Source organism: Triticum aestivum, chromosome 5A (assembly GCF_018294505.1).
Source record: "Triticum aestivum cultivar Chinese Spring chromosome 5A, IWGSC CS RefSeq v2.1, whole genome shotgun sequence".
Lineage (NCBI taxonomy): Eukaryota > Viridiplantae > Streptophyta > Magnoliopsida > Poales > Poaceae > Triticum > Triticum aestivum.
The window spans coordinates 658460639-658532179 of NC_057806.1; the positions used below are offsets into that span (position 1 = coordinate 658460639).

Sequence of the window (71541 nt, forward strand, 5' to 3'; positions counted from 1 at the left end):
AGACAGAGGACTCACCTGAGTCGCACTAACGCAAATGTTTTGCAGGGAAACTGTACTCAGGCCTATGAATATGAGCGCGGTTCATCAAACCGCCATGTTCATAAGACCAAGAACTATTCTGCTTATTCTTATGAGTACTATTGTCCGCCTGCAAGACTTTTTGCTAGGGCTCCAAAGCCAAAATTCTCAGACACTGCACTTAGACTTATTGCTTCTAAGCCACCCTTGAAGATGTGGGTGGCTAAGAAAGCTTAACTCTCTTTTGCAGGGAAAGGTCTCCAGCAGAAAACCAAAATCGTCTGACGCTATTGCTGGGGACCTTAAACATCTTGTAGGGCGCAAGATCAAATGCCCGAATGGTCTTACTATGTACTTCGTTCCTGAATCACTTGCTACTCTCCCTATCAGTCCTAATCTGGATCTAAGCTTTCATAACCCACTAGTTCGTCAAATGTTTTTGCTTCACAATTCTCTTCGTGAAGCCTATCCCCCTAACTGCACTGTAGGGTACGACACCAGCGTCTTCAGAATGGATTATTGATAGTGGGTGTACCAACCACATGACTGGCAAAAGAAGCCTTCTTATGGACTCAACCTTACGTCCATCCGACAAGAGTCACATCACATTTGCTGACACTGGTAAAAGTAAGGTATTGGGTCTAGGTAGAGTTGCAATCTCAAAGGATCAACACATGGATAAAGTCATGCTTGTTGAATCCCTTGGCTTCAACTTAATGTCTATCTCAATGCTTTGCGATTTGAACATGATCGTAATATTTGGAAAATATCGTTGCCTTGTACTAATGGAATCTGACAAGTCTCTAGTGTTTGAAGGGTATCGGAAAGATGATTTGTACGTGGTAGATTTTTCGGCAGGACCACAGCTTGCTGTATGTCTTCTAGCAAAGGCTTCAGAATGCTGGCTCTGGCATCGGAGGCTAGGGCATGCTGGCATGAGGAACCTCCACACCCTTGCAAAGAAGAAGCATGTCATAGGCATCGAGGGCGTCAAGTTCAAGAAAGATCACTTATGCGGTGCCTGTGAAGCAGGGAAGATGACGAGGGCCAAACATCCCTTGAACAGAATCATGACAACCACTCGACCCTTTGAACTGCTCCACATGGATCTTTTTGGTCCCACTCATTACTCAACTCTTACTACTACTGCTTGCCTCTATGGCTTTGTTATTGTTGATGATTATTCTAGATATACTTGGGTGCACATAATCCTTTACAAGACTGAAGTGCAGGATGTCTTCAGACGCTTCGCCAATCGAGCTATGAACAATTATGGCGCCAAGATAAAGCACATCAGAAGTGACAATGACACTGAATTCAAGAACACTGGCCTTGATACATATCTTGATACCTTGGGCATTACACATGAATTCTCGGCCCCGTTGTCGGTGTACTAGAATAGGGGTACCCTAGTACCCCGAACTTGTGCACGGGCAGTTGCAGCACCCCGCGGCAAAGGCTTGCCAGGCGAATGCCAAAGACCCTCCAAGGTTCCCTTGGAGCCATTCAAGAACAAAGTATTTAAGCTCAGGATACAAGGCCCCGGCAAGAGGAGCTTGCCGGGAAGGCCAACCGAGGCACTCTAAGGAACTTGCCACGACGCGCCACGCGCTCTGGCAAGGCGACAAGGCCCCGGCAAGAGGAGCTTGCCGGGAAGACTAAACAAGGTACCTCGAAGCCCGGCGAGCGACAAGCCTCCGGGCCCGACAAGATAGCAGCAGCGGCAAGGCGCTTGCCGTGGCAGGCGGCCACTCTGCGCCCACGCTCCAGCGCATCCACCAACGTGTCGCTCTGGGGGCCTCTCCAGGCACACGTGGCGGGAGGCTGTGCAGCCAGCGGTAGCAGTGGCATGCGAAGCTGACAAGATCGCCATCGTGGCGAACGGTGGCGCCCCTAACGGTCCTTTTCTGCACTGTTCGGGTGACTCAGACGGGCATTTAATGCCCTTGTCCCCTGCCGTCAGGGTTAGGTAGGACGCACTGTACAAGCAACTGTATCACCTACCTCGCTTTTTACGTTTTTACCCTCCTCTGCGTTGCCACCTGTCGGTGACCCCTTTAGCGTATAAAAGGAGGCCCATGCGCAACGTAGAGGAGGTTCAAAGGTTCGAAGCTTCGGACAGTTTGCTTCGATTCATTCGTAGCCCAGAAAACATCATACTCTCTCGCTCGAGAGCAAGAACACCAGATAATACAACCAGACAAGCAGCAGTAGGAGTGTTATCTCTCCGGAGAGCTCCGAAGCTGGGTAAACCACTCGTGTGCTTCGCCTCGATCTGCTCTTCGTGCAACCTCCGCCCCCCGCCGAACCGAAAGGGGCCCGGTCCGCCGGCCCCATAGGTGTTCGTGGGTCAGTTTCCCCCGACATCTTTGGCGCGCCAGGTAGGGGGCGTCGAGATTGTGTGAACCTGATCCGGTGTTCACACGAGCTAGATCTCCACTCCCTTCATCAGCATGCCACCGAAGAAGAAGACTTCGGCGGCAGCCGCTCCGTCCACGTTGTTTCTGCCACCGTTGGAGCAAACGGGTGGTGGAGTGGACGCCGGCGGAAGAACAGGCGTCGATGAGGGTGCTCACAGTGCTGCCAAGTCCAAGGACAAGGCAGCACAGACCTCGGCGTCCGTACGCGCACCGCGCCCGTCTTAGGAGGCGCGGGACCAACAGAATCATGGTGTTCGCAGCGCCATACGTCCGCTGGGCCAAGATCAAGATGGTGGATCTCGGGACGCTCAAGACCAGCATGCACGCCAGCATGCTGGCACGAGCGGGGCACGGTCACCTGGACGGGATACTGCTCCTTCTAACATAGTTAGAAGTTCGAGCACGTCCCGCTCCTCGCGCCGTCCGCCACTGCCACCCACCACTCCAGCAGAAGCTTTGGCGCGAGCTCAACTTCTTCTCGATTACCCTCCGGCGTCGGACAAGATCGACGAATGGAGGGCTACCATTCAGAGTCTCATCGGCTACGCCAACGGCGACACTCCACGGCGGCCGAGCGCGTCGCCGCCGCGGCAGGGTTGCCAGGCGTGAGCCGGTGGCGACGAAACGGGTGGAGGTGCAACTACCATGCAATCACTGCCCCGAAGGCCAAGATCGCCGACTCGCCGGATCCACCTCGACAGTGACTCCACTGCATAGTCGGATCCACGAGCTCGTCGCGATCAGCGCCAAGTTCTTCATGATCGACAACAAGAAGACGCTCGAACCCGCATCGAGCGCCGAAGAGAAGCGCGACGTCAATCCGACAAGCGCGCTGGGCCCTCTGTTGACATGCATGCGCCAGGGGAACCAGGCGATCTGCCGTACGCGGTAGGTTGTCCTGCGTTCACTCGTGAGCTGCAGCAAGTCCAGTGGCCCAGTACAAAGAACTTCAAGCCAGGCGTACCGGAGAAGTACGACGGCAAGACGCATCCGTCAGAGTTCCTCAGCATCTACACCATTGCGGTGCAAGCTGCCGGGGGACGAGATGACAAGATCCTTGCCAACTACTTCCCGCTGGTGCTCAAGCCCAATGTCAGATCCTGGCTCATGCACTTGCCGGACAACTCCATATCCTCTTGGGCTGATCTGTGCCATCAGTTTGTCGGCGCCTTCACCGGCGGACACAAGCCTCATGGCCAGGAGAGTGATCTTCATTTGCTCGCCCAGAAGGAAGGAGAGCCCCTGCGCAAGTACATTCAGAGATTCAGCAATGTGCAGCACAACATCCCAGATGTCCACCCTGCCGCGGTGATCAGCGTGTTCCATCAGAATGTGCGAAACCGCAGGATGCGGGAGGAAATGGCGATGTGCAAGATCAAGGATGTCAGTGAGTTATATGCACTGGCCGACAAGTGTGCGCGTGCTGAGGAAGGGAGGAGACTCCCCGGAGAAAATATAGGAGCGGGGGGATCTGACAGTGAAGATGCTGCCCCGACAAGGAAAAACCGGCGGCGGAACAACAGAAGGAGGAAAGGTAAAGAGGTGCTAGTTGTTGAGCAGTCCGGCAACGATGGTGGCGCCAAGGAGGCCAAAGCTAGTGACTCCGGCAAGGAGGTTGCCGCGGAGGTGGCGGTCGCCGACAAGCAGGATGGCACCAACAAGCAGTATTGCAAGATTCACCGCACCAAGGGCCATGATCTCCAGAACTATAAGAAAGTCGAGCAGCTTGTTGAGCAACAGAAAGCTGAATACGAGCGGCGCGACAAAGAGAAGGCCCAGGAAGGAGCTGGTGGATCCGGCAAGAAACATCCCGGCCGAGGAGGACGCCGCGGCAAGGCCAAGCAGCGGCAAGGAGACAGACCTCCTCGCGGCCGCGACAAGGATGAAGATGACGACGACGATGAAGACATGGATGATGAGGAGACTGATGAGCAGGAGTTCCAGAAAGCCACAGAGGTCCTGTGCGTTGACGGTGGTGCTTCTCTGCATGCCTCGCACCGCCAGCTCAAGCAGTGGGTGCGAGAAGTTAATGCAGCAGAACCACCCGTCGAGTCACGCAAGCCTCTGAAATGGTCCAGCACGCCTATCATCTTTGATATTGAGGACCACCCTGATCGCATAACTGCGGTCGGGTGCTTGCCGATGTTGGTTTCACCAACAATCCGCAACCTCAAGGTCACTAAGATGCTAGTTGACGGTGGGGCCGGCTTGAATCTAATCTCTTCCGCGGTGCTCCAAAAACTCCAGATCCCTGACAGCGAGCTCGAAGAGACCGGTACATTTCAAGGAATCAACCCGGGAAGGAGCAAGCCGAAGGGAAAAATCACGTTGCCGGTAACATTTGGCAGTGAGTTGAACTTCAGGACTGAGAGGGTCACGTTTGACGTTGCCGACTTTCCATTACCTTACAATGGAATCCTTGGCCGTCCAGCACTCGCCAAGTTCATGGCAGCCTCTCACTATGCGTACAACGTACTGAAAATGCCAGGCCCAATAAGCGTCATCTCTGTCCCTGGCGACAAGAAGGATGCTCTTATCTGTGCCGACAAGATCTACCGGGAAGCAGCAGCCGCAGCAGAACACAAGACCCTTACCGCTGGAGCTCCCGGGGGGAAGAAGAAGACCAAGTCTGGCAAGAGCTCTGATGCCCACTCCGGCAAGCGCACCTCTTCGGAGTGTTGCGCTACCGTCGAGGACGCACCATCGAGCTCCACCGGCAAGTGTAAGAAGGCAATGGCAGCTCCACCTGAGACCAAGAAGGTGTCCGCCAAGGAGGATGGCACTGGTGGTACATTTACCATCAGCACCACTCTTGACCCCAAATAGGAAAGCGCGCTCGTTGCTTTCCTGCGGGCGAATGTCGACGTGTTTGCGTGGCAACCGTCTGATATCACCGGTGTTCCCAGGAAAGTAATTGAGCACCACCTTGCCGTCTGTCCTCATGCGCGGCCTGTCAAGCAGAGAGTCAGGAAGCAGGCAGTAGAGCGCCAAGAATTCATCGCAGAAGAAATCAAGAAGTTGGAAGCAGCAGGCCTTGTCAGAGGGGTACTCCATCCCACGTGGTTGGCCAATCCTGCTATTGTGCGCAAGGCTAACGGGAAATGGAGACTTTGTATTGACTTCACTGATGTTAATAAAGCTTGTCCCAAAGACCCATTTCCCTTGCCGCGTATTGACCAGATTGTTGACTCCACAGCCGGATGTGATTTGCTTTCATTTCTTGATGCATACTCAGGATACCATCAGATCTTCATGGCAGAAGAAGATGAAGAGAAAACCGCATTTATCACCCCGTGTGGCACGTATTGCTTCGTACGGATGCCTTTCGGTTTGAAGAATGCTGGTTCAACATTCGCAAGGGTAGTCCACCACGCTTTTGAACCGCAGACGCACAGAAATGTGGAAGCCTACATGGATGACATAGTGGTCAAGAGCAAGAACAGGGCGACCCTAATCCAAGATTTAGACGAAACATTTGCAAACCTGCGCAAGATCAACCTCAAGCTTAACCCCGAGAAGTGCGTGTTTGGAGTCCCCTCCGGCAAGCTTCTCGGGTTCTTCGTGTCTCAGCGGGGAATTGAAGCCAATCCCGACAAGATCAGGGCCATTGAGCAGATCGAAGCACCAAAGCGCGTCAAGGATGTACGAAGGCTTGCCGGTTGCGTGGCTGTTCTCAGCAGGTTTATCTCTAGATCTGCTGAACGCGCCCTGCCATTTTTCAAAATTTTGAAGAAGGCAGGTCCAATGAAATGGACTCCGGAGGCGGAGGCTGCGCTGCAGGACTTGAAAAGATACCTGTCCTCCACTCCAACACTTGTCGCACCTAAGCCGCAAGAGAAGTTGCTGCTGTATATAGCAGCAACCAATCAAGTGGTTAGTGCTGCGTTAGTGGCGGAGAGAGAGGCAGATGATGAGCCAGCAACCATGGCAGATGCATCCAGCGACAAGCAGGGGGCTTCGCCGACAAGCTCTAGTCCCGACAAAGATGGATCTGCGCAGGAGCACGACAAGATGCAGAAAAGAATGGTGCAGCGCCCAATTTACTTTGTCAGTTCCCTTCTGCAGGGGGCTAGGTCAAGGTACTCTGGTGTGCAGAAGTTGCTTTTCGGCCTCCTCATGGCCTCGAGAAAGCTGCGCCATTACTTCCAAGCACATGAGATCACAGTCGTCACTCGCTTTCCGCTGAAGAGGATACTGCAAAATCCAGAAGCAACAGGCAGGATTGTCGAGTGGGCGCTGGAACTGTCAAGCTTTAGCCTCAAGTTTGAGAGCACCTCAACTATCCAAAGCAGAGCATTGGCAGAGTTCATAGCAGAGTGGACGCCAACCCCAGATGAGGAAATTCCAGAAACGAGCATCCCCGTCAAAGAGGCAAGCAAAGAGTGGCTGATGTACTTTGATGGTGCCTTCTCGCTGCAAGGCGCCGGTGCAGGCGTGCTGCTTATCGCACCCACCGGCGAGCACCTCAAGTACTTAGTCCAGATGCACTTTCCCAAAGAGCAAGCAACCAACAATACTGCAGAGTATGAAGGATTGCTTGCCGGTCTCAGAATTGCAGCAGACCTTGGGATCAAGAAGCTTATTGTTAGGGGTGACTCACAGCTTGTCGTCCGACAAGTGAACAAGAACTACCAGAGTCCATTGATGGAAGCGTATGTTGATGAAGTGAGGAAGCTAGAAGAGCACTTTGACGGCCTACAGATGGAGCATATCCCAAGAGCTCAGAATGACATTGCTGATGGCTTGTCAAAGTGCACCGCACTAAAGTTACCTGTGGAACCAGGGATCTTCGTGCTTAAGTTGACTCAACCATCCGTAACACCATCAACTGGACAAAGCAAGAAGAGGAAGTTGATTTCTGGTGACTACTTTCCGGCAGAGCTCCCCGAAGCTGCCGCCAAGAAAGTCCCCAAAATCAACACCAAGGATGCTGAGGGGCAGTCTGCTCTGGCAAGCCTTATGGTTTGTTCCGTTGAAGCAGACGCTCCCGACAAGTTTTGCTCCGGCAAGCTTGCCGGGGAACATCAAGCTCCGGCAGGGCCGCAAGTCCTTGCCGTAGAAGCGGATGTTCCCGCAGCAGCAGATATGCCTTTAGTCCTTGTTGTCGAGCCGCAAGCTCCAGCATGGGCACAGCAGATTGTCCATTTCCTTCAGACAGGAGAACTTCCCGAAGAACAAGAAGAAGCGGAAAGAGTAGCCCGGCAGTCAAGTATGTACCAGTTTGTCGATAGTATACTGTACAGAAGAAGACTCAACGGTGTGAAATTGAAGTGTATTCGCCGGGAAGATGGACAAAAGCTGTTGGCAGAGATACATGGAGGCATATGTGGCCACCACATTGGCGCAAGAGCGCTCGCTGGCAAAGCTTTCCGGCAAGGTTTCTTTTGGCCGACAGCCCTCCAGGATGCAACTGCACAAGTAACCAAGTGTGAAGCGTGCCAGTTCCACTCCAAACAGATACACCAGCCAGCTCAAGCTCTCCAGACGATCCCTTTATCCTGGCCATTTTCGGTCTGGGGGCTCGATATCCTCGGCCCCTTCCCCCGAGCTGTCGGGGGCTTTGAGTACTTGTACGTCGCAATCGACAAGTTCACAAAGTGGCCGGAAGTGCAGCCAGTGAGGAAGGTGACGGCACAGTCAGCAGTCAAGTTTTTCAGGTCAATTGTTTGCCGTTTCGGGATCCCTAACAGGATCATCACCGACAACGGCACACAATTCACGAGCCGCACCTTCATGCAGTACGTCCAAGACCTTGGCGCCAAGGTCTGCTTCGCTTTTGTTGCTCATCCGAGAAGCAACGGTCAAGCAGAGAGGGCAAATGCTGAAGTGCTGCGCGGGCTCAAGACTAGAATTTTCGACAGGCTGCACAGGTGCGGAAGGAACTGGATCGAGGAGCTGCCGGTGGTTCTTTGGTCGATCAGAACGACGCCAAATCGAGCCACTGGCCAGACACCTTTTGCTCTAGTCTATGGAGCAGAGGCAGTTCTCCCCACGGAACTCGTATACGGATCACCTCGAGTGCTCGCTTATGATGAGCCTGAGCAAGAACAGCTGCGGCAAGACGACGCGCTGCTCCTTGAGGAAGATCGTCTTCAGGCTGTTGTACGAGCTGCTCGATACCAGCAAGCTTTGCGCCGCTATCATAGCCGCAAAGTTAAAGCCAGAAGCTTCGAGGAAGGCGGCCTTGTTCTTTGGCGCGTTCAGTCCGCCAAGAATTCCAACAAGTTGACCCCAAAGTGGGAAGGCCCTTATCGGGTGAGACGAGTCACAAGGCCTGGCGCTGTCCGCCTTGAGACCGAAGATGGCGTTCCGGTGAGCAACTCCTGGAACATAGAACATCTTCGTAAGTTTTTCCCATAAGGCGCGGTTGTCGGAACCCGTTTCGGCAACCACCTTTTGTACAAGTCTTGCCGCTGTTGCATGTAATCCTTTGTACAAAGCCGGGCGCAGATCCCGTGCATAAGTAAAACCCCATGTGCTCCGCACAGCTTGTCCATTTAATGCATTAGTTCCTTTCTTGCATGCGATTATCTGACACTTTGTGCAGCACCTACAACCGGTAAGCAGTAACGAGCCAAAGAGCTCCATATTATTATTTTCTCTCCTTTCTTTTTCTTTTAAAGGAAAAGAAGGTTCTCTCGCACACAAGTTTGCCGGGGGGAAGGAGAAGATTGTGGTATGGGCCAGGCGTCGTTCAAGCAAAGACTTGCCTTACCGGGAAGCAAATGACAGAAAAGCTAAGTTGCCAAAGTTTGAGCAATCGGTTTTTAAATTCTTAGAGTTATCTTCCTCGAACGACCCTGCTTTGTATGGAAAACATGTGCGCGGAGGAACCAACTCGTGGCTAGTTGCGCCCTTACTTTGTTTCGAGTCCGCTCAACAGCTTAAGCGTGCTGCATCTAGTCGCGACAAGGTTTCTTGTCGGAAGCAGCGTCGCCAGTAGGCTGCTGAAGTTCCGCACTCAGCGCTCGCGGCTCGGGCGCCTGCGCCGACAAGTTCCCTAGAAGCGTAGGGTAAAATCATACAAAGGAAGGAATCTAGTAGAGGAAATAACATTGTAATTGATAACAGAAATCAAGTTATATTACAAGATAACTTGTCGCAGCTCTAACAGACTGTTTTCATAATATGATTAGCAGCGACAAGGGAAAAGAAGAAATGGGCGGCCTAATCTACGCGTCCGCCCTCGACTCTCTTGATCTCGCTCACCTTGTCCACAATGGGTGCGACAAGGGCCTTGAGTGCGTCCAGATCGGCGTCAGGCGGCAAGGACCTGAGGACGTTGGTGAAGCTGAGGCCTGGGTTGCGGAAGGCCACCTTCATCAGCACCTTCTAGAGAACCCGGTGCAGATTTTGCGCGACTCGTCGGCCAGCTGCTTCGGGATCCTCTCCCGGAACCGCTGGAGTGCCGTTGCCACGCCCTTGAAGAACAGGATGAGCTTGGCGCTGGGTTGAAGACTCTCGTCGGAAGGATATCCAAAGTCTTCCATCCCCAGCTGTGCCAGCTCCTCGTTGATGACTGCGGCAGTGTTCACCAGACCCTCGGTCCAGTGCTCCACTGTGTCCCTGAACGAGTTCTGGGTAACTGCAATGCTCTCCAGCAGCGCCGCGTCAGCCTTGACCTTCTCCGCCAAGGTCTTCTCCCGCTCCTTGGCAACCTCCAGCGTCTGTGTCAGCGTGGCCAGCTTCAGCTCCAGGTCTGCTTTGGAATCCTTGGCGGCGCTGAGCTCCTTGCCCCTCTCAGCGAGAAGGCCTTGCAGCTCACCGTGGGCGGCAGCATCCTTCTCGCGCTCACGCTTGAGCGCGGCAAGCTCCTCGCCGCTCTTCCCAATATCGGCCTCCAGCTGCGCCACCTTCTCCTCTAGCTCTTTCTTGGCGGCCTCTGCAGTTTCCGCGGCGTCCTTTGCCTCCTTGAGCGCCCCACCAAGTGCTCGCTCACGCTCGGCGAGCTCTTCCTCGTAGCTGTCAAGGTGGGCCTTCCGCTGCACTAGCTCGCCTTCCCGCACGGACTGCTTCTCGGCAGCCAGCCTTTGTTCCTCCTCAGCCTCGGCCTTCTCGAGAAGAAAGGTCGTGCGCTCCTCGTCGACTCGCTCTCGCTCCTGCGCCAGGGACCAGAGAGCTTCTTGATTTTGGCCCCGGAGCTCCTCCGCGCGTTTCTCCATGTCCACTCCCACCTTCGCGACAAGCGCTTCCCGGGAAGCCAGCTTGGCTTGTCGGGTGCGGTAGAGTGACAGTAGCTTCCGCAGCAGCTGCTCCTCCTCAGGCTCGCCGCTGCTGCTGCCGGGCGCGTCAACCAATGACAGTCCAGCAGAGGCGAGCACCTCCCCGTCAAAAGTCTCCCCCTCGACCGGCGCCCTGGAGCTCGACGCCCATGGTAGCTTGATGAAGATGTCGTCGCCGGCCTTCAAATAGGCGCCGGACTGGGGCTCCTCGGAACCCGGCTCCGCAGAAGCGGCAGAGGGATCGGCGGTCGGCGCAGCGCCTGGCGCTCCTGTGGCCTCAGGGTCGTCAGTGCGATCGCCCGACCCCTCGCCGGCTTCCGCAGCAGCAGCCCCGGCGGCCTCCTCACCGGCGGTCACATCAGCACCGGCACCTTCCTCGCCGGCGCCCTCTGTCTCCATTGGCTCAGCCGTAGATGAGTCTGAAGAAAGAAGAAGGGAGGAAAATCAATCGAAAATCCAAGAAAGGAAAAACGGAAGAAGCGGAACCCAAGGGAAAGTTTCTGGGCAAGTGGATTACCTGCGCCAAGATCTTCAGTCGCGGCCTCGGTCGCCGCAGGATCAGCAGTGCCATCCCTTGCCGGAGAGTCCTCCTTTGCCGGAGAGCGCTCCCTTGCCGGGGACTCCTCCCTTGGCGGCGCAGTCGAAGCAGGTGGCACTTAGGGACCGGCCTCCGGGCGCTCCTGATGGGGCTGCCTGCTCCTGCACAAGTCAACAAGCAAGATATCAACAAAGGAAAAAGCACTCAAGCGCGCCCGGCAGCGGCCGGGAGTACCCTCGTGCGCGAATGCGCACGCGTCTCCGTCGCCCAAAAGAGGTAGAAGTACTCCCTCAGCTCCTGCACGCCGAGCTGGGGTGAAGATCGCCCGCTCCTTCCGCAATGCCGCGAGCCGCTGCGCCTCGGCCGACTTCACACCCTTTCCCTTGTCGGCTTTCGGGCCCATGGCGAAGGTGGTGAGGGAGGTCGACGGCGTGGAGATGCTGGTGACAATGGGAGGGGCGGAGCGCTGCTCTCTCGGCTTCGAGGAGAAGGGGGGAGCGGCGGAGTTTGTGAAGAAGGAGTAGTAGCAACCAGCGAGGGGAAACGAACTGCCCCTGTTTCCTCTGCTTATAAAGAGGGACGGGGCGGACGTTTCGCCCTTCCTAATAAACAACCACCCACGATCTCCCCCATGATGCCGCATTCAACGCGTGCCGTTATGGGGGAGCGCGGTGGATACGGAGCGAGATTTGGTGTAGCCCAGCCCGTGTGTGCCCGTGCCCTATCTTGGGCCTGGCCCAACAGCGCTCGGCACCGTGTCTGGCCCAGGCCCGGGGGCTCCTGTCGGTGTACTAGAATAGGGGTACCCTAGTACCCCGAACTTGTGCACGGGCAGTTGCAGCACCCCGCGGCAAAGGCTTGCCGGGCGAACGCCAAAGACCCTCCAAGGTTCCCTTAGAGCCATTCAAGAACAAAGTATTTAAGCTCAGGATACAAGGCCCCGGCAAGAGGAGCTTGCCGGGAAGGCCAACCGAGGCACTCTAAGGAACTTGCCGTGACGCGCCACACGCTCCGGCAAGGCGACAAGGCCCCGGCAAGAGGAGCTTGCCGGGATGACTAAACAAGGTACCTCGAAGCCCGGCGAGCGACAAGCCTCCGGGCCCGACAAGATAGCAGCAGCGGCAAGGCGCTTGCCGCGGCAGGCGGCCACTCTGCGCCCACGCTCCAGCGCATCCACCAACGTGTCGCTCTGGGGGCCTCTCTAGGCACACGTGGCGGGAGGCTGTGCAGCCAGCGGTGCGCAGTGGCATGCAAAGCTGACAAGATCGCCATCGTGGCGAACGGTGGCACCCCTAAGGTCCTTTTCTGCACTGTTCGGGCGACTCAGACGGGCATTTAATGCCCTTGTCCCCTGCCGTCAGGGTTAGGTAGGACGCACTGTACAAGCAACTGTATCACCTACCTCGCTTTTTACGTTTTTACCCTCCTCTGCATTGCCACCTGTCGGTGACCCCTTTAGCGTATAAAAGGAGGCCCATGCGCAACGTAGAGGAGGTTCGGAGGTTCGAAGCTTCGGACAGTTTGCTTCGATTCATTCGTAGCCCAGAAAACATCATACTCTCTCGCTCGAGAGCAAGAACACCAGATAATACAACCAGACAAGCAGCAGTAGGAGTGTTATCTCTCCGGAGAGCTCCGAAGCTGGGTAAACCGCTCGTGTGCTTCGCCTCGATCTGCTCTTCGTGCAACCTCCGCCCCCCGCCGAACCGAAAGGGGCCCGGTCCGCCGGCCCCATAGGTGTTCGTGGGTCAGTTTCCCCCGACACCCGTACACGCCACAGCAGAATGGCATCGTCGAACGCAAGAACAGAACACTCATTGAGATGGCCAGAACGATGCTAGATGAATACAAGACCCTAAGAAAATTCTGGCCTGAAGCCATTGATACTGCATGCCATACAATCAATTGTGTTTATCTTCACAAGCTTCTGAACAAGACATCTTATGAGCTCCTTACTGGTAAGAAGCCAAATGTCAGTTACTTCAGAGTATTTGGTGCCAGGTGCTGGATCAAGGATCCACGTCACACTTTAAAATTTGCACCAAAAGCACATGAGGGTTTTATGCTTGGATATGGAAAGGATTCGCACTCCTACATAGTCTTCAATCTCTTTCTCTATGAAGTGGTTGAAACAGTGGATGTGCGATTTGATGAGACTAACAGTTCACAAAGAGAGCACCTGCCAAATGTGCTAGATGAAGTTCCATCCAGTGAATCAATCAAGCTAATGGGAACTGGAGAAATCATACCCTCTGAAGCTCAACCTGAAGAGGAACTTATCATCTCCGCACCTGATCAACCTGAAGACAATGCTCAGTCTGAAGAAAATCCCACTAACAATGACAATGATCAGCAAGAGCAAAATCTTTGCCCTGTACATCCTCGTGTTGCCAATGAAGTGCAGATTGAGAGAATAATTGATAGCATCAATGCACCTGGTCCGCTTACTCGTTCAAGGGCGAATCAGCTAGCAAATTTCTGTGGGCACTTCGCATTCGTCTCAATAACAGAACCCAAGAAAGTTGAAGAAGCCTTCATGGAACCTGAATGGATTCAAGCTATGCAAGAAGAGCTTCAACAGTTTGAGCTGAATAATGTATGGGAACTGGTTAAGCGTCCTGATCCTTGGAAGCACAACATAATTGGCACCAAATGGATATACCGCAACAAGCAAGATGAGCATGGTCAAGTTGTCAGAAACAAAGCTCGCCTCGTTGCTCAAGGATATACTCAAGTGGAAGGCATTGACTTCGATGAAACATTTGCTCCTGTGGCTCGACTTGAAACCATATGCATACTGCTGGCCTATGCAAATCATCATAACATACTTCTATATCAAATGGATGTGAAGAGTGCTTTTCTCAATGGCAAGATTGAAGAAGAAGTGTATGTTGCACAACCGCCTAGCTTTGAAGATCCAAAACATCCTGACATGGTATACAAGCTCAACAAGGCACTGTATGGCCTCAAACAAGCCCCTCGGGCTTGGTATGACACGCTCAAATACTTACTGAAGAGCAAAGGCTTCATACCTGGTTCCCTCGACCCCACTCTCTTCACGAAGACATATGATGGTGAACTGTTTGTGTGCCAAATATATGTGGATGACATTATCTTCGGCTGCACCAATCAGAAGTACAGTGAAGAGTTTGGATATATGATGCAAGAGCAATATCAGATGTCCATGATGGGAGAGCTGAAGTTCTTCCTCGGTCTCCAAATACGACAGCAACGCAACGACATCTTCATATCTCAAGAGAAGTATCTCAAAGATTGCCTGAAGAAGTTTGGTATGCAAGACTGCAAAGGCTTCACGACGCCAATGCCAGCCAAACATCATCTGGGTCCCGACGACAATGGTAAAGATTTCGATCAAAAGGTATACCGCTCCATGATTGGTTCTTTACTTTATCTATGTGCATTTAGGCCAGATATTATGCTTAGTGTTTGCATGTGTGCTCGATTCCAAGCGGCACCAAAGGAGTCGCATCACTTAGCTATGAAGCGAATTCTTCGATATTTGGCTCACACCCCAACTCTAGGATTATGGTATCCAAAGTGCTCAGAGTTTGATCTGGTTGGATTCTCGGATGCTGATTATGCTGGTGACAAGGTGGATCATAAGTCTACATTAGGCACATGTCATTTTCTGGGACGATCACTTGTATGTTGGTCTTCAAAGAAGCAGAACTGTGTATCTCTCTCCACTTCTGAATCTGAATACATTGTTGTTGGATCTTGCTGTGCTCAGCTTCTATGGATGAAGCAAACACTCAAGGACTATGGCATTCATCTGAAGCAAGTGCCACTCTACTGCGACAACGAAAGCGCCATCAAGATTGCCAACAACCCAGTTCAGCACTCGAAGACAAAGCACATTGAAATTCGTCATCACTTTCTCAGAGATCATGTTGTGAAGGAAGATATTGATATCATACACGTCAACACTGAAGAGAAATTGGCAGATATCTTCACCAAGCCCTTGGATGAGAAGAGATTTTGCAAGTTACGGTGTGAGCTAAATATCTTGGAATCCTCAGATGTCCTGTGATTAGGCACACATCCTAACACTTATGCATATTGATGACTTAGATGTGCAACACACGAAGAAAAGTATATCTTCAATCAATGAAGACATACATTCTAAGTGTGAATACATTAATGTGGAATTTGACTTCGGAGCTCCACGATAATTGTGCGCCGTGTCTGGGTCTAATACTTCCTATACGGTGGGTAAAGCCACCACCAAACTTTCTGTTTGAAGTGCTTCACTCATGGTGTTACATTAGCTATGTCTTCACATTTGGTTTGGCTTCAATCTCAACATGTCTTCATGATTATCTTCACTATGTTGATTATATATATACATATACTAGTGTTCTGTCCTCTACAGCATTCACTTATAGCTATGTCTTCTTGTTGAATCTTTTGAACTAAGTGAATGTGATCGGACCCTAACCTCTCTATGCTTTCTATCTCAAACTCTATCTCTCCAAATCATATGCATTCTATTGAAACTATCGAATGTCTTCTCTGCGTCCTTGTCAGCAGAAAATACAGAGACAACCATTAAGTCCGTTTTCAATGCTCATTCCTTCACCTGAAACCCGGAGAAGTGGGAACGACCACCCGACAATCTAGGCGTGCATGGGACGTGGAACAACCCCCGATATGCTGCATGACGGCCACGTGCCCATCAGATGTGAATCGCCAGGGGCACCTGTGTAATAACGCAGTGCCGCCCCTGTACCTATAAATACACGCCTCACCATAGTCATTATCTCTTCTTCCACTCTCGCACGAACCCTAGCGCCACCGCTAGCACTCGACGACGCCGGCGACGAAGCACTTTGCTGCCGCAACCTCTCTGACACCGTCTTCACGCCGACCGTGGACATCGTCCTCTCCGCTGTCGCCGTAGGTGTCCTTCGTCGCCAAGTTAGGGCACGGAAGATCGAACTGCTCGGCCTCCTCTTCCACTCCGTCTAGCAGTTCTTCGTGTGGTAAATAAAACCTCCTTTTTACGCCCCCCCTTTGATCCTATAGCTTTATCACTTTCTACCACAAGCAGTTTCTATTCACACAAGTTAGATCTTTCTCATACTGCATCTCATAACATGCCTAGTATATTCACTTATGCTTCACAAAGTAGTTAGATTCCTCACTTGTACTGATCTCTGGATTAGTATAAATCTGGATTCAACTCCTTATCTACGAGTGAATGTCTTCGCACGATGAGGTCAATGTCTTCTAAACTGATTTATATTCAAAATCTTCTGAGAATGCATATGACCTCTTCCCCTTCCCTCGCACCTTAATGCTGTCACAGGTACATGTCCATGGGAGAATCCCTTGGTTCTCATAGTCTGCATTCATTTGCAGAATTCTTACAACATCATATAAATTCTCCTGAAGCTAGTTCCTGTTTGTCCAGCAAGCGAAAACCTTTGAAGCCTCTGAACGTATTGAAGCCTTTCAGATTAAGGTTCATGGCTTCAGAAAAATCAGCAAGGAAGGGTGGCAGAAAGCGTCGAGGAGAAACATCAAGAGATCTGCCCGATGACCTCCCAGAGCTGTACAAGACAGATCCTGAAGAGGATTACAATCAGCGCAAGACCCGAATCCAATGGATTCGACGCTATTGGGCAGAACAGTGGTTCAAGTACAGATTTGTGACCAAGGAATATGCTGAGAAAAATGCCATCAAGAGACCGTGGGGAGACATCCTATACAAGAATCTTCAACCCAGGTCCAGAGATGAAGCCATTGAACAAGGCTTCTATCCCTGCATGGTCCGTGGGCCACAACCTGTTGATGCACACCCATCGTCACTACTATGGTGTCGTAACGACATTCTGTTCAAGCGCAACTTCCAGTTTTCCCAGAACTCAGCAAAGCAAAACAAGAAGACATTGGGACTAGACTTCAACCCTGGTCCCTCAGCTCCAAGGGCTGACGGCACACGAGATGCAGAACCCAATGTTGTCGGTCCTTTCTACAACCTTGAAGGTCTCATCACCCATATCTTGGTTCAAGGGACTGTCGTGAACGAGCCTGCAGATGACGCTGAATCAGATGAAGCGCCTGCAGCACCGAAGCCAAAGAAGCAGCCAAAAGCTTCAAAGCCTGCCTCTGCTCCAAAACTCTCACGGGCGAAGCCACTGGCAACTGCATCTCCTAAAGACAGTATGCACTGAAGATTTGTCACGCATCTCCAAGCCCCAGAAGGTCAAGATGCCTTTGCCACACACCGGCCAAGAGCTAACAGCTGCCGCCATTCTGCGCAATGATGCCATTGATCTGTCAAGTGATGAAGATCTTGCAGATGACGCTCTTGAGAAACTCATCAAGAGCAAAGAAGAAGCAGAAATCTTCAATGATCTGCCTCTCTTTGATGTAACAATCATCCACAACTTCATTGATGAATGGTTTGACACGCCAAACATCAGTTTCGACGATCTGCAACTACCCATTGGCCTCAGTGTCGCCTTCCATGGCGCCATTGCTTCAGAGTTAGCTATCGCCCAGCGCATTGTTGAACTGAAGCAAAAGATTGACTATGAAAAGGCTCAGTTCAAGAAGCATATGGCCAAGCTCAGCGTGCAAGAGGTGAAGAACTTCAAGATTATGCTGCACGAGCTCAAGGAAGCCTTTCTCAAGAAACATGCAGAAGCTCAGGGTTCTTGTGAGCGCATGAAGGTTCTGGCTGACAAATGTGTGCAGGCCTACAATGAGGCTAAGAAGCGCAAGGCCCTTGGGCGTCCTGTCATCGACCCCAGGATGGCAGCAAAGAAGATGAAGAAGCCCGCTACGGCTGAACCTGACGCACCAAGGCAGGAAGCAGATCCCATTGTCTTCCCAACTAGAATGACTGGTTCGAAGCCAAAAAGCCGGTCAACCGCTTCAGAGCTCAAGAAGACGAGGACTGTTGAGGCTGAAGCCAGGAAGAGGAAACATCCTGAAGCCTCTCCTACTGCCCCCTCCAAGAAGAAGAGGAAGACCAAGAAAGATCGGGCTGCTCCCACAGAGCCTTTGATAGTTGAACCCATTTCCATGGTTCGTCCTGACGCTGAACGCCAACTGACAATCCATGAGCCTGCTTTCACAGAGGCTCATGAAGCTGAAGACTTTCCAGCTGCTGATCCCATCGCTGCTGAAGACATTGGTCAACATGACCATGTAGAAGATGGTGCAGTCCTTCCTCGGCTCGAGAACAGCGAACTCATCAGCATTGGTCATCCTCTGACGCCAATCGCTCAGGATGCTTCATGGGCTGATCGCCCACAAGAGGAAGAAGACTTTGAGGCCCAGCCAACTCCAACTACACAGGCGTCGCCTGCGTTGCGCAGGCTTCGCAAAGGACCTAGGCCTCCAGTCTCTGCGTCTGAAGCTGAAACTGCTGAAGACATTCCGGCTGCATCAGCCGATGAAGAAGAAGTCCCACAAGCTGCTGCTACTCCCTTGTCCCACCAAGAAGCGGTTCTCGAGGAGAACGTGATTGTGACCGACCATCCAGCTCGTCAAGTGGAGGTTGAAAATCTTGAGGCTGCCACCACCACTACCAATGAAGCCACTGACGCTGTCATGGCTGAAGCTAATGTGGAGCCCTCCCCAACAAAAGCATTAGAAGTCAGCGAAGCCACTGATCCCACTGCTTCTGTTCCTGCACCTGCTGCCGGTCCCCAGTTCGACTATCATGTTGAGCACAGGCCACAGGTACAGAAGCCTATCCCAAGATTTCCCAGGTTCCCAGGTCCTGCATCAGCACCTGGATCCTTCAATATCAATGGTTTCAGAGCAGACAACACATTCTTCAATAGCTCCAGGAACCCCTACTCAAGGGAAAGGATATCATCTGATCGGTTCTGGAGCTATCCGCAGCGAAGCTATTACTCCTGCATTCTATACAATCAAGGTCGCATCTTCCCACACAAGCGTCTTGACATTGAAGCTATAGCTGGTCTGCCCTGTCTGGAAGAAGCTCTGGATTGATTCAAAGAAGTTGGATTGCTGCCATTCGTCACTGACCAAGAGCATTGGAATGAAGAGTTGTTGCTCCAATTCTATGCCACACTTCACATCCGCGGGTATAACAGAGATCCGAAGACTTGGATCCTGGAGTGGATGATAGGAAACATTCATCATGAAGCCAAAGCCTTTGACATCATTGAGCTCACTGGTCTGCCCACTCCCGGAGATCTCTATGAATCTGGTTGTCAACTTCACAGTGAAGCTGTGGAGAGCATCTTTCAGAAACCTGAACCTAACATGAGTTAAATGCTCAGTATGATGAATCCATTACCCCAAGATGCTGCATATCCCAAAGAGTTCTTTGTTGAAGACTTAGAGTATCTGCCAAGGACTATTTATCACATCATAAGGCGAACTCTCTGGCCCATCAAAGGGCACTCTCCACATGCCAAGCTTGAAGGTGCAATGAAGACTTTGGTCTTCTATATTCTTCATGGAAAATGTTTCAATGCACAGGACTTCTTCATTCACCAACTGGTTGCATCAGGCTCTGATCTGGTTGGCTTGAAGTTCTACGCCCCATGGGTCATGCGGCTGATCAAACTTCACTCCACTGTCTCATATCAGCCATCTGCTCGCAATCATCAGATTTTTCTGCCTGATGTGGATATGTCTATTGAAGCCATCTATCCTGAGCCTGCCAAGGAACCCCTAAGTCTTCAGAATGCAGAGCATCAGAGTTTCTCTCAGAACATTGAAGGAGTTGAAGCAGTCGCTCGTGTGTATCCTTTGGCTGGCACTACACGTGCACCGCATCCTGCTCTCACTGAAGCCACTGACAGTACAACTGCTCCACGACCCAAGAAGCGCACTCGTGTTCTCAACGACCGAGAGCTTCTTGCGGATCTTCATCAGAAACAGGATAGGCATCATGACTGGCTGAAGCGTCAAATGCAAAGCCTCTTGGTGGATGTTAATCGCATTCGCAATCTTGCCACCAAGAATGCTTTTGTTGCCCATGAAACCTCTCGCCGCACATGGAAAGGGCTGACACTGATGTGTTCTGAAGATGATCTTCAAGAGGATGGCTTCATTGAGCGTTTCAAGTTTGACTCCACACCTCCTCGAAGGGCAGTGCTGCGATGAACTCCATCTCTTGAAGACTCTGAGTTCTCTTCCTCTGCTGCAACTGTGAATGTCAGAGTGGTCGAGGATGAAGACGATGCTAATTCACCGCCACCTCCTTCAGCATGCTTCGACTCTGCTCCAAGCTCTTCTGCACCACCAAACACCACCAACGACCCTGCTGCTTCACCTACTCTTCATGGGAATGAGTAGATGCTCTATGTCTTCAAATATTTTTGGTCCTTACTGATAAAAGGGGGAGAAGCTGAGTTTGATAGTCTTCAAGCGGGTCCATATGGGCGGGTGCTTTATATTTTGCTTCGTGTTTACAACTCTCGTTTTGATACATTTGGTTCTTTGAGTTGTAACACTTAAAACTCGATGGTCGTCTGCTACCTATTTGCCACCTTGTGATGCGATGATAAATTCCGCATGTGCGACGATAAATTCCGCACTTAGATCATTTTGCAGACGTCCATTTTCCATTATGCATGCCATTATCTTCACATACCCTTTTCATGCATAGTGGATTGTCATCATAAGTTGAAAAGGATCTCCACAAGCACAACCTGCCATGTGCATTTGCATTCCAAAAGCAAACTACTTATATGCACATCTTCAGGGGGAGCCCTTGCAACTTATGAAGACAATTCCTTATCCTTTACAATTTCACATATTATATTCCCCGTTGAAAACTTCAACTAGTTTGTCATCAATCACCAAAAAGGGGGAGATTGTAAGTGCATCTAGTGCCACCCCTCGTTGGTTTTGGAGTATTGACGACAAACCTAGTTGAGGGATTAATGTGTTTGTGAGAATTGCAGGATAACACAGGTAGAAGTCCCTCATTGATTCGGTTTTCCTACCAGAGATGACCCCTAAAAATGTATGAAGACATTGAAGTCAAAGGTGGTATATGAAGACATTCACATTGAAGACTATGACAAGAGAAGACATCGCATGAAGCCTATGGAGCTCGAAGACTTAGATCTTTTGTAGTTCTTTTTCTTCTTTGTTGAGTCATAGGAACCACCGTACTGTTAAGTGGGGTCCAAGAGAACCATTCAGAATGACTGAAGTGATGCTTAAACAAAACCTATGTCTTCGAGTGAAGACTATGAGAGCGAATCTTGTCCAGAGTCAGACAAGTTAGCTTTGCTTGTAGCCCAAGTAAAGTTGTCGTGTGAGTTTGAAATCTGACCGTTGGAACACGTGTCAGTTCCTTAGTGACCCAGGGTCATTTCGGACAAATCAGGTCGGGTTGCCTAGTGGCTATAAATAGCCCACCCCCTACAACCATAAATGGTTGGCTGCTCAGAGTTAGTGTACGGATTTTGTCATTTGAGAGCAACCCACCTCGAAGTATTTGAGAGAGAATTCCTTGCGAGGATAAAACCCTAACCACCCAGAGCCAAAGAGAATTAGGCATCACTTAAGTCTTCTTGTCTGTGTGATCTGAAGACTTATTACACTTGAGGACTGTGCATCCTCCAGCCGGTTAGGCGTCGCGTTCTGAGCATCCAAGAGACATTGTGGATCGCCGGTGAACGAAGTCTGTGAAGGTTTGGGAGTCTACCTTGAAGACTTACCAGAGTGATTGGGCGAGGTTTGTGTGACCTTATCTCAAGGGGAATATGGTGAGGACTGGGTGTCCTGAGCTGCGTATTCAGGACTGGGTGTCCGGGACTGTGTGTCCTCGGGTTTAAATACCTAGCCGCCCTAACCAGACGTATAGTTGTCACAGCAACTGGAACTGGTCCAACACATCATTGTCTTCAACAAGTCACTAGTTTCATCCTTCCCTTCTATTTACGTACTGTTACTCCTTGTGAAGACATTGTATGATTGCACTATCTTTTATCTTCACTGAGTGACTGCGTGTTCTGTTTGGCTTCATAATTTCTTCCTACTTGATCCTCACTACATTGCTGCTCTTAGTCATTGTGCTTTCACTCTATTGAATACTTGACTATGGCTTGCCTAGTGTAGTCTACCTTACGCTGCAGGGTAATAGGTTTATTTCGGTCGTTTGTCTTCATGACTTCCACGTTTTGAAGACTTTCATAAAAATCGCCTATTCACCCCCCCCCCCTCTAGTCGATATAACGCACTTTCAATTGGTCCTCACGACAATGTTGAAGATGATGAAGTCCTTCCTCAGATCAAGCACAATTTGGTATCATCGCCTATTCTCACGAACAGCGAACTCGTCAGCATTGGTCGTCCATTGACGCCAATTGCTCAGGATGACTCATGGGCCGATCACCCTCAAGAATCCCCTCGTGCTGAAGAAACACCAGTCACTCCCCCACCACAGGTCACCACTCCCGTGATTGACAGTGAAGACTTTGAGGCCCAACCAACTCCATCTCCACAGGCGTCGCCAGCATTTCGCAGGCTTCGCAAAGGACCAAGGCCACAGGTCACATTGTCAAGTGTTCTAGAAGGAGAAGAGTGCCAATCCGTTTCACGCGAAGTCTTTCCTGAAGCCTCTCCTACTGTGAACATTCCTGAATCTGAAGTCAAAACGGCTGAAGATATTCCGGCTGCATCAGCCGATGACCATGAAGAAGAACCAAGAGAAGAAGAACGTTTTGGTACACCCCCATCCAACCCTGAAGTTGTTCTCAAGGAGAACGTGTCCGACCCTCCAACTCCTGAAGTGGAGGTTACCAATACTGAGGCGGCCACCAACATCAACACTGAAGCCAATAACGTTGTCATGGCTGAAGCTAATGTGGCGCCTGAAGCTAATGTGGTGCCAAAAGTGAATGCACCTGAAGCCAATGCAGCACCCGAAGCAAATCCGCTGCCTGAAGCCAATGCCTCTCCTCCTGTACCTCCTCCAAGGCCACACACCATCGAGCAAGCATATGATCATGGACAGCTTGTTACTGTCTGCTGGCCAATGTTGGTTCCTCCGCCTGCTCCCGGACCTCAGTTTGCCTATCATGTGGAGCACAGGCCTCAGGTCCAGAAGCCAAAGCCAAGGCTACCACGGTTTCCAGGTACTGCAACTTCACCAAGATCATTTAATCTGAATGGATTCAAGGCACACAACACATTATTCAACAGTGCCAAGAACCCCTACACAAGGCCAAGAATCTCTTCGGACCGATTCTGGAGTTATCAGCAGCAAAGCTATTATTCATGCATCTTGTACAATCAGGGACGCATCTTCCCTCACATGCATCTTGATTGTGAAGCCATTGTTGGACTGTCATGCCTTGAAGAAGCCCTTGACTGCTTCCGTGATGCGGGTCTGCTTAATTTTGTGACTGTAAAGGAACACTGGAATGAAGAATTTCTACTTCAATTCTATGCTACCCTCCACATTCATGGATACAACAGGGATCCGAAGACTTGGATCCTTGAGTGGATGACAGGAGATGTTCATCATGAAGCTAAAGCTCAAGACATCATTGAGCCCACAGCCCTGCCCACTCCTGGTGAATACTATGAACCAGGTTGTCAACAACGCCAGAGTACTTTGGAGAGCATTTTCCAGAACCCAGAACCCAACATGAGTCAAATGCTGAGCATGATGAAGCCTTTGCCACGCGACGTTGAATACCCAACCGAATTCTTTGTTGAAGACCTAGAGTATCTGCCCCGTACCATTTACCATATCATCAGAAAAACTCTATGGCCTGTCAAAGGACATTCATCTGCAGCGAAGCTTGAAGGACCAATGAAGACTTTGGTTTTCTATATCTTCAATGGCATCAGCTTCAATGCTCAAGACTTCTTCATCAGGTAGTTGGCTGCATCTGGCTCCGACATTTTTGGTCTGAAGTTCTATGCTCCATGGGTAATGCGTCGTATCAAGCTTCACTCTGCCTTCAACTATCAGCCGTCTGCACGCAATCATCTTGTATTCTTGCCAGAGGTTGATCTGTCTATTGAAGCTATTTACCCAGAGCCTGCTAAGGATCCGATTTATCTTCACAATGTTGATCGTCAAAGCTTCACCCAGCCCATTGAAGGAGTTCAGGCAGTCTCTCGTGTTTATCCCTTGGCTGGTAACACACGTGCCCCTCGCGCCCAAACTGACGCCACTAGAAGCATCATTGCCCAAAGGCCTCGGAAGCGATCTCGTGTTCTCAATGACCGAGAGCTTCTCGTCGCGCTACATCAGAAACATGATAAGCATCATGACTGGCTTAAGCGTCAGATGCAAAGCCTCTTGGTGGACGTCAATCGCATTCGCAATCTTGCCACCAAGAATGCCTTTGTTACACATGAAACCTGTCGAAGGTCCTGGAAGAGTTTGACTTTGCTCACTGCTGAAGAAGATCTTCAAGACGATGGCTTCACATAAAGATTCAAGTTTGACTCCACTCCTCCAAGGAATGCTCACTTGCGTCGGACTCTCTCCCTTGAAGATTTTGACTATTCTTCCTCGGCTGCCACGGTGAATGCCAGAGTTATCAATGATCAAGATGATGCCACTTCACCACCCCCACCTTCAGCGCGTCTCGACACTGCACCAAGTTCTTCTGCAGCACCGGACCTCAACGACGACCCTGCTGCTTCGCCTGCACCTCATGGGAATGAGTAGAAGCTCTATGTCTTCAAACCTTTTTGGTCCTTACTGACAAAAGCGGGAGAAGCATATGAGTTGATAGTCTTCAAGCAGGTCCATATGGGTGGTAGCTTTACTTTTTGCTACTTTTGCCAAGTGCTTACAACTCTCGCTTTTGAAACATTTGGTTTGTTTTGAGTTGTAACACTTAAACTTGGTGGTCGTCTGCTACCTTTTTCGACACTATGTGATGCGATGATAAATTCCGCATGTGCGAAGATAAATTCCGCACGAAGTCATTTTGCAGATGTCCACTTTTATTATGCATGCCATTATCTTCGATATATCCTTTCATGCATGATGAATTGTCTTCATAAGTAAAAGAGGAGCTCTGCAAGTACAACCTGCCATGTGCATTTGCATTCAAAAGCAAAATACTTATATGCACATCTTCAGGGGGAGCCTTTCTGCTACTTACGAAGACAATACTTAAATCCTTTACAATTTCACATATTTCTATCCCCGTTGAAAACTTCAACCAGTTTGTCATCAATCACCAAAAAGGGGGGAGATTGTAAGTGCATCTAGTGCCACCCCTAGTTGGTTTTGGAGTATTGACGACAAACCTGGTCGAGGGACTAATGTGTTTGTGAGAATTGCAGGATAACACAGGTAGAAGTCCCTCATTGATTCGTTTTCCTACCAAAGATGACCCCTAAAAATGTATGAAGACATTGAAGTCAAAGGTGGTATGTGAAGACATTCACATTGAAGACTATGACAAGAGAAGACATCGCGTGAAGACTATGGAGCGCGAAGACTTAGTTGTTTCATCGTCCTTTTTCTTCTTTGTTGAGTCATAGGAACCACCGTACTGTTAAGTGGGGTCCAAGTAAACCAGTCAAAATGACTGAAGTGATGCTTAACCAAAATCCTATGTCTTCGAGCGAAGACAATGAGAGCAAATCTTATCCAGAGCTGGATAAGTCAGCTTTGCTTGTAGCTCAAGTAAAGTTGTCGTGTGTGTTTGAAATCTAACCGTTGGAACACGTGTCAGTTCCTTAGTGACCCAGGGTCATTTCGGACAAATCAGATTGGATTGCCTAGTGGCTATAAATAGCCCACCCCTACACCATAAATTGGTTGGCTACTCAGAGTTAGTGCACGGCTTTTGTCGTTTGAGAGCAACCCACCTCGAAGCCTTTGAGAGAGAAATCCTTGCGAGGACAAAGCCCTAAACACCCAGAGTCAAAGAGTGTTAGGCATCACTTAAGTCTTCTTGTCTGTGTGATCTGAAGACTTATTACACTTGAGGACTGTGAATCCTCCAGCCGGTTAGGCGTCGCATTCTGAGCATTCAAGAGTCATTGTGGATCGCCCGTGAACGAAGTCTGTAAAGGTTTGGAAGTCTACCTTGAAGACTTACCAGAGTAATTGGGCGAGGACTGGGTGTCCTTAGCTCAAGGGGAATAAGGTGAAGACGCGGTCTTCTTAGTTGAATCTCAGCCTCCCTAACTAGACGTACAGTTGTTACAGCAACTGGAACTGGTCCAACAAATCACTGTCTTCAACGAGCCACTGGTTCTATCCTTCCCATCTCTTTATTTGCAGATTGGTCCTTGTGAAGTCATTGCCTATTTGCATTATCTATTTGTCTTTACTGTGTGACTGTTTGTTCTGATTGGCTTCATACTATTTTCCATCCTGATCTATACTGCCTAACTGCTATTAGTCTTTGTGCTTTCATTTCATTGAATACTTGACTATGGCTTGCTTAGTGTAGTCTACCTTCCGCTGCATGGTAATAGGTTTATTTCTATCGTTTGTCTTCGAAACTTCCATGTTTTGAAGACTTTCATAAAAATCGCATATTCACCCCCCCTCTAGTCGATCACTAGCACTTTCAGGAGAGCCTTTAGTCCCGGTTTGTAACAGAACCGAGACTAAAGGGGGGGCCTTTAGTACCGAGAACCGGGGCTAAAGGCCCTTTGAAACCGGGACAAATGGGCCTTTTTTCTACTAGTGATCCCTCCACTGGACGTTGAGACCGGTAGCCAACCGCTGGGCCATCCCGACCAAGCGCGCGCTGACACACAGCCACGGAGCTGCCGCCCTACAGCTTGGGCACCGCTGTGAGAAGAGGTCCCGCTGTTGCCGTTTGTCGTGCGGGCTTTGCCGGCAGCCTCCTTCGGCGGTGGAACGGCAAGAGGGGAGGAAATAAGGGTTGGTGGTGCTAGGTTTCTTTGAGCGCCTGAGTCGCCTCGTCTGGGCGAGGGGGGGGTTGTTTCCTCTATTTGTGGTAGCGGGCTTGTGATATGCATGATAGTATCCTCCTCCCATTTTGTAGTATACATGTGGCCTTTTCTAGTTGCCCAAAAGCAGTCGCTTGCTCCATCATCAAGCACTTCCCGTCGGACGAGACTTGCCTGCTCCCCGCGTGTGCTCCCATCCGTGCTTCCGTGTACGTGACTTGATTTGATTGAAACAAAATAAGGCATGGCCTCATCCCTTTAAAATCAGAGGAAAGAGATGATTAGATTGAAAAAAAAAATAGTTGTATGATGAAGTGAAAGCACGGATGGAAATATGAGGAGGAAGTAGGCAAGCCGGATCCCTTCCCGTCCGTCCATCATGCAACGGCTCACAACGCCACCCTAATGACCCGTTGTGCCATATAGAAACCGCTTCATGCATCATTGTCTTCAATCTCAACGCACTGCACGGCACCAGGTGCCTCTACTCTCCTTTGCGCCCGTTTTTTCTTCTTCGAAATGGCAGCGTTCATGCATTCATTAAGAAGCGCCAGATTGAAAACTCCCTGGAAAAAAGGCAAGCCAATTTATGAGCAGCTTGTGTGCACCCGCCTTGGCCGCCTATAGTATTCTCGCATGGTCCTAATAGTGTCGACTTTCGTGCGGTTGATATGGGATTTTTAACAATTTTTTCTTTCATTTTTCGTGCATTTTTTGTGTCTAATCTTGTTCCTTTTTTTCGTGCGGTGTTTTTGATATGGGATATTCTCGCATTTTTTCTATTTTCAGTTTCCTTTATCTTGTTCATTATTCTTTTCTATGTTATTATTATAAATATATAAATAATTTAGAAAAATACACAATTTTTACAGAGGTGTGAACACATTTACAAACTTGCATGGATACTTTTTTAAAGGTGTGAATACCTTCTCAAATAATAGGAAAGTTTCTTTAAATACATGATGACATTTTATTATTTCATAAAAAATCAAACATGTGTGAATACCCTTTTGAATTACATGAACATTTCTTAAATTGTGGAATACTTAATTTAATTACATGATCCTATTTTAGGAAAGTAAGTAATTTTTTTATTAGATTACATAAACATTTAGTAAAAATGAGTGGATTTTTTAACTTGTGAAGTTCTTTTTCTAAATTACTAACCACTTTTTATTAAATAATTTTCTAAAATATGTGAACACTTTAACAGTACATGTATATATTTATGTTTTCATATGTGTGAACAATTTCTATAACACGTTACTCTTCATCGGCGGTGGATTCTGTTCTGCTGCGCTGATCCTATGGAGTCTTAGTACGACGACTTTCTGACTGTCTACTACAACAGGTTTTGTCTGACTCCAGCGAGAGAGGGGCGATGAGGGTGACGCGCATTCAGCTCGATTCAGTGCTTGTAGTCGTCGCTAAGTTGTCTACGTATCTGGATGCAATTTTTATTATTTCTGCTATTCGTTGCGCTGTCATGATTAAAAATGAATAGATTGAAGGTTTTCTCGCAAACAAGTCTATAACACGCTAATATTCTTACTTATTTTATTAAAGAAACGAAAAAATTCAGACGAAAGGGAGAAAATTAATAAAAGGAACAGTTGTGTTTTTTTCCTGGACCGGCCCTTGTTGGCAACTGCTCCTTGGCGCTCGCTAAGGGCGATAGATATATAGCAGCGCCCGCTTTCCGTTTCCCTGCAACTTCACGAGCGATATCCATACAAAAGAACTCCAGCGAGCATACGCGAGGCGAACTGCGACGATCGGCTCATCGCGGTTGCCCACTCGCCCCTCCGGATTCCGGCGTCCGCCGCCGCCCTAGCTAAGGTCGTCGGCACCGCAGGTTTGCAGCAGCCTCGTCCCGAACTCCCCTAGGTGAACGCCCTACACTAACAACTAGGGTTTTGTTCATGATATAATATTTATTTATTGTTTTGGATTTCTGCTTTCCTTTCAAGTCAAAGTCAAACTAAACGCAAATATGAAGTCAATACTACTAGTATAGTACTTCCTCGTAAAGAAATATAAGAGCGTTTAGATCACCACTACTCTGTCCAACATGTACTTTGTTATAACCGAATATGATCGGATTAATGTGACACGCACTAGCACACTTCTCATATTTCAATTTCTAGGATTTGGGGATTTTCTATGCAATTTAATCCAGCAAGCCATTCCTATTACATGTGTCCTCGCCTGCTGCTTCTAGCATATACTACTCTCTCCGTCGTACTAACTTTAGTGCAAAGTTGTACTAAGCTTGAGACACGTATTTTTGGATGGAGGGAGTACTTTGTATTTGAACTTTTACAGTTAGTACTTCAATCAAACAACTCACATCACCGCCTGATCCATCGCGCCATATGCATTAGGTACCACATCGTACGCCGCTTTGATTTTCCGATTTATGTATTGGAACTTGAGGCACCTCATCGGTTGCAAGCATATTCAGTTTCTTCCTTAGATCAGGGCGTGTGCATGTCGAATCGGATCTTCACTCATGTGAGTATGTGACCTGTCGCAGTTCACCATTTGTATTGTGGTCCTAATAGCAAAGCATTGTCACATTGCAGGTTCATGATGAACGCGTCCACGTATCAGTTGCTGCGACCTGGCCTTGCTGTTCTGTGGGGTCAGAAAAAACCACAGGTTGCCGTCTTTGGCAGGAGCAGCAGCCAACGAAGTCGGCTCGCTGCACCCAAGGTCCAACAAACAACAGAAAGTGCAAACCATGATAAGTTTAGGGGTACTGTTAAGCCATGGTACAAGGAGTTCCCTGAAACCATGTGGAGTATTTCCGAGGGCTCCCTTGAGACTCTTTAAAAGAAGGTGTGTATTTTCATTATCTTTTCATAGTTAATATATACGTAGATGTTTGATCCATGTTTCTTTATTATCTATGTGCTTGGTTGTGAATTATTAGACCATCATTGTTTTACCTTCGATATAAAACTATTGTCATTGTAAGGACCGTGAGCTGAATCCGAGTGGATGGAGCACCGACACGGACTTCGATGGTAGCTTCGCAGAGTCCGTTGTGTTTGACAAGAACCTCTACAAGTATGGGATTTTAGGCTGCAAGACCGATGTGGATAAGATTATGAATGGGGTACTCTCACTATGTCTTTTCTTTTTCTTTTTCATGTTCGCATCTGTCATGTTCAAGAGTTTTGCGTGTTTCTTTTGAAAATTTTGCATTTAGTCCGTTCCAATCTTTGTGAAGTCCAGTATAAGAATGAATGCATTGGAATTTAATTAACCTGATGAACTTTCTGATTGCACTTTGTTACTAGTTTTTTAGGGGCCTTCTCCATATGATAAGCACTAATTTTTTTAACGCAGAAATGGTCAGTTTATTATGAATTTCTAAACTATTTCTTACACAAAACGTTGCATTCGTGTAGGGTGCCATATCTGCTTGTCACAGAGATAAAATTATCTGTTGTCTTGGGAATATAGAAGATGACATTAAGCTAGGAAAGTTTGAGTGGAATGATGGTGTGGATGTACATACAAATATTGTGAAAGCACTTGATGATAAGGTTGGACACATACCAAAGGATCTAGTCATAACAAATAAACATGACAGTTGTGTCATGATCCTCGAAATGTGGTGCAAGACCTACCTCGATCAAATTAGGACACAGATGAAACAATTTCAGGTTCTTCCTTTTTCTTGCTTCATGATCTAGGAGTACTTTCGATCCCAGATGTTTATTGTTTAATTACAATTTCACCATATTTTAACTCATATTCGAGCTTATTTCTTGCTTATTTGAGCATATTCAGTTGAGTATTTAACAAAAAACTATCACAAATCGTGAAACCGTGCCTACAAACTACCACTTTACAAATTTGTGCCGAAAACTACCATTTTCTCACTAATTCTTGACTAAAAACTATTAAGTCTGAAAAGAACCCGATTTGGCTCTTTTAAACGTGTTTCTGACTAGTTGAGCCCATACGTAAGCGGGTTAAAAAAGCAATCGGGTCCCTAGTTTCTTTCTCAAAAAAGCAATCCAGTCATGTAGCGCGTCGTGGCTGTGGCCGGCCCCTGGCCATGGCAGCGGCCAAGCCGTTGCTGTGGCCAACCATGGCCGCTTGTGGCGGAGGCAGCCGTGAGTGGTGAGCGGTGGCCAGCCAGCACGCATGCAAGCCAGCCAACCGACCAGCAAGCGGCGGCGCTGCACGCACGCTCGCGGTGACGACGGCCAGCACGCGGCGGCGGGGGCTGCTGCGCACGCAAGGCCGCGGCACGCCAGCACGTCCGAGGCGGCTCCAGCCGGCCAGCAAGCGGCGGCGGCTGCACGCACGCTCACGGCGACGACGTCCAGCATGCGGTGGCGGCGGCTGCTGCGCACGCACGCAAGGCCGCGGCACGCCAGCACGACCGAGGTGGCTCCAGCCGGCGTGGTTGCGCCGCCGTCTCCAGTCCCGACCAGCGTCGGAGAGGTGCTTCGCCGGGGCGTCGCCATGGCGAAGAGCGCGGAGTGCACACGATGTGTTCGAGGAAATGCCAGAGAGAGAGAGGAGGAGGAGGAGGAGGAGGAAGAAAATTAATGCTGACAGGTGGGCCCATCCTGTCAGAAAGGCGTTTAGAAGACGCGAATCGGACACTTTCCTGACATGGTAGTTTTCAGTCAAAGATTAGTCAAAAAGTGATAGTTTTCGGCACAAATTTGTAAAGTGGTAGTTTATAAACACAGTTCCGCGAAATGTGGTAGTTTTTTGTTAAATACTCTATTCAGTTAGTATATAAGGTTAGTTAAATTGTCTGACAATCTTGCAGGTTGCTCTAGTTCTCTTGGTACTAAGAAATGATTGCTTGGTCCTTCCGAGTGGAAGAGAAGTTAATAACAATACATTGCTAAAGACTCTTGTTTTACCAAGTCTTAGAATGGTAATTGTCTATTACATCTTTCGGTACTTAGCATTTCCAGCACAGAGACCATTTGCTAAAATAATGTACCTTGTGTTTACAAAGTTGAAACCCTCCCATGGGTAAAATGCAAAAATCCTATTTATTCCAAGACACAAAGATAAACCATTGGATGCCCAAGAGGATTTATACTATTTGACTCTCTTTTTTCATGCATACAGCTAGAGCATGATGCATCAGATCTTTCTGCCTTCCTTGGTTTCATTTATTCATCAAGTGATGGTGTCATTAATCTCAGGAACAGGTTTCCTCCCTATTTTACATTTTCTTTAATTATTTAGACAACTAGCTCGATGTACACTTCTACATTCTTTTAATCGATCAAATATTACGTTCGAATGTACTACTGTATTTTTTCTAGTCATGGAATGTTGATAATTGACATCTGATTGTACATTTTTCTATCTGTAGCTATTCCTGCTTAAAAAGATAAATATTCCTATTGAGGAAAAAGCAACTTGTTACGTGATAATTCCAAAAAATAGTCAAACTAATGAGGAATGATTATCTTTTTGAGTATTTCAGCCTACTAGAAGTATTGATAGTTGATTATTTTACTTCCCCCCTTTTCTAAACTGTGCAGACTTTCAGAGGATTTTTCGGTTTCCAAATGTTCTACCATTGCTGATTTTGCAAGATCAATCAATTATGGCATTCCTGGACATCTACTACAATTGCTTGAGAAGTTCTTTTCATGGAGGAATTGGCCATTAGTCACACCACATGGTGAAGCAGCAACATATGAGAAAATGCTTAGAAAATTCACTATAGATGAACAGACGAGGGAAAACAGACACTTAGATTTATTAAAATGTCTAAAGATTGGAATTAGTGAATTACCTCAAGATTGTGAAATCCAGGTATAATGATAATATTGTCATGGTGCATCATCATACTTGGAGGCAGTATGTTGTTCGAAACACCAGACATGATGCATGGTAGCATTTGGTTCTAACAATGTGTTTTTTCGTTGAGCAGGATGCTAAGTACCATTTATTTTCTAGTGGTGAAGTTGTGCTAGAAATGATCAAGGTGTTCATAAAATTTGTGGAAAATATGTCCGTCCGTCTGCAAAAGGTGCAAATTTCCCATCCAAGAGGCTACGATGATGTTCTGGGGTTTGCACATTTCCTGACTAGCAAGGTGAGCTCCTAATCTTAGTTTTATGTTCTCACCTTTTTAAGTAATTTTCTAGGCTTTAGTAGGTTCTAGGGTCTGTTAGAAGATTTTTAATATTCGCCCTAGATAAATCTCAGTCACTTTGTTTTAAGTACTAAAGAGTTACTTTGTTATAAAAAGGTTGTGTTTTAGCCATTGGATCTATGCGGAGACGGGTGATCTAAGCCATCTTTGCTTAGTGCACTGCCATTAGACTAGATTCAGTTTTGTGTATGTATTGTAAAACCGTTTTCAACTGTATTTGCAAGAGTTTTGATTTTTTTTTTTGGTACATGTACATAATTTTGTTTAGTATTGTATTGTGCATTCACACTTTTTTGTGGTGTACCTGCAACTTTTTTGTCGAACTAACAACTGGTGAATCGCACTTTAAATTTTCTTTGTATTGTTTTCTGTGAATTTTTAGGAATAGAAGCAACGCTAGAATTAAACATATTATGCAAAATTTCTGGTTTAGAAGTACGAAAGTAAGTATTTGAATTTAATTAATATTAGGAAAAGTCCTGGCTATAAAGGGAAAGTGAAGAACCAATTGGTTTTTCACTTATTTTCAGCCGCCTATCGTTTAGTAGTCCTACGAAAGTTCTTTCATTACAGACGAACACTTGGAAGTGCTAAAAATATTCAAGGGCTCTTATATTATGGGACGAAGGGAGTAATAAGTTTCAGTTAAGGACAGCTCACTAATTTGTAATCACATAACTAATATGAGGATCAATCTTTGCAAATGATACAGGGAATTGCTATGGAAACCGCATATGGCCTGGTTCACTTGTGCCTGGAGAACCAAGTCCAACCTTCGGAGCTCACCCTAGAGGAACTGGCACGGATCGATTTCCCTTGTGAGCGTGCTCATGTCCTGTTGCATGATAAGGTGAATGTCTTTGGCAAATTCACCAGGCGAGATCGAGATGATTCCAAGGAGATGATCAAATGGTGTTGCAAGCTTCAGATTAGTCCAAAAACTATTTTCCAACGTTATATTATTTATTTTTAATTAGTTGTGCTTGATCATTAGTGTTGAATAGCCCAAGCCGAAGATTTAGGTAAGCATTCCTAGTTGGTTGTTATTTGCTTTTGGAGAAAAGAAGCCTACAGATTGATCGTATGGAAAATGATTATAGTTGTTACCTTAGATTTCGCTGTTGCCATCTCCTTTTCATATACAAAAGCACTGTATTAAACATTGGCATGTCCTCGGTTATCTTTTCCACCTGCCCCCGCGTCGTCCGTTTTGGGCGGCTCGGGCGGCGACTCGATCCGGTTTTCCCGGTAGCCGTCCCTGCGAGCCCTCCCCTCGCCGCCACCGGTTGGCGCCGCCGGGCTCGCCCGCGCGGCTGACGGTGGCGGTGGCTGGATACTGTGAAAGCGGGAGTTGCAGCGGCGATCCACGCGGGGATGGATCCGGCGGAAGCATGGCTGTGGGTGGCCAGATCGGCACCATGCCGCCGCACCCGTGGACGCCATGGACGGGGCTGTCACCAACGGCGGCGTCAATTCCTCGGATGGAGCACATGAACCGCTCGTCTCTTCCTCGTCATTGAGTGGAGATCCGCCCGCGGTCGTCCAAGCGGTCGTGTCTAGTACTGCTGCGGCACCTCCATTAGGGACAGCCCAGCCGGTGCGTGTACGGAAAACCAAGGTCCAACCTGAGAATTTGCTCTTACCATAGTCATTGCCCCTGGGCTACCTCTGTGGTGTTGAAGCAGTGGCCCTGGCCGGACCTGCATCTCCGGCGTGTTGGTCTCTTACTTGGCTCGGCCGCCAGGTCAAGGTGACACCGTGAATCTGGCCAGCATGCTGCTGGGCGGTCTTCGGCCAGGCGGTGGTCACCTCAAGAGGTTTGGACCTGTATGATCTGTGTCTGGCGAGGACGACACGGAGTTTGTGGCCGCGAGTCTGCTGTCGTCTCATATAGATCAGCCTACGCTGCCATTTGTGAGGATGGTGCATGGCCTTCGGAGTGTCCCGAACTAGGGATTTCGTGGTGCTGCTGTCCTTCGTCTCCGTCAAAGACTTCTTCGAGTGTTGGCGAGTGGCTCTTGTCGAGTCTCGTCAGCCTACTCGTCCGGGCATGGTCATCATTCGCCGTAAGGACCGTGCACACATGCAACTATTGGGATCGAGGCAAGTGAAGGAGACAACATAAAATGATTTCCATTTGGTGGTACTTCTCGAGTACCCAATCTAGAGCTCCGGGGTGAAAACTCTGGTCTGACCTAGTTGGTTATACCTGGCAATGGCGGCGTTCTTTACGTCGTTACCCTGATGACGGCATTGCTCGGAGTTTGCTCAGATTTGCTCTTCAGGGTGAAAACCCGTGAGCCAACCCTTGGTGGTTGGATTTGGCGACGGCGGCGTTTGTGCGTCGTTCCCTTGTTGGATGCGTCGCTTTTGGAGAACCCTTCTCAGAGTCTTTATAATGTCAAGAGATGATTGGGGCCGATGGTCACCGTTGTACATCGTCAATCGTTGTTTCATTGCTTCGAATTTTTTTTCTTTTCTTCCTCCGCCTAGGCATAGCTTTGGTCTTTGCATGACTTTGCCTTTGCCGGCGTGATCATTTGTGTGTGTGTGTTGTGCTGGCTGTGTGCATCTTAGTTATGCAGAGGCCGGATGTACTCATCATGATTGTATCCCTCGATGTTATTGTATGAGTCAATAAAAAACACCCTTTTTCGAAAAAAAAACATTGGCATGTCGCACATCTAGGAACAAGAGAGCGTTTCATCCACGATAGGTGGCTTTTGACCATTTCACGTGAAAAAGAAAGTCATCAAGAAATTAGTCTTGGGTGCTTACTATGAACCATGGCCTACCTAATGAGTATGTCCATCTATTTCTTATACATCAGGAACTTCGTCATGACCATTGGCCTGAATATATTGTGCCTTGTGCTTTATAAGATTTTCTTGATGATTAATTTCTTATACATCAGGAACTTCGTCATGACCATTGGCCTGAATATATGGGACCATGCCATACCAACTAAACTGGCCATGGCAACTTTATAAGATTTTCCATGATCGGAGGCGAGTTGTCATGTAGCACAAAAAATGGCAGAAAAATTGCCACTGCGCAGAAAAATTGTCATCCGTTCGACCATGATCCGGCGGCTTTAAGGGCATTCGCTGGGAGCCCTAAAGATCATCAAGCGGGGTCAAATTTTAAAAAGCATACAGCAAGAAAACGTATAATTTTGCTGGGTCTCATGAGATAGATGTGTAACAAATTTCAGAGCTTAAACACCTGACCGATGCTTTCAGTATAATACAGATATCCTGTGAGTTAGCTAACCTGATTAATAGAGCTGTTGCTGCGTGCATTTATTGAGATGCAATCCTGCTTATCCGGAACAAAAATGATCAAGCCGCACCTGCATATTGGTGCAAATATGACCATGTGAGTATCAGCGTCAGCATTAATTATTATTGTATCAGAAAAACATGGTTAAATCTTAGAAAGCCGGGCACTTCAAACCCGTCAAAAACGCCCGGGCAGACACTTCAGTTAGCGACCGGTCACAAAAATAAATGCGGCTCAAACGGGCGCCTCAAATGAGCCTCAAACACCCTTGTATCCAGCTCAAATATAGGACAGATATGATGCGACCAGGCGTGTCCGTCACGTCGGACCCGGCCCATGCTGGCCCGCCCGACCTCACATATATCCGTTCTCATCCGCTCGGCGGACCAAACCCTAGCCACTCCCCTTCGCCACCCAAGTTCCCGTTCGGCGATCTTCGGACTTCTCCGGCATGGCGCACAGCGGATCTGACGATGACCAGTACGGATTCGTCGACTGGGGTGTCGTCCCGTGCGGTTTGGAGGAGGCAATGACCGTCCGAATTGCACTTTGCCGTTCCCGGGAGGACAACGCCCAGCCAACGGCAGGATCTGCCCTACGCAAGTCCAATCTTCCTTTCCCCATCACCGATTCGCTGAAGTATGAGTCCACCCGGGACTGGTGTGTCCGCCGTGGGCAGGAGGGGATGAGGGTGGGCAGGCCCACCTCGCAGCTGAAATGGTGGTGGCGGAGTCGGCTGATGCGGCGACGTGGGCTACCGCAGATGAGGAAGCCATCTGCGCCCGCATTGTAAAGAAGCAACAGCGAAGGAACACACACGCCCTCACCCGAGAGCAGAAATCGAGCGGTCCGTACCATCGTCGGACTGCCCCCTAAGGAGAAGAAGGAGCATAGTGATGGGTCGGACAGCTGCGGCTATGAGCAAATCCGGTTCGATCCATGTTTCGTCTTCGATCGCTACTTGCACGATAAGGACAACAAGGGCGCCAGAAAGGGCAAAGGCAGGCGTGGATGATCTTTTCCATAGGTAGCATGTAGGTTAAACATGTCAAATTTTGGTAGTCCGATGACATGTACTGATGTAGTAGCCGGATGATGTGTCAATGCTTCGCTTACGTAGTTCCATGAGTTTATATGGATTTGAAGTATGCTAACTGAGGTGTTTAACTGTGAAATCGATTATCCAAGGTGTGATCGTTTACTGCCCGGATGCGTCCGCAGTCTTGAAGAGTCGATTTGTCAGGTCCGGCCGTAGATACCCTAAGGACTTCCGTGGCGATCACAAAGAGCAAGAAGGAAATTGGATCCCCTGCCACAGTCCTCGCGTGAGAAAAGCTTCTTGCTGGAACCCCGTTCACAATCGGTTTCGTGCTTACCGAGTACAATAGGATAGCCATCCATCTTTTTTTTTGCGAGAGATAGCTAGCCACCATCTTAACGAGTCAAAGCCTTTCACTATGTGTGTGTGTTTCCACTCTGTGTGTTGACTCTCTTTTTTTTGTGGAAAAGGAGCTTTATTAAACAATGATAGGATTACAATCAGCAGCCAGCAAGTTATTCAGAGCCTGTGGGGCATCTTGCAACCACAAGTCGGTTCGATGCTCCGCTCTCGACATATAAGCTAGCCGATCTGTAGCCCTATTCTGCAAACGATCAATACATAAGAAAACATGCTCCCTTTCACTCAACAACTCCTTAATCTCTTATATCAATTGACTGTTGACTGATGTAGGACGGTAGGAGCATCGGTCAAGATCCTAAAGACTACCAGGAGACAGGGATATCACGCACACACTACACGTGCAGCACATGCTAACAATTCCACCACGCGGGCCCTAGTCCAGATTGCTTGGCTGCCACGCCTCACTCACAACCAGGTGACGCGGCCTCGGCTCCTCTTCGATAGCGATTGGCTCAGAATACTGGCCCACCACCGCACAGCTGGCACTCGGCCGTTGCGCGTCGACCGGAAAGCGAGCCCACCCCACCCCAGACCCCTCATCTCCGCCGTCCACCGCGCATCCAACGCCGCACGCACCCCCACCATAGGCGGTTCGCCGTCACACCGGCTTTCCTACCCCGAACCGCCTCCACCTGCCCCTATAAAATGAGCCCCTCCCCTCCCCCTCTCTCCTCCTCTCCTCTCTCGCGGAGGGGACCGGATAAGATCGAGATCCCCTCCGCCTCCGGCGAGGTCGGTCGAAAATCCGAGGGGCGAGATGGACGCGCGGTTCGCGCACTCGCCGGCGGAGGCGGCCAAGGTGCAGCTGGTGCAGTTCGGCATCCTCAGCCCCGACGAAATCGTAATGCTTCCTCCCGCCGCCACCTTGCTCTGTTTCGTTCCTCTTCTCTCTCTGCTTTCGGGTGGAGTCGGAAGTAGCAACTCGAGCGGGTCTGGTTTGTGTGGTTGGGCTAGTTTCCGGTCGAACTCGAAATCTGAGATGAACGAACGAACCGCCATGGGGGCACGGCGCCGGTGCTGGTTGTTAGCTTCAAATCTGCGGTGTCAGTTTGGGGAGGGAACTGGTTTCCGGTCGAAGTCTGGATGGATGTATGAACGAACTGGTTGTTGGATTTGATGTGTGGTGTCGGTTTGGTTGGGCTGCGAACGAACTGGCCGAGTTAGATGAAGCAGAATCATTGTAACTTAACCAAGTTCAAAATTACGAAAAAGTGAAAAACCAACTTACCAAGGGTGGTTGTTAATTCTGACAGAGGGAACAGTACCTGTGGTTGCTGTTTGGCTGAGTCGGTGTGCGTTTTGCTAACTCGAACAGGGAACTAGTAGTGTTACTCGAGCAGGATTAATTACTACTTGGTTTTAACTCGTGACATTCATGGTTCGTTTTGAGTTACAAGTTGTGCTCGGTGTGTCAATATCAATACTACTGAAGTGGGGTCCGAAATTTGGTCAAGTTGAACTTGGCATGCAGTTGTATCACATATGGGACACAAAAGAAGTTTTGATCCGTCTAACAAAATGCTAATAAATGCTCTTATTAACTGCTGTAAGTTATTTGGATAACTCTGAGCTTGGCAGTTTGCACAGTTTTGGGTATAACAACTGCTGATACACATGATTTTACTACAGTATGCCAGCACTTTGATTGGGCCATGATCAATACAAGTTTGAATAAAAGTACACACGTCTGGTGCTACTTGCAGAAGTACGTGTAATAAGATGGATTTGGCAGGGTTTAACAATTTAATGGCTGGGTTTAAATGAACATTGACCATTGTAATGATGGCAGGTGGTCAGTAATGTGTAGGTATCACAAATTTTAGGATGAATCGAATGTGAAAGATTCTGTGTTGCTTTGCTTGTTTGCAGAGACAAATGTCGGTGGCGGTGATAGAGCATGCAGAGACCATGGAGAAGGGGAAGCCCAAGCCTGGTGGTCTGAGCGACCCTCGCCTGGGCACCATTGACCGCAGGACCAAGTGCGAGACATGCATGGCCGGGATGGCCGAGTGCCCGGGCCACTTCGGCCACCTCGAGCTCGCAAAGCCCATGTTCCACATCGGCTTCATCAAGACCGTGCTCTCCATCATGCGCTGCGTCTGCTTCAACTGCTCCAAGATCCTCGCCGACCAGGATGAGGATGAGGTCTCCTTTCCTTTTAAGACATGTACCTGCGCATTAAGTATTTAAGTTTACCAGGTTAATTGTTGGTCGGTGCATATCATCATCTAGCTAAACTGACATCATAATAATCTTAGTTCTCACCATTCACTAGCTATATTTATGTTTGTCCAATTCTGCACCTGTTCACTCAACATGCATGGTAAATTTGAACTTTATAGAATCTTTCCGACGGTTTGGTGTGATGGACCTGTAGATGCAATTGCTTTAGATAGACTGCTTGCATCTTTGTTATGGACCTGCAACTCACATCCGAAGCCAAGAATATTTTTGTGAATTTTCGGTCTCTTTGATAGAGCCTGCTATTGGTAGAACAAAATAAGAATGCATTGATGATGTCATGTGGGGCACGTTCTACAGGCGTGGGCCACGCGGCCAGGAGCAGCAGCCGTCGGCCGCATCAGGCGAGGCGTAGGCTGGGCAGGAGTCCTGGTCCTGATACATTAGTTCCTAGAATAAAAGACTAGTTTGTTACGTATAGGTTTCTAGTTTGTTAGCAGCCCATGGGGCCTTTATATATCGTATAATCAGCACCCTTTGAGGGCAAGCAATAAAGTTATTATCTCCTACCTCTTCCTCCGTCTCCTATCCTCTCCTCCCGCACCATTGAGCAGCCAGGCAAAAACCCTAGCGCTCCTATCCACCGAGACTACGGACTACGTAGTTGAGGCCCCGCTGTCTTGGGCACTGAGGCCCTTGACAACTTGGTATCAGGTTCCAGCCGCTCCTCGGCCTCCTCCACGCTGCACCCGCCGCCCCGCCCACCTCCATCGCCGCCATCCGCCACCGCCTCGGTTTCTTCCGCCATGTCGGAACCCACCACCGCTGATTTGGCCAAGATGATCGAAGCCCTGACTGCAACCGTGACATCCCTGCAGTCGTCCGTGGCAGCCCTCCAGAAGGAGAAGTCGGCCTCCTCGTCAGCCGCCAATATCAGCCACGACGGACAGCACCACAACGATCGGCCCCCGCGGTTTCAGAAGATGGACTTCCCCAAGTTCGACGGCAAGTCCGACCCGCTCGCTTTCCTCAACAGATGCGAGTCCTTCTTCCATCAACAACGGATCGCCGAGGAGGAGAAAGTCTGGATGGCGTCATACTACCTCGAGGGTTCTGCCCAGCTGTGGTACATGCAGGTCCAGCGTGACGAGGGCACTCCGCCGTGGCGCCGCTTTTCCGAGCTGCTCAACCTCCGCTTCGGGCCTCCTCTGCGCGCGAACCCGCTGGGCGAACTGATGGCGTGCAAGCGCACGACGTCCGTCGTCGACTTCCAGGAGCGGTTTGAGGCGCTCCTTCCCCGGGCAGGCTCCTTGTCGGAAACGCAGAAAGTTCAGATCTTCACCGCAGGCCTCCAGCCACCCCTCAGCCTCGACGTGGAAATCCATAACCCGCAGTCCCTCGCCGTCGCCATGAGCCTCGCCCGCAAATTGGAGCTGCGCGACCAGTGCGCGCTTTCCGCCGCGCCACCGGTGCGTTTTCCGCAGAAGGGCATTCTGCCGACGCCAGGACCACGCCTCGCGCCCCCCCCGCACCGGCCCCACCAGCCGCACCCCAGCATGGCCACAGTCTGCCGGACGGGCGCCCAATCAAACGTCTCTCCCAGACAGAGATGGAGGAACGCCGTCGCCTGGGCCTATGCTTCAACTGTAACGAGAAGTTTGGCAGGGGCCACAACCGCGTGTGCCAGCGCATCTTTCTCCTCGACTTAGCGCCGGACGACGACGACGACGACGCGGCCTCCGCTACTGATGATGCATCGCGGGCCGACCCTCAGATCTCGCTCCACGCAATCTCCGGGGTGCGCACGAGCGAAACCATGCAGATGCATATTACTCTCGGGGGTGTCTCCCTCCTCGCCCTGATCGACTCAGGCTCCACCCACAACTTCATCGCCGAGGAGGCGGCCGCTCGTGCTACGCTGCCATCCCCCACCACCGAGAAGATGCGCGTCACGGTGGCCAACGGCGAGCGCGTTCCGTGCCAGGGCACGTACCGCGTCGTGCCCTTCCGCATCGGCCAAGAGGAGTTCTCGGAGGATTTCCTCGCCTTGCCGCTCGCGGGCTACGACATCGTCCTGGGCACGCAGTGGCTGGCGACGCTCGGACCGATCCTGTGGGATTTCCGCGCCCTCTCCATGACATTCTGGCGGAGGGGCCATCGGGTGTGCTGGCGCGGCATTGCAGGACCGGACGGGCCAGCCCTGAAATCATGCAGCGGCCGCGACTTCCTCGACGCCATCATCACCGAGTTCGACGGCATCTTCGCCGAACCCTCCGGCGTGCCACCGCCCCGCAGCCGCGACCACGGCATCACCCTGCTGCCCGGTTCCGCCCCGGTGGCCGTCCGTCCGTATCGCTACCCGGCCGCGCACAAGGACGAGCTGGAGCGTCAGTGCGCCGCCATGCTCGCCCAGGGCATCATCCGAGCGAGTTGTTCCGCATTCTCGTCCCCGATATTGCTGGTCCGCAAGGCTGACGGGTCCTGGCGCTTCTGCATCGACTACCGCGCCCTAAACGCCATTACTGTCAAGAATGCGTTTCCGATCCCGGTGGTGGACGAACTCCTCGACGAGCTCCGGCACGCTCGTTTCTTCACCAAGCTCGACTTGCGCTCCGGCTACCACCAGGTGCGGATGCGTGCGGAGGACATCCCGAAGACCGCCTTCCGTACTCATGACGGCCTCTACAAGTTCCTGGTGATGCCGTTCGGCCTCTGCAACGCGCCGGCAACGTTCCAGGCCCTCATGAACGATCTGCTGCGGCCGTACCTGCGCCGTTTTGTTCTCGTCTTCTTTAACGACATCCTCATTTTCAGCGAGACATGGGCTGACCATCTCCGACATGTGCGCACCGTCTTCACCGTCCTGCACCAGCACCGGCTCTTCGTCAAGCGATCCAAATGCGCATTCGCCGTCGAGTCGATCTCATACCTGGGTCACACCATCTCCGCTGCAGGAGTGGCCATGGATCCGGAAAAGGTGCAGGCAGTGGCCGAATGGCCGCAACCACGCTCGGCGCGCGCGGTTCGGGGGTTTCTCGGCCTTGCGGGGTACTACCGCAAGTTTGTCAAGGAGTTTGGCGTGGTTGCCGCGCCACTAACGGCCCTCCTTCGCAAGGATGGTTTCTCCTGGTCGCCGGAGGCGGCAGCAGCTTTTCACGCCCTCAAGACGACAGTCACCACGGCTCCCGTCCTCGCGTTACCGGATTTCACGCGGCCGTTCATCGTCGAGTGTGACGCCTCGACATACGGCTTCGGGGCCGTCCTTCTTCAGGACCAACACCCGGTGGCTTTCTTTAGCCGGCCAGCCGCGCCACGTCACCGTTCCCTGGCAGCATATGAACGGGAACTCATCAGCCTGGTGCTCGCGATTCGTCACTGGAGACCGTACCTCTGGGGGCGCCAATTTATGGTAAAAACGGATCACTACAGTCTCAAATTTCTATTTGACCAGCGTTTGGCAACCATCCCGCAGCATCATTGGGTCGGCAAACTACTGGGGTTCGACTTTACCGTGGAGTACAAGGCCGGTAGTACAAACACGGTGGCGGATGCCCTTTCCCGCCGCGACACGGAGGAGACGTCGATCATGGCGATCTCGGGTCCTCGCTTCGACTTCATCGATCGCCTCCGGCAAGCGACGTCCACAGATCCGGCGCTCGTCACGCTGCGTGAGGATATCACGGCGGGTACGCGGCAGCAGTCGTGGGCTCTCTTCGACGGCCTCGTCACTTTCAACGGCCGCCTCTACATTCCGCCATCGTCCCCGCTACTCCAGGAGATTCTCAGTGTCGTGCACGATGATGGGCATGAAGGCGTCCTGCGCACCTTGCATCGTCTCCGCCGCAACTTCCACGCACCTAACCTTCGCAAGACGGTGCAAGAGTACATCCGCACTTGCAGTACTTGCCAGAGGTACAAGTCCGAGCACTTGCACCCCGCTGGGCTGTTGCTGCCGCTGCCGGTGCCCACGGGCGTGTGGACTGACGTCGGCATCAACTTCGTGGAAGCGCTCCCTCGCGTGGGCGGGAAGTCTGTCATCCTCACCGTGGTGGATCGCTTCAGCAAGTATTGCCACTTTGTGGCGCTGGCCCACCCGTACACGGCAGAATCAGTGGCGCAGGTGTTCTTCGCTGAGATTGTTCGTCTCCATGGCGTGCCGCAGTCCATGGTCTCTGACCGCGACCCCGTCTTCACCTCGGCTTTTTGGCGGGAGCTCATGCGCCTCACCGGGACAAAGATGCACATGACGTCAGCGTTTCATCCACAGTCGGATGGCCAAACGGAGGCTGCTAACAAGATCATTGTGATGTACTTACGTTGTCTCACCGGGGATCGTCCCAGGCAGTGGCTCCGGTGGCTTCCCTGGGCCGAGTACATCTACAACACCGCCTACCAGACAGCGACCCAAGAAACTCCGTTCAAGCTTGTGTATGGTCGTGACCCTCCCACTATTCGCTCTTACGAGCCGGGCGACACGAGGGTAGCCGAAGTGGCCAGGAGCATGGCGGAGCGCGACGAGCTTCTCGAGGACGTCCGCTATCGTCTACAACAGGCACAGGCGGTCTACAAGTCCTACTACGACAGACGCCATCGGGACATCCGGCATGACGTGGGCGATTGGGTCTGGCTTCGCCTTCGCCAGCGCGCCGCGTCCTCTCTCAACTTGCCAACCAGGGGCAAGCTCAAGCCACGCTTCTATGGGCCGTACCGCATTTCAGAGGTCGTCAACGACGTGGCTTACCGCCTTGAGCTTCCGGCACGCTCGCGCCTCCATGACGTGTTCCACGTGGGCCTCCTCAAGAAGTTCTTCGGCACGCCTCCAACTGCACCGCCGGGTTTGCCTCCGATCCACAACGGAGCGGCTGTTCCAGAACCGGAGCGCGTGACTCGTGCGCGCCTAGCACGCGGCGTTCGCCAGCTACTCGTCCACTGGAAGGGTGAAGCAGCATCATCAGCTACATGGGAGGATCTTGACAGTTTCGTCGAGCGCTACCCCGCTTTTCAGCTCGAGGACGAGCTGCTCGTCAAGGGGGGAGAGATGTCATGTGGGGCACGTTCTACAGGCGTGGGCCACGCGGCCAGGAGCAGCAGCCGTCGGCCGCATCAGGCGAGGCGTAGGCTGGGCAGGAGTCCTGGTCCTGATACATTAGTTCCTAGAATAAAAGACTAGTTTGTTACGTATAGGTTTCTAGTTTGTTAGCAGCCCATGGGGCCTTTATATATCGTATAATCAGCACCCTTTGAGGGCAAGCAATAAAGTTATTATCTCCTACCTCTTCCTCTGTCTCCTATCCTCTCCTCCCGCACCATTGAGCAGCCAGGCAAAAACCCTAGCGCTCCTATCCACCGAGACTACGAACTACGTAGTCGAGGCCCCGCTGTCTTGGGCACTGAGGCCCTTGACAGATGGCGTGCCCCCCTAGCAGTGCATATTTCATCAGTTGTTGTCTTTGGTAAAATAATCAAGTACCATGGAGCATAATTAATTACAAACAACTTTACAGTTTCATCTGAACCAATTCTGAAAAGGTTGTTCTTGCATGTTAGCTGCTAATTAAGCACTGTCATAGGGTGGGCATCTATATATGCTTGTGTGCCTGAGTGCCTCTCTTGATCTTGGCATGTTATTGACCAGTCTGGTATCTCTTGCAGAAGGGTAATAACAAGTTCAAGCAGGCTCTGAAAATCAAGAACCCAAAAAATAGATTACGAAAAATACAGGAGGCTTGCAAGAGCAAAAAGGTTTGTTCTGCGGGTGAGGATGATCTTGAGGGTCAGGACACCGATGAGCCAGTGAAGAAAAGAGGTGGCTGTGGTGCTCAGCAGCCAAAGATCACAGTTGATGGTATGAAGATGGTTGCAGAGTTTAAAGCAACAAACAAGAAGAACGGCGATCAAGATCAACTCCCTGAACCAGTGGAGCGAAAGCAAATTCTCTCTGCCAATAGGGTATGTACACTATTATCTTTATTTACTCCATTAAATACTAGGTTATAAAAAAATCATCTAACCACCTCATGGTAAATTTCTTGGGGCAGGTTCTTAATGTTCTCAAGCGTATAAGTGATGAGGATTGTCTTTTGTTGGGCCTGGATCCTAAATATGCTCGTCCTGATTGGATGATACTGCAAGTCCTTCCAATTCCTCCGCCGCCTGTGAGACCATCTGTCATGATGGACACTTACTCCAGAAGTGAGGTTAGCCCAGTACTAGTAAATTATGACTACGAATCCAATGGTTTGTTGGTTGACATGGCAGATGGCACCCTTTCACTCACTGTTTGTTTATCTTGCCGGTTCCTACAGGACGATTTGACTCATCAATTAGCGATGATAATTCGGCATAATGAGAATCTGAGGAGGCAAGAGAGAAATGGAGCCCCAGCCCACATTATAACAGAGTTTGCTCAGTTGTTGCAGTTTCACATTGCAACATACTTCGACAATGATCTTCCAGGGCAACCAAGGGTGAGTAGTCAGTCTACAAGTGCACTTTCCACATTAATTAATCACTAATGCTATGTGGTTGACCTGATTATCTTCTGCCGAAATATTCAGGCCACTCAGCGTTCTGGAAGGCCTATCAAGTCAATCTGCAGCAGGCTGAAAGCAAAAGAAGGCCGGGTTAGAGGAAACTTAATGGGGAAGCGCGTTGATTTCTCAGCTCGTACCGTCATCACACCAGACCCGAATATCAACATTGATGAATTGGGGGTGCCATGGAGTATTGCTTTGAATCTGACATACCCAGAAACTGTTACTCCATATAACATCGAGAGGTACGTAATTTATTTGCCATTAACATGTAATCACTGTTCTTTCATTGATACTCCCTCTGTTCACAAATATAAGATGTTCTAACTTTTTTGTGAATCGGATGTATAGACACGTTTTAGTGTGTTTGTTCACTCATTTCAGTCCGTATGTAGTCCATATTGAAATATCCAAAACATCTTACATTTGTGAATGGAGGGAGTATTTGATAAGTCATGTCTAAATCTGATCTGATTATACCAGGTTGAAAGAACTGGTAGAATATGGGCCTCACCCTCCCCCAGGTAAGACAGGTGCCAAGTACATTATCAGGGAAGATGGCCAGAGGCTGGATCTTCGCTATCTGAAGAAAAGTAGTGATCAGCATTTGGAGCTGGGTTACAAGGTTAGTACTAACAGTCACAGTTGCAGCATCCACTATTTTAACTAATGGTGACATCACAAAAAGTGCTCACCCATTTTGTGCTTGACTTCTCAGGTGGAAAGGCACCTTGTTGATGGAGATTTTGTTCTTTTCAACCGGCAGCCCAGTCTTCACAAAATGTCTATCATGGGGCATCGCATCAAAATCATGCCCTACTCAACTTTCCGCCTCAACTTGTCTGTCACATCACCATACAATGCAGATTTTGATGGGGATGAAATGAATATGCATGTTCCCCAGTCATTTGAAACCAGAGCTGAGGTTTTAGAGTTGATGATGGTGCCAAAGTGTATTGTGTCACCTCAGGCGAATAAACCTGTTATGGGTATTGTCCAGGACACACTTCTTGGCTGTCGAAAAATTACCAAAAGGGATACTCTCATCGAAAAGGTGAACTAACAATACTCCTTAAACAACACCTTCAGTAGTAGTATTGTCTCTGTAGTTTTGTAGCTTATAACTAATGTTGTGAAGTTTCTTCCAGGATGTATTTATGAACATCTTAATGTGGTGGGAAGATTTTGATGGGAAGGTCCCTACCGCTGCCATTTTGAAACCAAAGCCGATTTGGACAGGCAAACAAGTTTTCAACTTGATTATCCCCAAGCAAATCAATTTAATTAGATTTTCAGCCTGGCATGATGCTGATGCTGAAAAAGAAAGCGGATATATTACTCCCAGCGATACTATGGTATGGATAGAGAAGGGAGAGCTTCTGTCTGGTATACTTTGCAAAAAAACACTTGGGACATCAATGGGAAGTCTTATTCATGTTATTTGGTAAGTTATAAAAGTCGTACTGCAGTTTCTCTTTTTAGTACAGATGTTCTCCACTGCTAAATAATAATTTTGGTTTAACTGTTTGCAGGGAAGAGGTAGGGCCAGATGCTGCGCGCTAGTTCTTGGGTCATACACAGTGGCTGGTCAACTACTGGCTTCTGCAAAATGGTTTCAGTATTGGAATCGGGGATACAATTGCAGATGCAGGTACTATGGGTAAGATTAATGATACAATTGCAGATGCTAAGAAGGCTGTGAATGAGCTTATCAAGGAAGCGCGTGACAAGAAGTTGGAACCTGAGCCAGGGCGCACAATGATGGAATCATTTGAAAATAGAGTGAATCATGTACTACTGCTGAATGACATTGTTTGGTTATTTCATCGTCAGTTTCTTTGGTAGACCTGTTTTGACATATCCGTTTTCCATGCTAGGTTCTTAACAAGGCTCGTGATGATGCTGGTAGTAGTGCTCAGAAGAGTTTGTCTGAGAGCAACAATTTGAAAGCTATGGTTACTGCAGGCTCAAAAGGCAGTTTCATTAATATTTCGCAGATGACTGCTTGCGTCGGACAGCAGAATGTTGAGGGCAAGAGGATCCCATTTGGATTTGCTGGTCGTACATTGCCCCACTTCTCGCAAAATGACAACGGTCCCGAAAGCCGTGGATTCGTGCAGAACTCTTACCTTCGAGGCCTGACACCAGAGGAATTCTTCTTCCATGCTATGGGTGGTAGAGAAGGTTTGATCGATACTGCTGTAAAAACTTCTGAGACTGGATATATTCAGCGGAGGCTCGTGAAGGCCATGGAGGACATCATGGTGAAATATGATGGTACCGTGAGGAACTCCCTGGGTGATGTCATTCAGTTCTTGTATGGAGAAGATGGCATGGATGCTGTTTTGATTGAACCGCAGAAATTGGACACCCTGGGGATGAAAAAGGCCGAGTTTGACAACGTATTTCGTTACAAACTGGATGATGAGAACTGGAGGCCCACTTACATGTCGCCTGAACAAGCTGATGATTTGAAGACCATTCGTGATATCAGAATTGTGTTTGAGGCAGAGATTCAGAAATTAGAAGCTGACAGATTACAGCTTGGGACTGAAATTGCCGCGACTGGCGACATTACATGGCCTATGCCTGTCAACCTCAAGCGGCTTATCTGGAATGCTCAAAAGACTTTCAAGATTGATTTGAGAAGACCTTCTGACATGCACCCCATGGAAATTGTGGAAGCAATGGATAAGTTGCAAGAAAGACTCAAGGTTGTCCCAGGAGACGATGCCATGAGCATCGAGGCTCAGAAGAATGCTACTCTGCTCTTCAATATCCTGCTCCGTAGCACATTTGCTAGTAAGAGGATATTGAAAGAATACAAGCTCACAAGGGAATCTTTCGAATGGGTCATCGGTGAGATAGAATCGAGATTCCACCAGTCTTTGGTAGCTCCTGGTGAGATGATTGGATGCGTAGCTGCACAGTCCATTGGAGAACCAGCAACTCAGATGACGCTGAATACTTTCCATTATGCCGGTGTTAGCGCCAAGAATGTCACCCTTGGTGTCCCCAGGTTAAGGGAGATCATTAACGTCGCCAAGAAGATAAAGACCCCGTCGTTGTCTGTTTTCCTAAAGCCTGAGGTGAGCAAGAAGAAAGAATTGGCCAAGAATGTCCAGTGTGCCTTGGAGTACACTACGCTACGTAGCGTGACCCATGCCACCGAGATATGGTATGATCCTGATCCTCTAGGAACCACCATTGAAGAGGATGTGGAATTTGTCAAGTCATATTATGAAATGCCTGATGAGGATATTGACCCGGATAAGCTGTCTCCTTGGCTGCTGCGTATCGAACTGAACCGTGAGATGGTGGTAGATAAGAGGTTGAGCATGGCTGAAATTGCAGAGAAGATCAGACATGAATTTGATGATGACTTGTCATGCATATTCAATGATGATAACGCGGATAAGCTCATTCTTCGTATCCGCATTAAAAATGATGATGAAACTCCAAAACAGGATGAGGATGATGATGTCTTCCTCAAGAAGGTTGAGAGTAACATGTTGACTGAGATGGCCCTTGGAGGCATTGCAGATATTAACAAGGTCTTCATCAAAGAGAAGAAGGTGAATAGATTTGATGAAAATGATGGTTTCACTCAAAAAGAAGAGTGGATGCTTGATACAGAAGGTGTAAACCTCTTGGCAGTGATGTGCCACGAGGATGTTGACGCTACAAGGACAAGGAGTAACCATCTGATCGAAGTGATTGAGGTTCTTGGGATCGAGGCTGTCCGCAGGTCTCTCTTGGATGAGCTGAGGGTGGTGATATCTTTTGATGGGTCCTATGTGAACTACAGGCATCTGGCCATTCTCTGCGATACCATGACATACAGAGGTCACCTGATGGCTATTACTAGGCACGGTATCAATCGTAATGACACAGGACCTCTCATGAGATGTTCTTTTGAAGAAACAGTGGATATCTTGCTTGATGCTGCTGTGTATGCGGAGTCTGATTACCTGAGAGGTGTCACCGAGAACATTATGCTTGGCCAGCTCGCTCCTATTGGTACAGGAGGCTGTGGATTGTATCTGAATGAGGAGATGCTGAAGCAGGCCATTGAGCTTCAACTCCCGAGCTATGTTGAAGGTCTGGACTATGGCTGTGGCATGGCATCAGCGCATTCATCCATCTCCGGGACACCATACCATGATGGAGGAATGATGTTGCCAGTGCTGAGTCCAAATTTCTGGGCTTCCCCCGTTACAGGTGCTCAGTTCTCGCCATATGTTGGGGGCATGGCATTCTCTCCCGTCCCATCAAACTACAGCCAATCCTATACGTCTGGCCCTCCTTCCTACAGTCCGACCAGTCTATCATACTCGCCAACATCGCCAATCTATAGTCCGGTATCGCCGATCTGTAGTTCGGCATCGACAGTTTATAGTCCAACATCCCCAGTTTATAGCCCGACATCCCTTTCATATAGCCCAACATCGCCAGTTTGTAGTCCAACATCGCCAGTTTATAGCCGGACATCTCTTGCATACAGCCCCACGTCACCATCCTATAGTCCAACATCGCCACTCTATAGCCCAACATCACCATCATACAGTCCTACATTGCCCTCATCATACAGCCCTACGTCGCCTGGTTACAGCCCGACGTCACCGAGCTACAGCCCGACATCACCGAACTACAGCCCTACGTCACCGAACTACAGCCTGACATCACCGAGCTACAGCCCTACTTCACCGAACTACTGCCCGACGTCACCGAGCTACAGCCCTACTTCACCGAACTACTGCCCGACGTCACCGAGCTACAGCCCTACCTCACCGAACTACTGCCCGAGGTCACCGAGCTACAGCCCTACGTCACCTTCGTACAGTCCTTCACATGCTTATTCTCCAAGCAGCCCAAAGATGATGAGCCCGTACAGTCAAGCTCCTCCAAACTACAGGTATTCTGTTGATAGCTTTGGCATCTGTTCATTCATCTGTTGATGCTTGGTCTGCTTACATCTCTGTTTCCCCAGCCCTGCCTCGCCGACTTACTCGCCCACCTCACCATCATATGCACAACCAAGCCCATCGTACAGCCCGACAAGGTGAGTCCATTTCAGTTGATCATCATGCATCCTTGTTTTTAACTTAAAAAACACTGGCGCTGTTATTGTAACAATCAAGACATGGGTTTCCTAACGCATTGCCTGAGTGTTGCAGCCCGCACACTACCTCTGGAGGACCTAGCCCAGATTACAGCCCAACTTCCCCCAACTACAGGTAATGCATCAAGTCAATCTCATCTGTCCAGCCGTGATGAAAGTACACACCATCCATTTGCTGTTCTGACATTTGCAATTTTTGCCATGCAGCCCCAGCGCAAGCTACTCCCCATCACCCACCGGGCCGCAAACTACTGACATGGATGACGAGACTGCTACTTGAAGCCGCTGACTTGTGAAAATGGCTGCTGGCTGATGCAGAACCACCACACAAGGAAACCTATTCGTGTTTGCTTGTATGTCTCTGTAACAAGCCTTTGTATTTTGGCTGCGCTGCTAAAAGCAGCACTAGAGTGTATATATACAATCGATGTAATACGCCTCTTAGAGAGAAAAAATAATGGCTTGGCTGTTCAGAACAGGCAAGCCTTTGATGTTGTGTTGTGGATCGGATTGTAATGCTTATGTTTCTCTTGGAGAGAAAAAATAATGTTTTCCGTTGTGGGGCTTTTGGCCTACAGTGTAGAGTAAAAATGTTTCAGTTGGAGCTTAGCCTTGTTATTTCGTCGAAGTTAATGCAATGACAAATTGTGGTGCCTAGCTTGCTAAGACAATGAATCATTCGTCGCTGCTAACTCAGTTGTTCAGGTAAGGGAGAGTGAAAAGTTTATCTTGCAGGAAAGAGTAACTGACAGAAATGGTACCTCACTTCCAGCGTTGGCAGAAAAAAAGGGCATCACCCTGCTTCTTGTCCAATCTATACTTGGACCTTTGCTCCAGTATGAATGGTTGGTAGTTGCTACTGCATACGCCGAGTTAACTTGCTTTTCGATGCAACAGAAAATTACGTCCATCGTATGCTACTCTCTGCATTTGCTGCATCAGAACATAAGATGAAAAATTAAAATCATGCACATACACCGAGTATATCCACTCTTGCAGAGAGAGTCAATCAAAGTGATGGGCTGAATACCGGATTCATCCATGGACCAGAAAATCATCAATGCCTCATCATTTTACCAACTTTGCAATATCCATCATCTTCCCCAATAACTCATCCACAGTTGAGAAATCTCCTACTTTGCACCTATTCCTCCTGCTAAAGAATCCCTATATCATGGAAAAATACATGACTGCATCTGGTGAGTGCCCTTCATCCACCACCTCATGGAACAAAACCACATTCCTATTGTGGAGGAGAGCTCTCCTTCTCCATCCTCTCCGCCGCCTGGAAAGCCAAGCAGCAGTCTCATTACCCGCACGGCAGGATCCGTCGGCCGCAACATCAGCCAAGCAGTAGTCCTCCTCCGTGAACGCAACGGCCGCCTGAGTCCTCCCGCTCTCACACATCCCATCCACGACCTTGTTCAGCATGAATGACGACATCCGAGCCGGGCGAACGGCAGAGTTTTGGCCGGGCATTCCGTCGAGCGCCCTGAGCGCGGCCGGCTTGGCAGAGCCCCATGACGCGTATGCCGGGCGTGACGACGCCGGGCCGGACGGCGGCGTCCCGCATGGAGGAAAAGAGCTGGCTCGTGCCAGGGAGGTCACGGACAGACGCGGGCGAGCGCGGCCAAGGGGGGAGTTGAACGCGGCGAGGGAGGCGAGGGAGGCGAGGGAGCCCGGCTGCCTGGGCGGGGGAAGAGTCGGAGCACGAAAGAGGCTTGCTTGGCACGGAGGGGGGCGGAAAGCGGTGGCATTCGGGGAGGGAGAGGACAGAGGAGGAGTGCGGGCGTGGGAGGGCGCGGCGAGGAGAGGAGGGAGTCGAGCGGGCGGCAGGCGGCAAGGGAAGGCGTGGAGTGGGGGCGGGCGAGCAGAGGAGGGAGGCGATGATGGGGCCGGAGTCTGGTGACCACCGCTGCGAGACGCCGGACTGCGCTGGCAGCAGCCGCCGGCGAGGGGGCGGCCGGCCGTGGGGATGGAAGAATGGTTTTTTTTTTTAGACAAGGATGGAAGAAGGGGTCCACCGGCAACTCTGCCATTCGGCCTGCGTGATGACACAAGTGGGCTGGCTACTGTAACAATTCAATGGGCTTATTGATGGATCACTGGGTACTGCAGTTAATCATAAGGCCCATAGTTTTTTTAGTTGCATATATGAGGCCCATAGTTGGATGTAATGGATCACTGGGTACTGCAGTTTCATACGTCTTGTTCTCAAAATGTTCAAATTCATATACCGACGGCTGAAACAGACCAACAGTTCCACTGATAAGTTGCTATATTTGACCCATATGTGTTGATCCTTTAATTCTGACCTTTCGGTTTTCCCGCCGGTCAGTGCTGTTGTTTATGAAGCATGTTTATACTTCAATTTGTTGCCTGTCTCCATTCCAAATACTCTAACTACACTTTATCGGGTTAGTTTTCACCATCCCAAAGCCAGCCACACAGTGTTGTCGCACCGTCCTGATGCTCCCGTGGCCGCCAGCACGCCGTCATGAGCGGTTTCTCTCGTTGTGATTCGTGTCGACAGTTTGATACATCACCAATGTATCTATAATTTTTAAAGTATTAGTGCTATATTTACATCTTTTTTTTATGTTTTTGGCATAATACTGGACTAATATATTAATCCGATGCTGAGGGTCAGTTCCTATTTTCTATTGTTTTGAAAATATATGCCAAAAATTTACTGAGCCGAAACGGGCTGAAATTTTTTGTGAGATTTTTATGGAAAATATCAGATTTTTGGACGAAGGGACCGTCATAAGGCGGTGCCCGGGGGTTCCACACGGCCTCCCGGCATGACCTAAGCCCCACCCGCGTGGGGGTTTTGAAGGTCGGTGGGGCTCTTCTTTCATCGCAAGAAAGCTAATTTATTAAAAAATTGTGTTAAAATTCCAGCATAATCAAGATTATGGATCTCTTCAGAAGTAATTCCAAAATAGAGAGAAACAGGGGAGGAGAGATCCAATCTCGGAGGGGCTCTAGCCCCTCCGGGCGCCATGGAGGCCAAGGACCAGAAGTGGAAACCTCTCCCCATCTAGGGGGAGGTGCAGGAAGAAGGAGGGAGGCTTCTCTCCCCCTCTCTCCCGGTGGCGTCGAAGTGCCGCAGGGGGAACCACCATCACGGCGATCATCTCCAATAACTTCTCCGTCTTCACCGACATCTCCATCACCTTCCTTCCTCTCTATTAAGCGGTCCACTCTCCCGCAATTCGCTATAATCCCCTACTTGAACATGGTGTTGAATGCTATTAATTATTATATGATGATTTATTGCATCTTCTTTATGCCCGAGTAAATTATTTTTGTCCTATGGGTTCATTGTTGAATTGTTATGATTGATTTGAGTTGCATATGATCATGCTACTGTCCTGTGGTGCCCATGTTTCATCCAGCATGACTGCCATAACTTTGCATTCCAGTGTGATTTCAGTGTTAGTCTGGAAAAGAGCCCTCTTGGCAACATAGTCATTGAGGCTTTCAGCTTCAGCCAATGGCGAAGCCACACTTGAGCTGGGTAGTCAATTGACTACATAGCTTTTTGCAAAAATAACAAACAAGCAAAATCATGTGAAAAATCTTATAAAATGTATCCATCTGACTGCACAAGGTTTAATTGATTACACATGATTGGATTCCTAGCGCCGCCACTGGCCTTCTGCCATTGGACCTAGGATTACCTAAGAAAGTTTACCTAGTTCACATGTAAAATATGTTTTAATTCCTGTTCAAAACCTGCCACTGATGGGTTTCAGCTCTAGCCTATCCCAACTTGTTTGGGACTAAAAGCTTTTTTTTAGCTGCACACACTATATTAATCAATAAAACAAAGTGCAATTGCACGCATACATGCGGAAACTACCAGAAAAACTTGGTTGTTTTTGTTGTTGGTAGATGGTATAACTGTAGAAGCACATACAGAGGAGTTTTTGCATTATTACCCTTACATGGTTTTTTAATTACATAGTTTCCTATATTAATCGGCTTGCTTCAAGCATCTTGCACCCAGGATTAGCTTACAACGAGTTCAAATGTTGTACAGCTCAGTGTGTCACACAACTGAAAGTTTGATCGGGAAGGACACAAGCTGGCTGATGGCGAACGCCGACCATTTGGTCGCTGCCTACATCTGTTTGCCCGTGTTTCAACTAGCATACTCTAAACAGGATACTTGGTGACAGGGTTATACTATCCTCTTCCTCTCAAGCGTCCATGTTTTGCATCCAAGGTACCAGCTTAGAATGGTGAGACAAAGTTTAAACGTTCAGTACAGTGCAGTGTTAAATACGTAGATACTCCAGATAGCATCGTCAGCGGTTCAACAAGATGCACAGCTAAAAGATCGATCAGGACCGAGCGACGAATCTTTCATTTTATTGATGACCCAATATACATTCAGAAACTATCGAGGCACCTCTCTATTTTCTCATAACAGTTTACACCGAGATCTGCAGGATTCAGAACTCAGAGGCACAAAAAATCATCAGGGAGGACAACAGCATTCACATCGCAAGAAGCTACTTCCCTAGAGGCGAGGACTAATCAATCGTGTGTCGTTTCCGTTCTCTCTTTAGAAGCATCGATCAGAAGGACGGGAAGAACTTGTTGAGGTTGAAGGGCAGGGAGTAGAACTCCTCGCTTCTCGGGTCTGTCTTGAAAGACCTGAACCTGTCCCAGAAATGGTGGCCCCGGTCCTTCCTGGCGGTGCTGTCGTGCCTGTGCAGGGTGCTGTCCAGGAGAAGGGCGGTGGCGCCTCCGACAAACGCTTTCGACGAGAACACCACGTTGATCATGTCGTTGAACTGGCAGTGAGGAAATGAGAAACATCAGGTGTCAGTCTACATACGGAGCAAAATGAGTGAATCTACACTCTAAAATATGTCTATATACATCCGTATGTGGTAGCCATTTGAAATCACTAAAAAGACAAATATTTTGGAACGGAGGGAGTATTCAGCATGTGAAAGGAGGATATATTCAGGAACAGGAGTTAAACAACACAAAAACAAATAAGTACTATCAGTGAGTGTATCACTGATCACCTCACTAGGTATAAAGAACCTGTAGATTCTGTATCACCACCAAGATCATGGTACAGAACATAACAGCATGTCTGGAATATCAGTCAGATTACCATATCTACAAGTGCTATGTGGTTATAAACTTATAACTGAGCCAATTATGGCAGCACATGATTACTGCAGCAAATGTTTACGCACTATTGTTCGCATTTCACTGAGAAAATGATTATGTTGATTGGTTTTTTACACGAGGTGTCAGATGGTAGCCATTATAACTGAATAACACTTGGTTTGCACTGGAGCTTACCCATCTTGCGTGCGTGTGTACCGGGCCAAAGCCTGCAACAGAGGTGTACTCATTGAAATACTGTGGAACCGATATACCCATGAACAAGGAGAATCCCAGGATGAATTTTGTTCGGAAGCTGTTGAGGTTGCAAAACTGAAGGAACCCGACCCCTGCCATACCTGTTTGCACAGAAACAACATATCAAATTTATTCAATTCAACCGTCATGAATAAAGCAAGATCTATTATTTACGAGTAGCTTCAAATACATACCAACATATGCAAAGAGAAGACAGTATATGGCTGCGATTATTGGGCCCGGAATTGATGCGAAAACAGCTCCAAATTTCCCTGCAAATGCAGCACAAAAGCAGTGCCATCAGATACACTTCATGGTTATTGTGTGAGGTGCAGGAGGAGCTTAAAACTGGTGCAAAACAAAACGGAATCATGAGACCACACTTTCCTACCAATATATTTATACAGGATACCAGGACCTAGTTTTGCTTTCAGTTATTTCTTTTGTCATCATAAAACCAGATTTCAAGGCTTTTGGCTTAACTGCTCCTGAGCTGGTTATTTATAAAATGAACTGCTTTATCTATTAATGTATTCCTCTTCCACTGCTTATGCAGTATTGCAACAACGAATAACTTTTCCTGGAAGAATACAGATAATGCTTGAAGAGCCTCAGACCATAGACCTTTGAAACTTGATAGATATTCAGTTAACACAAGAGTATGTTGAACACGAATTACATCAAAGCATGAGGCTTACCGAGAATAGAGAAGAATAGCATAAACCCAGCGGAAATCTGCACCACACGCCGGCTGCCAACACGTGTCAAACCTAGCAGCCCAGCATTTTCCCTGTTCCAGAACAGTGTAAAAACATCTTCAGTATTCAGATCACACTATGAATAAAGTATATAAGCACTGCAAGAGCCAATCATCTGCAATCCACTTACACAGATACAGAGCACCCATTAGCCGTTCCAAATAAGCCGGCCAGCAAAATGCCAACCCCCTACATAAGCACACAAAACAAATGAAGGTAAGAAGATGCTTACAAGTCCCTTCAGTATTCAGATAATACTAAATGCAGAGCAATGGAGGGATTCAGATGTTTGTTACCTGCCAACCGATGCCGCGACTCATAACAGAAGGAGGGCATGGCGTTGCACTGGCGTACCGTGAAACCGCAATGAAAGCACCAGTAGACTGCATTGCAAAACAGGGAGTGTTATTCACTCAATGCTCGATGCCTTCCGATGTGGAAATGATGTGTATCTATGTAAGCATCATCAGTTAGTTGTCCACAATACCTCCACAAGAGCAACAAAAGCAGCTGCCATCATGGCAAAGCATTCACCAGCATCAAAAGTCGGTGCTCCCCACTGGAATGGGTATGGCACAGTTATCCTGCAAATTGTAAGGCAATGATCTGATCAGTAGCTGAATTCCTCCACTGTAAATTGCAGTACGGTTATCCTGTAATGGTCTTAAATTTTTACCAGGGAGCACCCCCAACTAGGCCAGATCGATCAGTGCGGCAGTGGAATTGGGTTTTTGGAGCAGCATTCTTGTACGCCCCACCGACGGTGAGGAAGAAGGCGTAAAGCCACACGATGGCCACCGACATTATGACGGCGAACCGCTCGAATGCAGTCCCCAGCAAAGGCACCAGATGAGGTACGTACTGCAGAAAAAATTGCATAACAATCATAAGGCTTCAGATATTGTTAGTAAGAAATCACACAGCACAGCAGCTTGGCCATCCTGTCCTGATGATGCATGTACTACCTGGGAAAGAGCCACCAGCAGTATGATCTCTGGAAGACCGATCTCGATGCATTTCGCAACCTACACAGCAGATTCATACTGTTATGTTATTGTTATCCCCACTGCTGTCAACTACACACAGACATAATTCAGAAGTGCAGATTTGTGTGTGCACAAACAGAAGGCTTACACTTGGGAATCCAAGCTCGTAGAGGCCGAACCCGACGAGCGCGACGAGGGGCGCCGCCGACAGCGGGCTCAGCAGCCTGCGGCATCACCAGAAAGCACAGGGGTCAACACAAATCGGTACACTGATGGAGCCAAACACCTGGAACCTGAACCCCCTCTGCGGGGGAACCGGGGAGAGGAAGGGGGGCGAACCTGACGACAATGCGCCAGAGGCCGCTGAAGCCCATGATGATCTGGAGCGTGGAGGCGACGATGAGCGCGCCCTGCGTGCCGCGCATGGTGCGGAGGAACTTCTCGTGCGGGTCGGCGATGCCGCTGTAGCGGGCGGCGAGGACGATGGAGATGGTGGGCGCGACGAAGGTGTAGGAGCCCCCGATGACGGCGGGGAGGCGCGTGCCAAGGAAGCTCTGCAGCAGCGTGTTGATCCCGGCGACGAAGAGCAGCGTCTGCACCACCCGCGCCTTCTCCTCCTGCATCGGGCGGATTCGGTTCAGGCACCGTGAGGCCGGGCGAGCAGAGGAGAGGAGAGGAGAGGGGGAGAGGGGAAGGGGAGGAGGGGCGTACGTTGCCGCCGCCCATCTGCGGGACGAGCGCGGTGGGGATGATGACGGTGGTGCCGAGCATGACGAGGTAGTGCTGGAAGCCCAGCAGGATGGCCTCCGCTGCAACGCAACGGCAGAGTTTCAGTTGAGGTCAGTTGGTTGCGGGAGATCCGGGCGGAGTAAAAAAATTCGAAATGAAGCAACGGGCGGCGAGCGAGGAATGCGGGTGCTCACGCCATGGGGGCGGGCTGGTAAGGCAGTAGGAGACGGCCGGCAGCTGGTCCCGGACGGCGTGCGGCTGCAGCTCCTCCTGCTTGGGCGGCGGCGCGGCCATCGCAGCTGCGGTGGCTCCTCGGCGTCAGTCAGTCACGGCTGGTGCTCGTGCGTGGCTCCTTCCTTGGTTCCTCCTTCCTCGGGACTTGGGAGGTGGTAGGGTGGGGAGTGGGGGGCGAGGCAGAGCAGAGCAGGTGTGCGGGGCAAGCGAAAGCGACTGGACTCAGGTGAGGTGAGAGGGATGGGAGGGGAGTGGCGTCCTCGAGATGGGGAAGGGTGGTGATTTGTACTTTTGTAGAGCGGAGGCCGACATTTTTTTAGTAGGAGTAGTACAGTGGCATGTGCAGTGGTCTGGGAGGCTGGAACGTGGAATTCATTCATTGCGACCCGTCCTTCCTTCCTCCCCAAAGGGGGCCTGGCCTGGTTACTTAACTGTTTACCTACCCGTGGAATGGTCCGGCGCCTCCGTGCAGGTGCAAGTGTGAAATGAAACCTTGGCTCTTGGCTCCGCGCACCGGCAGGCAAAAGAAAAGCCAATGCCCGGGCGAGGCAGAAATCACATATCTGATCTCAGGCAGAAATCAAATCACAAACTGACCTGGTCACGAAAAAATTTCACTCTGCTGACCCTTTGGTGTGGCGCCCGACAGCCGGGCGCCGCACCCTACTGTGCAGTGCCCTTCCCTTAGGCGTCGCACATCCTGCCAGCGTGGCAGCCCTGGTCCAGTTGCGGCCCCACACACACCTGTGCAACGCCTAATATCTAGGCGCCACACACCTGTAATGTGCAGCGCCTAGCTCTTGGGCGCTGCACAGTCTGTGTTCCACTTGGGCTGGCCCCACACTCTCTCCCCTCCCACCCCCACCCCACACATCCCCACCCGACCCAAACCCTTAGACTTGCGGCCCTCCTCTCTTCCCCTCTCCCCCCTCTCAAATCCTTCTCAAATCTTGCAAATCTGCCACACACCGTGGATTTCGAAGCCAACCCCTCCCTTAAGGTAATCTCCCCTGATCCCCTCGTTTTCATCCATAGGAATTATCACAATTGCTCAAATCTTGCTAGTTTGGGGAAACCCTAGATTTTGATAGGATTTGGAAATTTGTGTTGAATGATGTTATATTTCTTTGCTAATTTGGGTTGTTTAGGCTTTCATAGTATGCTAGGGTTAGGGTTATGTGTGTTTGATGTTGGTGTTAGGGTTATGTTGGTGTTAGGGTTGTGGTTATTGTTAAGTGGGGGTTAGGGTTATTAATTCATATATATGTTAGGGCATATGTGTGCAAATATTTTTCTTAAGTATTTACTTGATATATGTGTGTTTTTTATTATTGTAGGGATGGGGAGAACATGTGTTTATGTTCATCATGTGGATAAAGAGGCCTTTTTGAAAGGCAATGTTGAGACGGACCCGGATGAGCTTGACATGGTGTTTGAGAGTAGTCCTAGCTATGCGGAGCTTTTGAAACAAGTGAGGAAAGATTTGAATTGGATGGACCCAAGTGACGTTGTTGAGTTCGAGGGAAGGCATAATGTTGGTTTAGGAATGCACATCCGTTGGAAGACAATGCGTGTGAACTCCGAGCAACGTTGGGTTGCATACAAGGAGACGGTTGCGGAATCTCTAGACAAGGCTCTTGAGTTATTTGCCTCCAAGAAGGTTGAGTCTACTTTGAATTTAGACTTGAACCGGAACCCCTCCCCGTTGGTTGCTAGCACTTCCCCACCCATGAACCAAGATCAAATGGGTGAACCTCAATTCACGCAAGAAGATTGGCCAACATTGAGCCCGACTCCAAACAACCAAAATGAAGGTTTTGAAGAGGAGAATGATGAGTACGAGGAGGATGACAACGAAGTTGACCTCCATGACAACAATGTGGGTGATCTCGACCAATATCATGTGCAAGAGACAATGGACCAATCCATCCCTTTTTCCCGTGCATATGCATCGGACTCGGATGACGATGGTCCTGATGAAGAAGTTGATGAGGAGGGGTTCACACCGAAGGAGGCCGAAGCATTCAAGAAGGTATTCGGGTGGGATCACAAGACACCATTGTTCAAGGATCTTAGTCTCACGGATGAAGCCGTTGTGGATGGTGGAAAATGCATATCTCTTGGAGCTAGGCCAAGTTCTCACCGTGATTTGGAAGACGGCAAGAACGGGATATATCCCGGTTGTGAGTTTCAATCCTTCTTGGAATTGAAGATGTGGCTCGACAACTACTCGGTTACACATTATCATCCACATAAAGTGGCCAACTCGGACGTGAATGTGCGTTACACGGTCAAATGTGAAGTGCCAACATGTCCATGGATTGTGCGTGCAAGGCCATGGAAAGGAGGTCCCACTTGGCGCATAGTGAGTTGTCTACCAACTCACATGTGCCGGCACAAGAATGCGGATGGCAAGCTTGTGTACCAACAACACAGACAACTCACGTCCGAGTTCATTGCTTACAGGCTGTCCAACCAAATATTCACACTTCCAACAATGAGCATCAAGAGTGTCATTGACCTTGTGAAAGCCATCTTTCATTACAAGGTGAAGTACGGCAAGGCATGGAAGGCGAAGCAAGCCGCATTCAAGATGTTGTATGGCAATTGGGAGGAAGCATACAACCGACTCCCTAGGTTGTTGTTAGCTATGGCCGCCACAAACCCAGGCATGGTTCACGTGGTTGAGCCTCATGGGCACCAAACATTGATTCATAACGGGAGGATCGTCCGAGTATTTGGTCGTGCATTTTGGGCCTTTGAGCAATGCGTGAGGGCTTTTGAGCATTGTCGGCCCGTCATCGCCATTGATGGCACGTTCTTGACCGGACAATACAAGGGCACTTTATTGGTTGCAATAGCAAGTGATGCCAATAACCGGGTGTTGCCTTTGGCTTTCGCTTTGGTTGAGGTGGAGAACAATGATAACTGGGAGTGGTTCTTGCGTCAACTGAGAATAAGGGTATTACCTGCTGAAAGGGAAATTTGTGTCATATCGGATCGCCATCCTGGAATTCTAAATGCGGTGGTGGTTGACATTCCCGGACATACAAAGTTGCATCATCGATGGTGCATGAGGCACTTTTGTGCAAACTTCTATAGGGCATGTGGTATCAAGGAGTTGGCCGATGATCTTCAGGATTGTTGTCTCGCTTTCACCAACAAGTGGTTTTCCACATTGTTCAATGCATTGCTCAGACACAAGAAACTTGACCCCGGCGGTCAGGAGTTTCTGAATAAGAACATTGCCGAAAGGAATATGTGGGCACGTGCTTTCGGTGAAGATGGCCGGAGGTACGGTCAAATGACAAGCAATATGGCAGAATGCTTCAATAAGGTGCTCAAGGGTGTACGTGCATTACCCGTGACGGCAATAGTTCAATACACATTTGACAAGTCGAATGAATACTTTTTAAAGCACTCAATGGAGACTGATAAGCACATTGCTGGTGAGAACAAGGATAAGCACAAGTACAATTTCCCACCAAAGGTCGAAGAATGGTTGGAATTTCAATCACGAAAGGCAGACTCCAAAGAAGTTGTACTATATGACGACAACGAGTGGAAGTATGAGGTGAAAGAGCCCGGAGGAACCACAAACGATGGCCACCAACACGGAGGCCGGGCTTTCAAGGTCTCCCTAACACGGTGTGATTGCAGCTGCATGAGGCCGTCTTTGCTTCATCTCCCATGCTCGCACTTGTTAAATGCATCCCGGGTTAGGAATGTGGACGTCAATCACCCTCTTACCGTGAGGGAGTCCGAGTTCTCAATCATGACGGTAAAGAATACATGGACTCCATGGTTCCAGCCATACTTGGACCAATCACAATGGCCGGAGTATCATGGAGTTCAACTATGGCCGGACCCGGAATTGAAGATCGTTAGACGGGGAAGACGTAAGACAAAGCGTCTTAGAGGTGACATGGACGGATGGGGCCGTGGTGGTGGTGGAGAATACGGCACCGGCCAATTCCAAGAGCCTCGTGAGCAATCCCGTTGTGGGGGCTGCAGTAATGGGGGACACAACACAAGAACTTGTCCCAAACCAAGAAAGAGATCAAAAAAAATGGTGCAAGCACAAGCCAAACAAATGATAGCCAACCAAGTGAACTAAGGGGTAGCCAACCAAGTCAAACAAGTGGTGGAGTGCCAAACCACTCAAATCAAACAAGCCAACGAGGAACTAGGCAACAAAGAGGGAGTCATCTTGGTCTTAGAAGAGGTTGTGGTGGTGGTCTTGGCCGTGGTGATGGTCTTGGTCGTGGTGGTGGTAGAGGCCGTGATGATGGTCTTGGCCGTGGTGAAGGTCTTGGCCGTGGTGATGGTCTTGGCCGTGGTGGTGGTAGAGGTCGTGGTGATGGTCTTGGTCGTGGTGAAGGTCTTGGCCGTGGTGATGGTGCACTCGTCGTCAACAATTTTCTAATGAATGTGTCATGAAGTTGTGAGGGCATGTGAGATGTTGGTGAACTATCTTCTAGGGCAAGCTGCCATTTGTCATTTGTAATGAATGTGTCGTGAACCATGTCGTAGTAATGTTTGAATTGTCTTAAGTTATGAACTCGTCGGCTTAAAATTTATGTTTGTTCAAATTGTTGTGATGCTGCAGTCATTGTAAGTATTGTGGATGTGATGCAAGCCAACTCGGCAATGTACTTTTGGTACATGAGATTGACATCGTTCGTCATCTCGGAAACGATATCCCACTTGTAAGCCCATGTGGGGCGCCGTAATTCGTCATGTTCATCTACATACCAAGGATCAAACCTGACGCTCTTCGGGCGTCCAACAGGCAGACGCTCCCAGCTCCATACAGAAAGTAGAAGCAGATTACCACCAATGCCTGCACTAGGTGTGATCCTGCAACACGCATCATCCAACTACATATGAAAGAAAAACAATGTTAACTTGACAGCAAGCTTGCATTGCTAATGAATAAATGAGTTGATCACAAAACAGACCAACTACCTGTCGGTACAAGTAGGCAAGAGTCGCTGAACCCCAGCTCCATTTGCTATCGCAGACGGTCAACGCCTTCAGCCACATCCATGGAGCGTTCTTGCCAGTGGAGTCAGGAAACAAAATCCTCGACACAATGTACCACATATACACACGAGCATGTGTCTGGATCACATCATCAGTTGCATCCGGAGGGCACGTCGCAAAGTTATTTTGAATCCACGTGAAAGCAGCTCCGACTGCCTTCCTTTCCCTCTTCTTCTTCTCTTCTCCCTCCTCTACATCATCCTCAGCCTCGGTAGGAGCCATACCGATAAGAGCAATCATCTGCTCGCGCCACCCATCAAAATCGGTGCTCATACATAGAGGTCTCCCGTCGATAGCAAGACCGGTGATCAACGAGACATCCTCGAGCATCACGGTCATCTCCCCGGTCCGAAGATGGAAACTGTGGGTCTCTGGCCTCCACCGATCAACAAGAGCGGACACCAGTGGAGCGTTCAGATTCGGCGTGGACCGGCTGACCAACAGAATCCACGGGAGTAGTCCTGCCTGCTTGATGTACGGTGTGTACCGCTCATCGTAAGGCATGGCAGGACCAGGGACCCCGTGATACCGAATCTTCAGAGGTTCAAACTTCTGCAAAAAACAAGTAATGACAAATTTTAGGGCATGTAAATTTCAACTAAAGGCAAATTTGCAAAATATTTAGATTACTCATTATTACCTTATCCTTCTCGCGCATCATGTAGGCCCGGTGTTGCACGTCGTAGACATCGTCCAGAAGCCAAACCATCCTTACAATTTCAAACAATAAACATATAAAAGTTCATCTTCATCTCAAATAAACTAAACAAAAATAGGCATTACAATTTCAAACAATAAACATATAAAAGTTCATCTTCATCTCAAATAAACTAAACAAAAATAGGCATCTCATATATATCTAAAAAAACTAAACAATCTAGGGTTTCAACAACAAGAATCATATATTGTGAACTAATAAATAACACTATGGTACTACCAATATGAATACACATCCTAAATCGAGCAAACCAAACAAATCAAGGGTTCCATCAAATCATGGACAAATCTCTAGAATGGCAACAAATTTACGGAGCAAAAGAAAGAGAAGGGAAGAGTTTACCTAGTAGGATGGATTGGGGATCGAATCCACGGATCAAATTTTCAGATCTGAGAGGGATGTGGGGGGATTAGATGGGGGCGCCGCCGCCGCCGCTGCTCTCTGTACAGAGAGCGGAGAGATGAAGAACTGCCTGTTCGGGCTGGGGCGGCCGCGCTTAAGTCACTGTGCAGCGCCCAAGGGCTAGGCACTGCATGTCAAAGTGTGGCGCCTAGCTCTTAGGCGCTGCACAGGTGCGTGTGGGGCCGCAACTGGACCAGGGCTGCCACGCTGGCAGGATGTGCGACGCCTAAGGGGAAGGCGCTGCACAGTAGGGTGCGGCGCCCAGATGTCGGGCGCCACACAAAAGGGTCAGCAGAGTGAAATTTTTTCCTGAACAGGTCAGTTTGTGATTTAATTTCTGCCTCAGGTCAAATCTATGATTTCTGCCCCCGGGTGACTCCGCGCCGACTCGACAGCGCCACAGGCACACGTCGGACGGACCAGCCGCCGGTGCGGCGGTGAAAGGGAAAAGGAGAAAAGGCATCTTTTTCATCTGCCTCGCACATGCACGGCGGCGACCGCTCGCTCAGGTCGACTCACCGCCGCCTTTACTTCACGCGCAGTGCTGGCCTGCCGGTTGGTGAAGCCGTACGTGACACTTACTACTCACTCGACGAGGGTGGACGACCGAACACACGCACCATTCCGCGTCCGTGTTCCAAAACGTAACCCCGTGCCCGTGTCCGTGTCCGTGCGTGCTCACGGCCGTTTTTCTTTTTTTTTTTTGAGAGAGAAAGAGAGAAAAAAGAAACAGTAAAATCCGTGTGAAAATTAATTGCTGGCTGCTCGACGCAGGGACGCTGGGGTCATGGGAATTGATTGCTCCACGATTCTGCGTGGCCGTGCCCAGACACGCCACGCCGCACATGTTTGTGAAGCCATTTCGTGTCCGTTTCTGCATGGGCCGGCGGTCTCTTCTGTCGCGGACGGCGCGGCGGCCTCGCTCTTTTCAGACACAATCATGCCTGCTCTACTCATGAGGGAGGCACGCACCTTTGTTACTCGCTACCACTACCAGCCGGTCACGAAGGCCGGTGAGACTCCATGCGTCCGCATTAGCATTTAAGAAAAATAAAAAACAACCTAAACTACGAGGTGGCGCGCAGCTCCAGGCATCGTCGTCGTCATCCTCCTTCTCGGAGTCGGTGAGGTCGATGAGCATCGGTGCAGGGCCGGCCCAGGGGAACGTCATGTACCAGGCGACGGCGATGTAGGCCGCGGGCAGTGCCGGCGCGGGGGGCTGTGTGGCCACCTATGCAGCCGTGGCCTGGCGCTGCTCCTCCTCGAGGTCGCGTTCAAGCATCTCCTCGTACTCGCCGCGACGGCGCTCCTTGACCAGCCGTCGCTGGCGCCACATCTCGAGGTAGGCCGTCTCCTGCGCCGACGTCGCCCTCATCCAACCGGTGGCGCGAACACCCACTCGCGCAGCGCCCGTCGTCGCTGACGCGTGGGCCCGTGATTATAAATTAAACTGACGGCGTGGGCAGCGAGTAGTTGGACGGCCGTCAGATGAGGACGCGGCGGATGTCGAGAAAGCGCACGTGACGTCCGTTTCACGTCTGCGCCGACATATTTGAAACGTAAATTTAAGCCACAAATACATCAGCACGGACGTGAAACGGATGTGATTTGGATTTAGATCGACGCGTTGGACCACCACTTTTATGCGCGCCGATCAAACGGACGCAGGCGGACGAAATGGGTTGCCCCTTTGGAGTTGTTCTAACCGACCACGCGCTCTACTGGCCAGCCGGCTCATGTAAATTCCTGTCAATTTACTACTCCAAGCATGCAAGTGATTGGTCATTCCATCATGATAGCGCCGCAAAGATATGTTACTATTAGTCTTTGTGGCAAAAAGCGAGGACGGCTGGGGCTGTTTGGTTCTAGGTTTAGCAATGCCATACTTTATTATACAATGTTGTCACACTTGTCTAAGGTTAGTTTTTAAAATGAAAGCCACAAGTTGGCAAGTCTAAAAGGGGGTTTGTTTTCAGGGACTTATTGGTTTAGGGACTTAAAAAAGTTCCTATAAGTCTCATCTAAACCAAACAAAAGGGACTTATAGTTGTAATATGGTCTTATAGAGACTTATAAGTCTCAGGAACCAAACAGGTAGGGATTTTTTAGGGACTTGGGACTTATAAGTTAGGACTAAAAAAAGTCCTAAAACTTATGAATCAAACATGGCCTAAGAAAATTTTACCATACTTTTTAAGTATATGTGATGTGAGGCCCTAGTGTGTCTTGCACCAAACACACATCTAAGTTGGTCAAAATTGCCTAATCTTAATTGTGGCAACCTTTGACAAACTTAGTCACGAACCAAACCGCCCCTTAGCCACAATCCAAACAGCCCGTTAATCAGTAGAGTATGTATGAGTCAGCGGGGGACCCACACGGCGACTTGGACCCCATCGATCGAAATGATCCCCTCCCCCACATGGGCTTTTGATTAACTTAACCACAAAGAAAGGTACACGCACGCACGCACGCCACAAGCAAAGGATCCTCCTCGTTCTCTCTCTCACTCTCTCCGCACTTTATTCAATCAGCTGAGCTGCATCTCTCTAGGATGGATGGATGGATGGATGCACTTTCGCCGCAAAGAATCGTCGGGCGCGCCGACACATGACCCACACACAGTCTTCAGCTCCAGCTTCATCATCATATAATAACAATCCGAGTTGTGATTTCTTAAACCTGGTTATTAGTTTTGTGGTGATTCGGCTTGGACGCACATACGAGACCAAATCTCCATCATCCATCATGGCATGTGTATGGTGCATTCATGGTGGACCTGCAAATACCAAACCCCTGTCTCTCTTGTTCTACCCCCCTCATAATAATTTTATATGCTCCCTTTTCAGGATTGGCCATGGATCGGATCACTGGAGTGAGCACGTACGATCCGCAGGGCATGCATCGACGCCACGGATGCATATATTCTAACAAATCTTCCCCTAACGTCTCCGGTGAGCAACAGACCGAACCAACGAAAGGTGGAGGCATCATGTGCAAGCAAGCGCCTTTCGTTTAAATAATCTAGTACTAGAGATTTGTATTGTTGCTTGTAGACTTTATTCGCATTTGCGTGCCATATGCACGCATGTTAGAGCGTCTACAGCCCAACTGGTCAAATTTGACCCCCCCCCCCCCTACTATAAAGTCAAGTCGGCGGACAGTGACCGGTTATTCCTCGTGTCGTCGCCCTCATGTCCGGCACCTCAAATCCGTACATGCCATGCACACATAATGAACGCTACGTAAGTCAAAACAGCAACATAGAAACATATCGTATTCAATACTACATAGATTGGGGATTAAAGTTATGTACAATCGGACCCAAAAGAGCAAGTTCATCCACCTAGATACATAGATTAATTGAAACGCCAGCAAGACTATCTAACTAAACGGCGAGGCGCACCGGACCTCACCATTTCCTTGCTTACGATCGACGGAGAGGCCGTTGTACTCCCCCGCATAGACGTCGGTGGCTCGAAGGGCGTCGACGTCGTCGCTCATCGTGACGCTATTAGACGATGGCGGGGTGGAGCAGTGGAGCCGAGCGGAGAGTGAGAGAGTGCAACTAGGGTTTGGTCCAAGAGGGTTTTTGTGGGGACGGTATTACATCCTCACGGGCTAGCATGGGCCAATCCGGCTTGGTGGCCGCGTTCGGGCATGCCCGGTCCGCCCCATATCCACCCCGGATGTGGGGGCACTAATTTCGTGAACACTTTATAAAATTTTGGATTTCTTTTGAAATCAATAAACCTTTTTGAAATTTCAGGCATAATATTAAAATTCAACATATTTCAAATTTTATTTTTTAAATAGGGAAAGTTTTTTGAAATATGAGAACTATTTTAAAATTCATCAACATTACAAAATGTCAGAATAATTTTCATATTACGAACATTTTTTTATGTCCATAAATTTTTTTGAAATACAGTAACAATTTTCAAAATAGTGAACATTTTTTTGAAATACAGGAATAATGTTGAAATTCAATAACATTTTTTGAAATATAGGAACAATTTTCTAATTCATGAACATTTATTAAAATACTTCAACAAATTTCAAATTCATGAACATTTTGAAATCTGGGAACGATTTTCAAATTCGTGAACATTTTTTGAAATGCAGTAACAATTTTCAAATTCATGAATATTTTTTATATACAGAACATTTTTCAAATTGACAAATATTTTTGAAACACTAAAGATTTTTAAACTTCATTAATATTTAGATTTTTTGGGAAATAAAATAAAACTTAATCTTTTATTGAAATCCCAAATGCTTTTTTAAAAGCAAAGAAAATATAAAAGGAAAAAAATTGAAAATTGGGGCGCCCCGCCCAAAAAAGCCGGCCGAGAGCGTACGAGGAGGTGCGCATTTTCCCCACTTTCCCTTGCATTGGTCGGGGAATAGGAGCTCTTAGATATGGGTTGGTTTGGTTGGGTACCGAACAGTCCGGACATTTAGTACCTGAAGAAAATATGCCCTAGGGGCAATAATAAAGTTGTTACTTTAAATTTCCTTATTCATAATAACGGTTTATTGTTTATGCTAGAATTGTATTGATCGGAAACTTAAATACATGCGTGAATACATAAAACAAATATCGTGTCCCTAGTGAGCCTCTACTAGACTAGCTCGTTGATCAAGATGGTTAAGGTTTCCTAACTATAGACATGTGTTGTCATTTGATAACGGGATCACATCATTAGGAGAATGATGTGATGGACAAGACCCATCTGTTAGCTTAGCATAATGATCGTTTAGTTTATTGCTACCGCTTTCTTCATGTCAAATACATATTCCTTCGACTATAAGATTATGTAACTCCCGGATATTGGAGGAATACCTTGTGTGCTATCAAACGTCACAACATAACTAGGTGATCATAAAGATGCTCTACAGGTATCTCCGAAGGTGTTTATTGAGTTGGCATAGATCGACATTAGGATTTGTCACTCTGAGTATCGGAGAGGTATCTCTAGGCCCTCTAGATAATACACATCATAAGAAGACTTGCAAGCAAAGTGACTAATGAGTTAGTTACAGGATGATGTATTACGGACGAGTAAAGAGACTTGCCGGTAAAGAGATTGAACTAGGTATGAAGATACCGATGATCAAATCTCGGGCAAGTAACATATCGATGGACAAAGGGAATTACGTATGTTGTCATAAGGTTCGACCGATAAAGATCTTCGTAGAATATGTAGGAGCCAATATGGGCATGCAGGTTCCGCTATTGGTTATTGACCGGAAAGGTGTCTCGATTATGTCTACATAGTTCTTGAACCCGTAGGGTCCGCACGCTTAACATTCATTGACGATGTAGTATTATATGAGTTATATGATTTGATGACCGAATGTTGTTCGGAGTCCCGGATGAGATCACGGACATGACGAGGAGTCTCAAAATAGTTGAAAGATAGAGATTGATATATAGGACAATCGTATTTGGACACCTGAAGTGTT

The 71541-nt window shown here is 49.0% G+C and overlaps 2 protein-coding genes, 1 long non-coding RNA gene and 1 pseudogene across 3 annotated transcripts; 2 read left to right on the forward strand and 2 right to left on the reverse strand.

Annotated features, from left to right (window-relative positions):
• Positions 1 to 31051: 31051 nt before the first annotated feature.
• On the forward strand, positions 31052 to 33613 carry LOC123101736 (uncharacterized). Its single transcript, XM_044523053.1, has 5 exons — positions 31052 to 31983; positions 32184 to 32266; positions 32606 to 32882; positions 33001 to 33165; positions 33608 to 33613. Exons 1-5 carry the CDS (start codon positions 31981 to 31983, stop codon positions 33611 to 33613), a joined length of 534 nt encoding a protein of 177 aa, XP_044378988.1. The 5' UTR covers positions 31052 to 31980.
• A 5047-nt stretch (positions 33614 to 38660) lies between these two features.
• LOC123105711 (DNA-directed RNA polymerase II subunit RPB1-like) lies at positions 38661 to 52205 on the forward strand (annotated as a pseudogene).
• LOC123105712 (uncharacterized) lies at positions 39918 to 53816 on the reverse strand. The gene is made up of 4 exons (XR_006450984.1): positions 52836 to 53816; positions 52567 to 52738; positions 40235 to 40389; positions 39918 to 40140 (listed from the first exon to the last, which is right to left on the reverse strand). It is a non-coding gene; the product is annotated as an uncharacterized lncRNA (long non-coding RNA).
• A 2345-nt stretch (positions 53817 to 56161) lies between these two features.
• Positions 56162 to 60171, reverse strand: LOC123105713 (nucleobase-ascorbate transporter 6). The gene is made up of 13 exons (XM_044527832.1): positions 59867 to 60171; positions 59655 to 59752; positions 59283 to 59560; positions 59092 to 59167; positions 58923 to 58982; positions 58634 to 58818; positions 58445 to 58541; positions 58254 to 58340; positions 58088 to 58146; positions 57898 to 57989; positions 57394 to 57471; positions 57140 to 57300; positions 56162 to 56613 (listed from the first exon to the last, which is right to left on the reverse strand). Exons 1-13 carry the CDS (start codon positions 59964 to 59966, stop codon positions 56395 to 56397), a joined length of 1590 nt encoding a protein of 529 aa, XP_044383767.1. The 5' UTR covers positions 59967 to 60171; the 3' UTR covers positions 56162 to 56394.
• Between the last annotated feature and the right edge of the window lie 11370 nt (positions 60172 to 71541).

Excerpts from the sequence above, each read along its gene's own strand:
- LOC123105713 (XM_044527832.1), bottom strand. The coding sequence starts at position 59,966 with ATGGCCGCGCCGCCGCCCAAGCAGGAGGAGCTGCAGCCGCACGCCGTC. Across the intron at positions 59,753-59,866 it reads TACCAGCCCGCCCCCATGGC|CGGAGGCCATCCTGCTGGGC; the intron begins GTGAGCACCCGC and ends GTTGCGTTGCAG. Across the intron at positions 56,614-57,139 it reads TACACACGCACGCAAGATGG|TTCAACGACATGATCAACGT; the intron begins GTAAGCTCCAGT and ends CCTCACTGCCAG.
- LOC123101736 (XM_044523053.1), top strand. Across the intron at positions 32,267-32,605 it reads GTCATTAATCTCAGGAACAG|ACTTTCAGAGGATTTTTCGG; the intron begins GTTTCCTCCCTA and ends TAAACTGTGCAG. Across the intron at positions 32,883-33,000 it reads CTCAAGATTGTGAAATCCAG|GATGCTAAGTACCATTTATT; the intron begins GTATAATGATAA and ends TTCGTTGAGCAG.